Source organism: Cnephaeus nilssonii, assembly GCF_951640355.1.
Source record: "Cnephaeus nilssonii genome assembly, chromosome: X".
NCBI classification, from domain to species: Eukaryota; Metazoa; Chordata; class Mammalia; order Chiroptera; family Vespertilionidae; genus Cnephaeus; species Cnephaeus nilssonii.
In genome coordinates, this window is record NC_137071.1 from 34,540,986 (window position 1) to 34,613,074 (window position 72,089).

A 72,089-nucleotide genomic window follows, 5' to 3' on the forward strand; every position below is an offset into this window, starting at 1 on the left:
ACATATGAGATATATACATACCACCACACATACACACACACACACACACACACACACACACACACTCACTCACTCACCCCTCACAGTCCCCTTAAGTTCCAAGTACAAATACAAAATTGGCAGGGAGGATTTCTTGAGTACATTGCTTAATTTGGAACTTTAAAAAGATTGGTGCCTTAGCTGGTTTGGCTCAGTGGATAAAGCGTTGGACTGCAGACTGAAGGGTCCTGGGTTCGATTCTGGTCAAGGGCACATGCTTGGGTTGCGGGCTCGATCCCCAGTAGGGGGCGTACAGGAAGCAGCCGATCAATGATTCTCTCTCATCATTGATGTTTCTATCTCTCTCTCCCTCTCGCTTTCTCTCTGAAATCAATAAACATATCTATTTAAAAAAAGATTGAAGTTGATCATTAAATGCTGATTTGAGTTTTTAAAAATCAACTAAAACAATTACATTCATAGAAACAGTTTGATGCTTTTGAACTCAGTGACTTTATTAAAAATATTAATTTCATTGTTTTTAATTCATCATCTGCTAATTTAAGAAAGTTGACATGTTTGACTAGCCTTAATTGTTGTGTCCTGTTTTTAAAATGAGTGAGAGGGTCTTTTCATTCACCCCTTTTTTTCCCTCACTATTGCATCCACCCCAGCTCATTGCCTAGCAAAGCCATGCCACTTGTCACAAGGGCCAGGCGAGTAGAATGAACAGCTCATTGAAAATCCATCTCAGTGTGTTGGAAGAACTAATCCCCAGGCATGCCCTGCTTTAGGGGGAGGTGTATCAAACACTCCACATATTAAGAACTGAATATGAGGCCAAAAGTTGTCCAGAACAAACCAAAGCTGCAGAAAGAAACATAACTGCAAGTGTTTTAGCAGGGATCAAGCAGGTGAATTCACAGAGGAATTAAAAGTCTTCATGACCAACCAAACACTACCATTGGTTTTGCAACTTTTATTTCTGTAAATGAGTCTGGGAGCAAATTGGTAGACTTTGATCAGACACTAGATTAACTCCTGGTCTATGTTCAAGAGGAAAGTACCTTCTCCAGTATGCAGAGACAGCCAATATGGAAGGTCAAAAAAGGCTCTGAAAACACATTCAGCTCTGCTTAACCAAGATGGGATTTGTCTGTCCTTCAAGCCCTGGCAAGCTCACAATTCATCTCTGTTTGGGAACAGCCAGCTATACATTTTCCATATAAATTCCAACTGGTCACTGCTCATTTGTACCCCTCTTTCAAATCCAGCCATCCCAGTTCCTCTGAGGTTAGCTGACCAGCAGCTGAGAACAGACCTTTTCTCTATGAATGCATAATTGGTCATTGATGAACACACAGGCACTCACTCAGACTACCTGATCTAGGAAAAAAAATTCTGAATATCCTCCCAGATGTCCATGTCGGTCAACACAATCCCCGTATAATTTATAATGTATTAAATATCAAAAATAATGGATTTTTTCAGTTAGTATTTTGGCAGATGATGACAGCAGTACATTTTATTTGAGAAGCCAGCAAGACTTCTCCCAGTAAATCTGCAAACAGAAAACTGTGAGCATTGGCCCCAGATCCTCCTTGAAAAAGGCTACCATTATACTCTATTACAGTTAAGCTATGTATGCACCTCCTGGATGGCATCCAATTACATAGCAGTTTTCTCTCCCTTTTCTGTGTGTGTGTTTTTTTTTTGTTTTGTTTTGTTTTTGTAAAAACATGTTCTCTCGAATGCTAGACAGTGGTTTCTAATAAAGAAATTGAATGAAAATCAACCAAGGGAGTGTGTGCTGAAAATAATGGGAGATTTTTTTAATCACCAGTAACAAGATACTTTTCTGTAGTCAACTTTATGTGCTGTGTGACATGCCATATGGACTGAAGGTTCCGCTCTAATGTATAACTCAGAAGTGCCAACAAGTGCCAGAAAATACAAATTAGATGAGAGGAAACTGAAAAAGGAAAGGTGGAGTTATTTACTTAGGACTTAAATATAGCTTAAGAGTTTTAAACAAGCTCAAGATCTGTCTTCTTTCTTTGAGCTGTTCCTTGAATATTTGGAAAGATGTGTGGGAACCCCTACATTCTGGAAAAAAACTGAGAAGTAAAAAAAAAAGGTTAGGATAATGAAAGTAGCCTCTTTTGGAAATTAGGTACGTACTTTGCCAATTGTACTCTAAAATAAAAATGTTTTGCTGTTCAATGTTCAGGTTCTGATTACAATTAGCATAAAGCAATTAGAAAATATATTGCACATGGGGAAAAATGTTCAAAGGATAAATCAAGAGGCAGTAGAGTATAAAAAAGAGCTTTAAAGTCATACAGACCTGGTTTCTCATCCCAGATCTACCACTTTGAATCATTCAACTGTTATTACTTGAGAATCTACTATACACTAGATATTATACTGAAAAAAAATAGCATGAGTGCTACCCTCATGGAACTTAGATTTTATGGAAAGTGATGCATACAGACACTGAACAAATTAAAAGTAATAATATGAGAGGGCTCTTAAGAAAATTATAGTATGGTAAAGAGATAAGAGTAACTGCATATCTTCTGTAGATTGGATGATCAGGGAAGAACCTGAATGGTGAGAAGAAGCTAGCCACATGAGGACCTAGTAGAAAAGTATTGTAAGCACAGAGTACAGCAAAGGCAAAGACCCTGAGACAAGAATAGCTTCACTTTTAAAAAAAGAACAGAAAGACCAAGACACCTGGATTTTGAGTATGAAAGAGAGAGTAGTAAGAGATTAGGTTGGGCAATAGATAAGGGTCTGATCTTGTGATCCTTACCATGGTTAGGTTTTGGGTTTCATAAAGACTCATTTACTATGAGACTTTGGACAACTTACTTAACTCTTTGTGTCTCCATTCCTTTATTTATAAAATACATAATAAGAGAACCTACTTCATAAGATTGTTGTAAAGATTAAAAGAGATACTTTATACAAAGCACAATCCCTATTGGATATTTTCAAAGAAACAGAAGGATCTCTTATCCACAAAGCCTTCCTCTTCTTCCTCATAATGGCTGAAGTTCCACCATTAAAAATGCATCCTTTGGGCTTAAGACTCATAGTCCTGGATAGACAAACCAGTACTGATTAAGAACACAGGCTTTAGTAACATAAGGTACAGAACTGGGATCAAATCAAGCTACCACTTATTAGCCCTATGACTATTTTAAGTTTCCTCAACTTGGTGAGCCTCAATTTTCTTATCTATAGACTGCTATTAGCCATAAAGCCTGACATAGCATTGCTGTGAAATAATGCACATAAAGTTGTTAAAACAGTGTTTAGCACTTCCTTATCCATATCAACATTTAAAAAAATATTTTAATTGATTTCAGAGAGGAAGGGAGAGAGAGATAGAAACATAAATGATGAGAATCATTGATTGGCTTCCTCCTGCATGCCCCACACTGGGTATTGAGCCTGCAACCCAGGCATGTGCCCTGACTTGGAATCGAACCATGATCTCCTGGTTCATAGGTCATTGCTCATCTACTGAGTCACACTGGCCGGGACATATCAATATTATTAATAAGTATTGTTATTTCTGATTCAGCATCAGTAATTTTGGAGTTCCAGCCTTGGAACTATTAGGAACCTCAGAGATGACTTAAAACAAAACTTTTTCATTTTAATAATAGAGGAACTCAGGCAAAGTGAGAGACTTGACCAAGTTCACTCAGTGAATGGGAAAGGCTAGTATAAAAACCAGATGTGGTTTCCAGCCTAAACCTCTATTATAGTACTGAGTTAGCATTCAGATCCTTCTCTGGGAGCATGTTTTTCTGGAGGTGGGGAGAAATGGTGGAGAGAGAAAGAGACAGACAGAGAGACAGCAAGCAAGCTTCTTACTGCAGGATGACACCTTAGAAGAGAGGAGGCTGAGGACATAATGTGATCAGCTTTGCTCACTGGAAGTTGCCTAGGCCTGGGTCTCCATTAGCCTTTGTGGTCTCTGTAGCTTGGACAAGAGCATAAATACTTAAAGCAGATAGACTAAGCACAATAATTGGACAACTCAAGGCTTAAAACTCCTTCAAAAACAAACATTAAAAATGTGATGTTTTACAATCAGAACTTTCTTGCATTTCCTTACATGCATTAATAAGTATAGCATAAACTTTATTTAAATAATTTTATTTATTTATTTAGACAGAGGCATCCTCCTCTTTTCAATGATCTTTAAAGTTTTAAACCGGTCTTGCAGTGGATCCTGAGATTTAGTTTCAGGTATGTTTTCTCCTTTACATTGATCTATTTTGCTCTATAGCACTAGTTAATATCTATCATATTATTTTTTAATTTGCTTAATCATTTGTTTTGGGCTTCACCTGCTCTGATTCCAGAGTAAAACAGAATTTTGTCTCTTGTTATCACCATTTCATCCTTAGTGCCTAGAAGAGTGTCTGGCACATAGTTGATGTCCAACAAATTTGTTGAATAAGTAAATAAATAAATTCTGGGTTCCTAAATATTCCCCTAGTCAAATTATCCTATCTTAATATATAAAAAGCCAGGGTTGTCATGACCGAAACAACCGGACAGACAACTGAACAGTAGGCTGCATGGGGCAACCAGGCCGGCAGGGGGGGTTAGTGAGGGACGACCAAATGGCTGAACAGTAGGCTGAATGGGGCGACCAGGCCAGCAGTGGGGTTAGTGAGGGACGACCAAACGACTGAACAGCAAGCTACATGGGGTGACCAGGCTGGCAGGGGGCAGTTGGGGGTGACCAGTCCGGCAGGGTGGACAGTTGGGAGCGACCAGGCCAGCGGGGGGAGGGGGGCAGTTGGGGGTGACCAGGCCAGCAGTGGGGGGCAGTTGGGGGCAACCAGGCGTCCCGGATTGGAGAGGGTGCAGGCTGGGCTAAGCCCCCCCCCCGCCCCGTGCATGAATTTCATGCACCGGGCCTCTAGTCTATAATAATAAAAGCGTAATATGCTAATTAGACCAGACGTCCTTCTGGACAACCTTCCAGATGAAGCCAGGGCTGCGAGGGAAGCCTGGGTCCCAGGTGCCAGAGGGAAGCCAGTGCCAGCAGCCGGGGGAAGGAAGGCCTACTCTTGCATGAATTTCATGCATCAGGCTTCTAGTTTCCCAAGAATCTCAAACTGCCTTGAACTGGGGTTAGTTCAGAAGCCCCAGGATCCCAAATGAGGAATGTGACCCGGCCTTGGTACCACCAACATGAGTGAGAAAGGTAACAAGCTGAACAGTTTACCCTGCACTAGCAATGGAAGGAGTGAGGATTCTTTGTAACAAGCTTCTCATCTATATGGCTGGAGCTCCTCCATGATAAGTAGAAAGGAAAACTAGTTGTCATGGCCACACAAGTCTCCCCAGTCTCAGAGCCTGTCTGGGTTTTCTCACAGACCTTACTCTGGCTCTATTCCTCTATGTTCTAGGGTTCAATTCTTCTGTGGATGTTTGTAGAGAAGAGTTTCATTGAGACACTCAGAGAGGGAAAGAAGCAAAGCAGTGGGAAGTACATAGTTCTTTAAAAACCTGAATATACAGGAAATTTTTACTCAGTAGACTGCTTTAGTTTTCTTATTGAAACAAAATGCTTTCTATTTTAAGAACCATTTCACTAAATCCACAAGAACTAGGAGATATTTGGGCAAAAGAATTCAAGACTATATGAAATGAGAATACATGTTCCCTTGGGCAGTTTTGGAAAAGAGGGCTGTCTGGAAAAAGGAAGTGTAAGCTATGGACTCATGCAGGTAATGGTAAGAGAGCAGAACAAAAGAGTTGCAGTACAGAGGCTTTACCAATGATGTGAGGCAGGCTGAGGCTCAAGAGATGATTTACGATGTACTAGAACAGTCATCTCTCCCCATATTAACCCTGCTTCAGTCAATTGAATTAACTAGAATTTACTCCTTTTTTAAGATGTAAACATCAATGGAGGGATTAAAAGCAATGGGTGGATGGATCAATCATTCACACCTTAGTGTAAATCTATTCAACCTGTCACTGTCTTGACAGAGGTTTATGTATTTTTTGGACTATTGAGAAGCAATATTTCTGCAGGAGATAGAGATGTAGGAAAAGGCTGCAGGAAAGACAGAAAGTTTGGGAAACCATAGCAAATATAAGGTGCAGGAATCTGGGGGTGGAGACAGAAGTGGAAGGAGGTCAATAGGCATGTGAAACAAATAGCATCTGTCTCCTCTTGTTTGTGGTTTTTGTTTTATTTTGTTTTGTTTTTGAGGACCTGGCCTAGAAGGTCACTAATGACGAAGTTCCTATAATTTTAAATGTTGCCTAGGGCTGATCATGCTTGTCATGTCAGAAAAAAAAAGCAGCATTTGCTATCTAATGGAGAATCAATATGCAATGTGATTTAAGTGATGCTAATATTGCTTTCCCTGGGAGTTAGAAGGCATGAAAACAATAACCAGGAATCCCCTGTGCTGCCACCCTGGGACCACCACCTGTTCTAGTTATTGACCAGTCAGCCACCTAGCTCCTAAATCATCTCATTGTTATCAGATAGTCTGTTTGCTCTAACTTTCCTCAGGCCTCCCAGTTGTCCTAGGATATTTTATCAAATCCAAGAAATCAAATCCAAAAGTCAGCTTTTCAAGAAACTCCAAATATATCAAAACCAAGTCAGAAAAATCAGAGAAAGTGGTATTTAATCTTTCAGCTTGATCACTGAAAAGTCACCCAGGGATTTTTCATTTGCAACTCTGCATTTTTCTCCAGACAGTCTCAAAAAAAGTATAGGAATTGATTTGTGATCAAATATACTTTAAAAATCCTTTCTTAGACAATGAAGGAAAGATAATGGAAAGAAGCCTCTGGGTGCCCACAAAAGAAGACACAGTTGAATAAGTTCAATAAGACCAAAGTATAACTGCTAGATAATCTAAATGTATTTTATCACATTTAATAAGCAATTAAAATCCAAGTTGCAATTATAACTGATTGATTGCTTTTTTTAAAAATGTAAAATAAGTCAATTTTACATTTAGTTATACATTAAATTTTATTGATTACATTGTTCATATGACAAATGTTTTATTATTCCAAGTTATATTAACTATAAAATGGAAATTAATAAAAATAAATTGAAATATGGAAAATTAAACAAAACTAAATATGGAAATTACAAAATAGGTTTGCTGTTATATTTTACGTCAACTTGGTTAACATATCCCATTAAATGTTTTGGTATCATCACCCTAAAGATTCATAATTTTGAGAGCCAAAGACACAAACAAAAGTTCACATATAATTTATACTTACAAGAAACTGGAAAGAAAAAAATACCAGAAAAAACACAAAAAGATTATTCATACTGTGATTACTAATTTGATCTTAAAATATAACCTAACAACTGAGCTTAACCTAACTTAACCTAATTGACTCTAACTGAACCTAATGTCATATATTCTATCTATTATCTGTTTGCACAAGACAATATAATGCATGATTATTTTTAGGACTTTAGATAATGAGGGAAAAGTAATGTGATTTTTGAGAATTCATTTTTATTACTGTTCCATTGTTTTAGCATTTATTTTTCTATTAGTTCCTAATCCAAGAACAGCTTTAGCAGTTTTTAAAGTTACATAATTCTTAGAAATGTGTACTTAAAATCTTAGTATTTTTAAATCTATGCACAATCAGAAAGGGAAAAAAGGATAAGGAGAGATTTTAAAATTTGCTTATTTCTTTAAAAATTTTACTTTTTGGTTATTGTTTTATGGTTTTTAGTATTTTAATCATTTTCTGGCACAAGTTAAGCAGCTAACGTCCCTTGTTACTGGCAGTTTTACTTCAGCCTTAACATTTTAAAATTGCTATATCATCTAGGTATTTTAAAAATTGATTAATGTCCATTTAAGGATTTTTATTTTTTGCAGTATTTTAATTGTGTGTGTGTGTGCAGTTTATATGTGGGGTATTTATTTCCATTGTTCCTAACATAAGCACAATATATTATCTTTCAAGCTATATTGTGCTCAGAAGTTTTCTTTACAAGTCTTAAATTTACAGTTCTCCAATAAATGGTAGAGTTTTTAAGGATTTTCTTAATGCTTTTGCTGTTTTAGTGAGTTACAAAAAATGTTTCCTCCTCTTTTTTTAAATACTGACTTTAATTGCTCCTGAACTGGGTTCCTAGCTGCATTTTGATCCAAAGCATCATATTAAAGTTACAGCATTTGATGAGTTTTGCAAATGCTAAAAAAAAATACAAGCTCTAAATTATTAGTGCTTTTTTTCCTTTGTTTAGGGTTGTTTTGTTTTATTTTTATTTTTTCAAATTCACTCCTCACTTGGTCACAAATTCAGAATTCTACCCAGAAGAAGAGTTTGGCAATTACTTTTGGTTGTAGTAATTAGACCTGACCTATAATTATTGAACAAATCAGCATATATATTGTACTCCAAAATTTCATACAAATTTTTAAATTTAAAGATCCTCAAAAAATACATAAAATATTGATGAAAGTATTAGAAAAATGTTTTGCTATTCTTATTGTTTTATAATTTTTCTTTTTTCTTGTTTTTATTGGTTTGGTTTAGTTTATATATTTTATTCAATATGCTCCCAACCTGGGCACAAATTCAGCAGGTCTGGCTACACTATGTTCCAAAATTTGGGGAGGAAAAAGCAATTTAAAGTTACAAATCTCTCCTACCCACCCATTCCCTCCCTAAATTATTAATGCAAATTTTAAGAAAGCTTTTTGTTGTTTTTATTGTTTTGTTATTATTACTTTGTTATTTTTTTCCAATTTGCTCTAACATAGACACAAATGAAGCAGCTTTCTGGCTGCACTGTGCTCCAAAATTTCATATGGAGAATATTTTATAGAAACCAGTCCCTCAAAAGTAATATTAGAAATTGGAAATTCTAAGAAAAAATATTGGTGTTATTTAGATTTTTAATGGACATTTGTTATTTTATGTGATTTTCCATTGTATACCTGTCTTGGGCACATATTTAGCAGCTTTCTGAATTTGAAGTTTCATATGAAATTCTTAATGTAGTAAAAAAAATTTTTTAAAAACCGACACTGCTGGTGACTGCAAATGTGTAAATCCAGTTAATTTTCTGTTTCTTCCCATCCATGCTCATGCAAACACAATTTATGTTTCTGCTTTCAACATATATAAAATAAATTTGCCAGCCCTTTTAAATTGGATACATTTCTTATTAATTATTTTAGGCCAAAATAAACTTGATGGAAATTAAAAGAAAAACAATTCAAACAAAAATATATCAGTAGTAACACAAAATGTCTGTTTTAAATAATCCCTGAATTTGTTCTATATTTATAGGTCCTATCTAATTACCAAATATTTTCAGAATGGAGTATGATTTTAAAATTTTGAAAGTAATATCCATATTCCTAAAGTCAAGTCCACTTGCCAGTTACATAATGTGATATAATAAAATTTCAACCCAGCAGAAGAGTTTGGCATTACTTTTGGTTGTAGTAATTAGACCTGACCTATAATTATTGAACAAATCAGCATATATACAGTAAATGCTCAAATAAATGTATTTGGCTGTATTTAGTACATTAATCTATTCTTAGTATCATTAGCTTCAAATCTTTCAACTTATTCATACCATAGAAAAATAATCATAGGAGAAACCATATTTGGATCTAAAGACAATTCTCGTACCTAGAAGGTGGATTCTAGCATTAACTCACCACCATTATTTGTTGTTTGATCACTGACTTCCTCTTGAATAGCTGGAAGGGAAGGCTTTGTGGTAAGAGGTGTTTCAGTCTTAAACATGGACTCCATCCTGATATGGGTATTGATGTAGAAGGACTTCTGAAAGGACTCAAGGGTGAAGTAATAGATGAAAGGGTCAAAGCAACAGTTAAGAGTTGCAAGGCACAAGGTGATTGGGTACATAATTTTAGCAAATCTTTCCAAAAAGCAATTGGTAATGGCTTGAGAGCGCACCAGGGCATACAGGAAGAGAACAGAGTTGTAGGGTACAAAACAGACCACAAAGATTGCCATATGCACTGTGATCATCTTCAGCACTTTTTTCTTATTGGTCCCAATTTGAGACAGTGTAGCAGGCTTGCGGAGGGTTCTCAGCACCACAGAAGAACAAGAGACATTCAATATCAGAGGAATGATGAAGCCAACAACTTCAATAAATATGGTGATCTTGGACAAATAAGTCTTCCAAACACGTTTGGAGAAGCCCTCAAAGCAGGTTGTGGTTGTATTGTTGACATTAGTGGTTGAGAACAAGGAGGCTGAAATACCACCACTGAGGACCAGGATCCAGACTCCAGCACACACAATGGCAGAATTCCTCCTGGTCCTAATGGTACGAGATCTGAAGGGATAAACAATGGCCAGGAAACGATCCACGCTAATACAGGTGAGGAAGAGCATGCTCCCATAGATGTTGGTAAGGAATGCAGTCCCAGAGATCTTGCAGAGAGTGTCACCAAAAGGCCAGTGGCGATTGAAATTGTAAAATATTTTGAAAGGTAGAGTGCAGACAAAGAGCAAATCGGAGAGGGCCAGATTGGTGATAAAAATAGCTGTCTCACTTCTCATTTTCATGCGGAAGCAGAAGACAAACAGAGAGGCACTGTTGGTTATCAGACCCAGGATGAATACAACACTGTAGACAGCACCATTCAGATTATACTTGAAGGAATCATCAACAATACAAGTATTATTGGCAGTAGCATTGCCCAACCTGGGTCTTAGGCTTGAATTCAAAACTTGGAATTGGAAGTCAATGAATCTTCCGTCACCCATGGATTTATTTCAGGAGGCCTGCTGGCTGCAGGGTTCACCACTCTCACACTAGGGACTAGTAGGAAATGTTTTCCTCCTATGGGAGAGAAGATGTTATGAATCATCAAACCTGCCTTCCATCCATTATTTCTGTGGAGTAAAAGATATTCTGTCTACCGAGATTGAAAATAACATTCAATTTTATTTGACAAGTACCTTTTGACCACCTATCATATGTTAAAAAGTACTCTAAGAGTATGTTGCAGGAGTGGAAGAGATCACATTGAATACAATAAGTGGAGTACTATAGCATTGCAATGAAAAGGAATGAGATGTTGTGTTTACATGACAGACAGAGCTATTGGGGGATGAGGTTCAGGAGAGGGAGGAGAGACTCTGATAATTAAAACAACACTAATACTTTGAAATTTATATGGCAGTTTTTAGCTTTCAAAAGCATGTTTTATTTGATTCCCACAAGAACACCATAAGATACACAAGACAAGAATTGTTCACCATATAACAGAAGCAGAAACTGAGGCTTATGTAATTTAGAATTACAGTAATGTCAGAATCGGAAGAATCCACAAATGATATAGTCAGAACCAGAGTTGAGTTTTTTTTTTTTAATTCCTAACCAAATGATTAAGCTACTCTAAATTGTATTGTCTACTCTCCAATATTACTAAACTTCAATGTATGAGTATTAGGTCTATTGCACAAGACCACAGGTGGATATGGGACCTCCAGGACTTGCTCTTAAAACAGGTGAGACTAAATTCCTGAATTGAACTGTTGATTCATATTTTTCTTTTAAAACATGAGTTCTGAGACCAGGGATCCCTCAGTTAATTAAAGCTTCCAGCTAACACTTTCTTTACTGTATCACATTGTCTTTCTAGAGAGATAATTCACATAATGATCTCAGCATTTGCCTCCTGTTGATTGTAATCCCCTTTCCAAACTTCTCTCATGCTAAACCCTAAGCCTAGGACAAGCATGTCAAACTCAAAGGCTAACACGGGCCAAATAAAAAAGGCTTAAGTTTATGTGAGCTGCAAAAAAAACAGAAGCTTCAATTTTCATAGAAACGTAGGTTTATTTTGATAGAGACATGCTGAATACAAAGGGCTGAAATAAATGAGTCATCTACACTAATAAAAGAGAAACATGCAAATTGACTGTCCCTCCACTACACCGACCAGACAATCAGGAGTGAGTATGCAAATTAACCCAACAAATATGGCAGCGGCCACGGAGCTGAAGTGAGCAGGAGGCTTGGGTTGCCCCCAGCAATGGAGGAAGCCAAGCTTCCAGCCCCACCTAGCCTCAGCTCAAGGAGGGGCTTGAGAAAAAAAAAAGGAGGGGCTGGGAGTCTGGGTTGCTGGGGGGCGTGGCCAGCCTGAAAACAGCCATCAGCCCCTTCCCAGGTTGGCCAGGCACCCCAGCAGGGACCCCCACCCTGAAGGGGGTGTGGCCAGCCTAAAAACAGCCCTCACCCAGGCTGGCCACGCCCCAATCGGGTGAGGGTCCCTGCTGGGGGGGCTTGGCCAGCTTGCAAACAGCCATCAGCCCCTCACCCAGGCTGGCCAGGCACCCCAGTGGGGACCCCCACCCTGAAGGGGATATGGCCAGCCTGGAAACAGCCCTCAGCCCCTCACCCAGGTTGGCTAGGCACCACAGTGGGATCCCACACCCTGAAGGGGCTGTGGCCAGCCTGAAAACGGCCCTCAGCCCCTTACCCCGGCTAGCCACGCCCCCATGGAGTAAGAGTCCCTGCTGGGGGCCGTGACCAGCCTGCAAACAGCCATCAGCCCCTCACCCAGGCAGGTCAGGCACCCCAGCGGGAACCCCCACCCTGAAGGGGGTGTGGCCAGCTTGAAAACAGCCCTCAGCCCCTCACCCAGGCTGGCCACGCTCCCCCAGCAGGGACCCTCATCCCATGGGGGTGTGGCCAGCCTGAAAACCACCACAGGCCCCTCTCCCAGGCTGCCCCACGCCCGAAGGGAACCCCCACCCTGATCCGGGACACCCTTCAGGGCAAACCAGCCAGCCCCCACCTGTGCACCAGGCCTCTATCTATACTAATAAAAGGGTAATATGCTAATTAGACTGGGAGACCTTCCAGGAGACCTTCCAGACATTATTCTGGACAAAGCCATGGTGGCAGGGCCATGGTAGAGGTGGTTAGAGGCCAAAAGGGGAGGGTAGTTGTAGGTGATCAGGCCAGGATGGGATGGCAGTTGTGAGTGATCAGGCTGGTGCAGGGGGTTGTTGGTGGTGATCAGGCTGGTGGGGGGCAGTTGGGGGTGAGCAGACCAGCAGGGGGGCCAGTTGGGGGCAAACAGGTCAGTGGGGAGGGATGGTGGGAGCGAGCAGGCCAGAAGGGGGGCAGTTGGGGGGAAGCAGGCCAGCAGGGGGGCAATTGGGGGTGAGCACACTGACACGGGGGGCAATTGGGGGTGATCAGGCCAGTGGCACGGGGTAGTTGAGGGCAAGCAGGCCGGCAGGCAGAGTGGTTAGGGGCAATCAGGCAGGCAGGCAGGTGAGCGGTTAGGAGCCAGCAGTCCCAGATTGCGAGAGGGATGTTCGACTGCCGGTTTAGGCCCATTCCCTATAAACCGGCAGTAGGACATCCTTCGAGGGGTCCCAGATTGGAGAGGGTGCAGGCTGGGCTGAGGGACACCCCCCCATGCATGAATTTCGTGCACCGGGCCACTAGTCATTAACATAAAATAATAGAACATTTTAATAAAAATTAATATTTTTTCTTGAATATTAACTTTCCAGACACTGAATAACTGCACAAATTAATATGCATAACACAAATAAACCTATTTTTCTTGTTCTCCGAAAGCGAAATATTTCCTGTTGTGCACACCAAACAAGTCAGTACAAGATTAATGACGTGGAAATCAGCTGCTAAAATATTCGCTGCTAGTATTAGTGGAGAGAAATGGTGCGCCTGCGCGTAAGGCGCATAAGGGAAATGAATGCAACACGATTCTAGTAATCAGTCATTAGCAAACGTTGTAGTTCATTGTTAATAGTTATGTATAACTGAACATTGTAAAAATTAAGTTACAAAATTTTTATTAAAACATTTCTAACATACTGTTATATTGGCTGGGCCGCAAAAATATTCATTGTGGGCCAGAAGTTTGACATGCTTGGCCTAGGATGTCCTCCTTCTCTCTCTCCCACTGCCCATTCCATCACTTATTTTCATGCCTTCAGCTCCTAATATGGCCTTGGTCAATAAAGCCTTTTCTGATGAACACAAGTGAAATGTATGCTCACCTAGCTAGTTACATGCCCTCTGCCTGCCACCACTTGTACATGTGGTAGTCACTGACTTAATCACTATGTTGGGTAACTAGGCCAACATTGTTCAAAGGTACATATAGGAATCGTACTAACCTCCTAGGTTAACAGCTGCCATTGGACAAAAACTGTCTTTCAAATGTTCTGCAATACACTATAGACAAGTAGCTGCTTAATGAATTCTTTTCAATGAGGAGGATATGGAATAAACGTGCTCTTTGTCCCCTGGTATAGCCAGTAATGGGTTTTTACATAATTATATTTTAAAATGTGAAAGGCATTTCTTTGAAGTGATTCCTACTTATGTCACTTTTTCCTCTCAACTCCCAATGAACAGGTCAAAGACACTTTCTATATAACAAAAAAGGGAGTGGATGGGGGGAATGTGCCAGCATTATAGAGGCCTGAAATCACGTCAGTGTTTGGCTTGAGGGGAAAAAAAATGGTTTGAGGAAAAAAGAAATTCACTCACTATAGTGCCTATAGGGAAAGATGACCTTGAAAAATGCAGGATGCAAAGAGTTGTCATTTTCAATAGCTGAAGTTTTCAAATTAATATTTGGAATCTGGCTATTTCTGAATTCTTATTTAACAAATCTTTATGAAGTGCTTCCCCTAAGCCTAACACTACACTAAGATCATATTCCTTCTTGACCATTTTATCTCATAAGCCCAGCTCAAATTTGCTAGAGGCAACTTTGATATATAGAAGCAGGAATCTGAGCCAAACAAGGTCCCAGATAGGAAAAAAAGGCAGATGAGAAAGAGGCAAATAATAGGTGGGGAGAGCAGAATAGGAGATCGGAAAGGAAGTAACAGAGAAAAAAAATAGGAGAATTGAGAGAAAGAGAAGAAAGGGTGAAATAAAAACGATGTTGCTGGGGAGAGGTCAGTGCCGTCATCTAATTTGTATCTAGGACCTCGGGAGGTGTTTCTATTTCACAATTACTCCAATCCTATCCTCTGTATCTTGCTTCATCTCAAACATTTCAATTTTATCATGAAGAAGTACAATATGCAATAACTCTGCTTAAGGCCACTGAAACTGATTGGAAAAATACAGGAATAGATTAGAAAATATCAGTCAATGGATTTCATATTTTACTTTGGGAGCTGTAGACCCAAGTTATTGCAGATTGTTTCACCAATGGGATGGCAGAAACAAAAAGAGAATTGTGAATGTGTCAACTGCTTAAACCACTTTACATACTATTTTTAACACCCCAAATCACTATCCATTACTCTAGAGGTCTTTTTTAATTGTTGAAAGAAATAAAAATCTAACATAGTTGCACAATCTAAAATAAATATGGGACTGCAAAAGCCAACATTAAAATCAAGCTTCATTTGCTATTATTTGCTTGCACCTGCCTTCTATAATAAACTGACAATAAGTGTTTTTTTTTAATTTGGAAAATGCTTTCATAATAGAAGTCTTTTTACCCCACCCCAGAGTTCCTCCAGTCTGCCCAATGGTGAGCCATTTACACAGCATGCTTCTAGCTCTCTGACTATGTGTTATTTTGTACTGCCCAAAATGGTGTGCTTGAAATAGGTGAGCTCTGTCTCCCCAGTTTTGCATCCAGTTTTATGTCTCCCAGAACATATGCATTATACCCACAGCATGCATTCTGCAAATGCCTAATATGTCTGCTTTGCTGCTTTGAGTAACCAAATATTGTGGGAGAGAAAGGACCACAGACAAGAAAGCATTACAGTCTCAATCCTGAAAAGAGGGCATGGGAAACTGCCACTAAGACCCTATTCATAGCTTTCCCTGTTTAAACACACAGCACCTTTGCGGTCTAGCAGTGAAGGTGTGGTGATGGGACTTAACACAGCATTGGAAGCAAGGAGTTCTATTTCTGACTCAGACACTGGTTCACTCTGTAACTTACGTATACAGTTTCTCTTCCCTGTATAAACATACCTCTGAGCCTCACAGCTGATGTTAGGAAGATTCAATAGGGCTTATGAAGAGGTTTATGTGCTTGCAAGTATTCAGTTCTACCTAACCACAAATAAACATTATATAAGCTTTTATCTTTCTCCCTCCCCTGACACAACTGGACACCTTTGACTGTCTTTCTTGCTGAACTTCTTATTTGCAACACATCATTCTCCTAACACCATGTATACCAAGAGAACCCCTCTTGAGTTTCAACCTTAACAACACAATTTTCTCATAAAAGGACAATCCAGGAGGGTGCTCCAAATGAGTATCTCCCACTGAGCTATGGTTTAAAAAAATCAGAGAGGTATTTGGCTTTTAAGCTGATTCTGAAGGAGAATCAACAGCATTCAAGAAACAACTTCTCTTTTTGGACTGGCTCCTTTCTTTTCACAAAAACAGCAGTGTTTTTAACCACTAGATTTTCCTAAATGGATAACATATTGTGCACTGAATGGAGGCAAAGGGCCAACTCTTGAGCTTCAGATGAGATCAAGAAGAAAAAAAAAAAAAAAGGCTGACGCAGTTAATTACATCTTCCACTGCAAGTAGCATTAGACTATTGTCTTGTGGAGACCATTGTACCCAATTATTCCAACAATTAATCACCTAGAGGGGTCAGAATACTGGGTGGATGCATTTTCATTGACAATGGGCAGGAAGCAGGTCACCTGGAGGTTGACCAAAGAGAAATCTGACCCCAATGAATTTTTAACTCTGACCTACACATATGGAGCCAATTCGGACAGTTCATACTAGTGTTCACAATTCTTTTCTTTTTATAAACATTTATAATGTTAATGAAATATACCGTGTTTGGAATCTTTGGGGCTCTTGGAGGAAGTGGAGTTAGACTTTTGGCCCTATTAAAATACATACCTAAATTATTCCACTTTACTAATGCTAAACTTTCAGATGATGTGTTAAAAACAAAGCTCTAAATTCTGACATATGTCCAGTAGGCTAGAAAGGCTGGCTTGCTTTTGTTCCCTACAGAAGAAAATCCAGAGAAAAACAAAGCCTGGAAGACAGAGTATACTTAAATTCTCTTGCTTTGCTCCCTTTTTCATGAGCTCAGGGTCAGTTCAGAGTGCTGCTAATCCCCAGAACATTTCCTCTTTCTACTCTGAAGCTTAGGAACATTGACACAATGGTTTTTAGAGGAAGCTGAAACCTATTGTATCCTGGCCTATAAATATCTAGCAGTGAGGTAAATGAAAAAATACAAAAATGTTGCAAAAAATACAAATCAAAACCATCATGTGGGGGGATGAGAAGAGATAAACCAAAGAACTCACATACTTATATGCATAGCCTATGGACACAGGCAATAGGGTAGTGAAGACCTGGGGGATGGGTAGGGGCTGGGAGGAGGGGGGAAAGAGGGGGAAATGGAAGCTATCTGTAATACTATCAACAATAAAAATATATTTTTAAATGAAAAAAAGAAAATTAAAAAAAAACACATCATGCTGGAGTAATAGGGAATATGTACATGCTATTGTTCCTCAGATGAGTTACTACTAACAGATAAGACTTCTTAACGAAATCTTCTAGACCAAGTCAGAAGGACAGGTCACAATCATACCCATGGTTCCAACTGATGTAACTATGCATTAATTGATGTTTCATAATAGTTTTCAAAACATAACCCAGCCTTATGACATTACATATGGAGGAAACCATAGGTAAATATTTCACTCCAGAACTGAGGTGGGAAATTGATCTGTATGAGGTCTCATTTCAAACAAGCCTCCCCATGTGTGTCAATTGCTTAGATTGATATGCCTTGTTTAATTTTTTATTTTTTATTGAGTTTATTGGGATTATATTGGCAATATAATCTTATAGGTTTCAAGTGTACAATTCCATAATACATAAACTGTATATTTACCATCCTAAGTCGTCTCCTTCCATCACCATTTATACCCCATTTACTCTCTTCTACCTGCCCCCATTCCCCTTTCTCTCTGGTAATTACCTTATTGCTATCTGTGTCTATAAGGTTTTTTTTCTCTCATAGAACAGACTGACATCCTTGTTTATTTTTGATTCAAGAATCAGTTAGCAATTTGCATATCAATTTATCTGATATTATTGGATATTGATCCTGATAATATGAATAAAAACCATGTCACCCATCTCTAAAGGTATATACCAGTGACACAGAGGGCTTAAAACCAAAGAACCAATATTCAGCTACACCAAAATTGTCTGGACTACAATAAACAATCACAAATCCTCATGGATTTTTATATTATATAATCTTTCATAAATTGGAAGTATTGGTTACAAAAAAAATTAAAGAATTATGAAGAAAGCTATTATCAGGAGATTGGTACTCACCGCATTAGTTCAAACCAAATTCTGGCACCAATTTTATCTGAGACTTGGGTGACCAAATAACTTTCTGTAGGCACTGTGGTTAGGTATTTCTTCCAATGGATGCTGTGAAATACAATTAGTCACAATAGTGTGACATCAAAAGACTTTTCAATAAAATATATGTCAAGATCATAGGGTAAAAAAGGATTAAATGATACAAATCAAAGTAAATGAGAGCCAACATATTTTAAAATGGTATCTGAACGTTTTGCATTTCATTATTACAGAATATCAGATAACGTTTTATTTTCCAAACCTGCTACTATTGTGCCATATTTTATTAGTTGTATTGATAAGCAAAAAGTCCATGAGTCTATGTAACCTATAATTGTTTAAAGATAACTAATGGCAAAAGGCATAAAAATACTTCCTCCACTTTCATAAGGAAATATACTGAATTAAAAATAACTGAACAGAGGAGGGGTTTTTTTTTTTTTTTTTTGGCCTGAAGTTATGTTGGTTCTTTGTTCTTTCTTTCTTTTTTTTTTTTCTTTTCTTTTTCCCTGGCAACAACTGTTACTGTTTGGCAAGAGCCTTGATAAGGGAAGAGGAAAGAAGACTGGAACAACAGGTGGAGACCCTATTGGCATGTCTCCAACCTGCACTCCCACCCCAGTTAAATTTATTTCTCCCTGAACTATAGTGATATGAACAAGGTTCCAAATTCTGGGCATTAGCACAATGACAATCACTGCTGCCTCTACTAGAATGAACTAGGCCTAACCAATATAGCATGTCTATAACATCTTAAAATCACAACTCAGCACAAAATACTTGTATAGAACCAGAAATAGTTGGCAATAAAATTCTTATAAGTAGCACCCACATTTGAACCCTACTCATTTACTGCCTAGAAAGTAGAGTCATCTGTTAGTGCCAAACTTATATTATTGTCACATCTCACCCTCTTCTAAACAAAGGTGGCCTAAACAAAGCAGGCTGCTAAATAATACTCCAACTTTCTTGAAATAATTTTTCTAATCTAAGAGAACTAAAATAAAAATAGTAAAATCATTAGACAATTTAAAATATATTTGAGATCACCTTGAATTGATTTTCACTCCTCCAGAGAGCAGTATTCCTGGAATGAAATGAATATTATTTTACTGGCTTATGAAGACAGAACTATTAACATTTCTTTTTTTATAGCTTTCAACATTTATACAGATTATTTAAAAAAACTTATTTTTATTTGGAATCCAAGCAAACTTAGAATTTCAAATACCCAGAAGTTTTCATATTTGTTATTAATTCAATAAAACCACATCCAGCCCCATCCATCACTAGCTAACTGTGTGAGAGCAAGTCACAATCCCTTTTTGGACCTCAATTTATTTTCTTCTTCTACCTTTTGCATTAATTGATAGCAACTTTCAACTGGTGCTATGGAATGGCCTCACTGACCCCTTTAGTCAGTTGTTTTCACCTGCTCCCATTTGTCACTGCACAAAAAAAAAAATGTAATCCCTCAAAGTGTGAAGTAAGGGGAATTCATTTTTGTTAGACTCAATGATATTATTCCTAGATTTATTTTATCTATTTTAATTGAAGTATAATTGACATACATTATATTAGTCTTATCTATACAACATAATAATTTGATATTTGTATTTCTTGCAAAAGGAAAACCACAGTAAGTCTGTCACCATATATAGTTTGGATACCTTTAATATCAGAAATATTATTAATTAGTTCTAATGTCTTCTTAATGCCCTCATTTCTCTCATATTCTGTCTTTATGCCCATATCAGTAGGCTTATAAGCTTTAACTATCTAGGTTTAGTCCTCAATCTTTGCTACCTGTTCCCTGGTCACCTAGTCAATTCTTTCCTCAAAATATAAGGTTATCAAAATATTTCAAAACATAACTAAATAATAAATCAATAGAATACTTATCCTATGTTTTGTTCTGATAAAATTACCTATCTACTAAAAATAAGGCTGGATTCCCAGTGGTAGGTGACCTCCTCCTATTAAGCTCCCAATTTTCAGTACTAATATTCAGTACAAATACATTATAGGTGTGTGTTTTTTCCTTCCCAGTTAAGGCCAAGAGAATACTAATATGTGATGACCGTACACACAGAAAAAAAAAAGCAACTACACAATTAGGCCCTGACCACACCACAGCAAGGGCAATAACTGTCACTGCATTTTCTCTCAAAGGAAATTGAATTAATGAAGCTCTAGCTAATTTTGGCCTAAGTGTTGTTGTTAGGCATCTTCCCAGTCCTCTCTTTAACTTACAGAGAGTACACATTCTGAAAGGATGATTTGATTGTTCCAATACTGCTTTCATTCGCATCTCTGATTGGCAGGAGATGCTCTAGAGTGTAGACGCCATCAAGTATCAGCTGAACTCATCCTTTATAGCAGGAGTGTAAACTTTTCATCTGTGACAAGGAAAAAGGATTGAAAAATCTGTGTTGATAGGATATGTTGTTTGGAATTTTGTTCTGAAAAATAAACATGTTTCAATGCCACTGGATAATTTGGAGCTTCAGTTTTTATTGTTGTCTTCATGTTAATCAAGGAAAAAGAAAGATGATATCATTTAGTAAGGTAGCAAAGTGAATAACCCAAAAAACCTCTGAAATGTTCTAAGATTTGGATTTATCTGGTTTTGTCCATGCTGGAATAATAATGAATTACATTACTATATTTCCTAAAACAAAGTAACTAAAATACAATATTTATCAGTTCAACAAGATCTTGTAGCTAAATTGTAAAAAAATATTCAGGACATACAAGAAGAGAATATTAAATGTCATATTATTGCATTTGTATAAAAAACAGCAATTAATTTAACATATAATAGTAAATTCAATTTATTCCAGAATTAGTTTTTCATTGAAATGTTTCTTCCTTTATAGTCAAGTTCATGAATTATTCAATATAGCAAATGTCACATTCTTCATAAATCAATTAAGCATCAAAGCATGCTCCATATAGTTTTCCTAGAAGAAATCTCATAATAGGAGCCACATTAGCTCACAATCAATTGCAAACCAAAGAAATATAAAGCTAGCCAAAAGAATTTCTAAGCTCTATTCTGTGTTTACATAAAACAACAGCCTGAAAATCCTGTATCTTTTCCACTGAAACAATATTATTGCCAAAACAATAGAAACTCTTCTTTTTCCCCCTCTCTTTTTAACCATTCGACACGACGATCTGTTCAGCACTTCAGAGTTGAAATCTAACTTCTTTCCCCAAACACTCAAAGCATTTCCACTGAAGTCTGTTACGCCGCCTCCACCCACCCCACCCCCACCCACAAACGCCCAAATCAAATCTTTCTCAAAGAGACTTACCCCAAGAAAGAGTATGCTAGATGAGAGAGTGTGCTCAAGCGGGTAGAAAATTAGCTAATAAGCATGTGAACGGGCAACTCGCACTTTAAAAGTGCATATTTTAATCCATTCTTTTTTACAGGGAAAGGTTAGCCCAGCCCAAAGTAGCAGACTCTGGGCTGCCACAGCTTTTTACAGCAAACCGCTCATTCTGAAAATGTGAGCTTATTTACATCTATCTCTTTCCCTTTGTTAAGAAATGGCCCTCTTGAATGCCTTAGCCGGCATGCCTTTAACAAACAGGACACAAGAAAAGGCCCAAACTCCCGGCTGAAGCTGAGGGCCGGGGGAACTTCTGGGGGTCTCAATAGGAAATGCTTTTCATTGGATAAGGAGGCACTATTGGGAGCCGAGACCCCGCCCAATCCCCTGTACTCCCTCATTCCCTTAGTCACCAATCCCTGGACTGAAGTTTTTCCTTAAAGAGCATTGCCCAGGAAAAGTAGTTTTCACAGTCAAGAATTAGCAGCTTAAGTGCTGCTTGGCAATATGAAAAGTGTCTCTCCTAACCAGTTAATCCACAGAGAAAGCCTGTGTGCCTGTCTTTGCTGCAGGACTGCTACCCCTCCACAATTCTAATGAGGAGGAGGAGGAGACAAACCGCCAAACTTGGAGGAGGGAATTAGGAGCAGCCCTTGTTTACTCTAATTTGTTTAAATAATTACAATATTGATAATAATAATTCGGGTGCAGGGAACGGCAAAAGTGAATGCTACCATAAATACATTCCTATTATACTATGTAGAATTAAACCTCACACCACCACAAAAAAATACAATTCAATATATATTCTCAGGGCCAGTGACATGCCCTGAGATGGAGATGGGGAGACTGAGGATCCCAGAACTCTAATACCCATCCTCCATGAACTAAGGAGTACTCTGTGGCAAAAGGAGGGTCTGTACTTCTCTTAAATAACTGCCTGGCAGGAAGTCTAATTACCATTAAATTTTCAAAGTCTTACTCAAAATCAAAATAAATAGTACAGCTGCAATTTGTTTATAATGGGGAGTTATCTTCAACTGTACTAGTATACCTCCCCTCCACCCCCTGCCCCGTAAGTTATTTTTCTATAGCTTGACTTCCTTGGTCACTCACATTGCTTTTTTCCCCTTCCTATTTTTCCTCCTTCCCTCTCTCTCTCTGACATGAATCTGTTGCAGAAATGTACTCATCCATCTGTAACTTTATTGTTAGCCTTTCCCTTCTGCCAGCCCCCTCCCCCAGTCCTCTCTCCCCTATCCTCCACTCACTGCCAACACTGCCACCAACAATAACCCCTCTCCCTTCTCTAGAATGAAATTCTTAGACCAGGGAGAAGGTGCTTTCTCCAGTCATGCCCCTGGAGAATTGGGGAATCCTCTGCCTGCTTCAGGACTTAAGTCTGCGTAATTAAGCTGCCTCCCAAATAAAACATGCTTCAAGTTTCTGTATTCTCCCTCATTCTTCAGTTCTATTGTGGCTGTTCTCACTACCAGTCAAGGCCAGTAAACAAGTGAGTGTGAAGCTAATAGTAGTCTTATTGTCACTGATTCTGAAAAGTACTTCTCTGTTGTCTCTCCACCCCCACCTCTAGTCCCTGTTCTTTCTGTCACCTCTCCACTTACCTCAGGTATGTCTATATCTATCAATTGCTGATATAGACTGTATCTCCACAAAGTGGTCATTTACCCACTCTGAGCTAGGACTAGCTCTGAGTGCATTTATTAATCTACAAGAAAAAGATAACAGTCACTGCCTTGTAGTGCCTCACAGTCTAGCTGGAGACATAAGACATGTGAAAGTATGAGATACCAAAAGCACATTTAAAAAAAATACTAAAGGAGTTATATGGAGAATAAGTTTTATAATGGATCAGAGGATGGAGATAAAGTCCCAAGGACAGGGGAGGGCTTCCCAGAGTAAGTGGAATTTGAGCAGGACTTTGATGGTGATTATTATTTAAATAAGCCAAGAAAAGAAGAGGAAATCTTTCCAGGTGGTCAGATCCAAGTGACCAAATGCAGGAGGTGTGAAGTGAGACAAGGTGAGAAGGAAACTGGCTTGTGAAAAAAAAATAAGAAAGGTAAGGAGAAGAGCTTTGGAGGGGGCAGGGAGGGGAAGTGCTCAATTGTTGCAACTCAATGCACTATAGTGATTAAAGTCAACCTATAAACATGGTCACTATCTGCCTATATGACAGACCAGCTCACTATAATTCTCCTTTTTGGGTTAATATCTCTCAGTCTTCCAATTCATCTCCCTTAATTTGTCCCTAAGGAACTCAACTACTTTTCTAATTAATCTCATAAATGACTCCCAGGTCTTTTACCATATCACTGGGTTGCATGCCCTTTTAGCTTCACTTTTCCTTTATCTGAGCTCTAGACTCACTCACCCACTTTCATATTCCTAAAATGAAATATGATCCCTCACACTCTGGACATTTTCACAAGCTATTCCCCCTGCCTGAAACACTCTTCCCTTCCTTAGCCTCCACTTCAAGTTAATTCTTATTCTTCCTTCAGAAATTATACCAGTAATCATGCTTCAGGGAACCCTTCCTTAACTCCTACTTTAGGTCATAGCCATTTATTATATACTCATACAGCATCATGGACCTTTCCTTCAATGTATTTATCATAAGTATAATTTTATATGCTGTTGTGTAATTTTTTATTTGTGTGAAATTTTGATTGTCAGTTTCTCTGAACCGTAAACCCCAAGGGGATAGCGTCCATATCCGCTTAATACAAAATTAATAATGATAGTGTTCACAAAACCTCTTCTCCCTCATTTTCTCTCTTGTCTAAGCAAAGTAGCAGTGTCCCTTTTCTAAAATTATTAACTGAAAATATGTGCTATTTCATCCATTTACAAACAAGTCCACATCAAGTTGTTATTTTAGAACAAAGAGTACATACAAATAAAGAAAAAAAGTCCCATGAACAAGAAAGTACTGAATCTTATTCATTACCATTCCCTTTTGCCCTCACCTCACTCTGCTACAAACATTCTAGTTTTGCCTGTTCTAATATTTGTAAGGTAGAAGGGAGAAAATTTAAAATTTTTCCAGGGTGTTCTCCAAGCTGCCAGTTAATAGCTACAAAGTGTAACCCAAAAAGTCCTATAAAAATAGCCTTCATTAAGTTTCTGATGTCTTTCCTACTGAGGGAAAAATGAATATGCAGCTGAAAAAGTACATTCAGAAATACCTGGGGGAGTAAGCATTTCATTTTTATCTGTTCAAAAAGAGAGCAACTGAAATATGACTAACTTCCTACAGGGAATTTACATACTTGAATAAGAATAGTCAGAGGCTTCAGACCTTCACACTCCAAACCCAAATCAATTTTTCTTCCTGCCAGTCATAACAAAAGACTGAGTGAATTCACCCCAAGTACCAGAGACTCATCACTGTGCTAGTTTCCTTAGAAACAGTACAAATGTAACTATGCCTATGGCTTAGGGTAAGACTAAGAGTTTTGGTAACACTCTTATTGTCTAAATGAACTCAGTGCCTATATAAACCTGAGCAGTGATCTAGAAAAGGAAGCCATTTAATTACTAATTTTGAATTAATTATCAAATGCATTGAGGCCTTTCACAAAACAAAAAAAGGTGAGACCCTGGGTTCTACAATCTTTCTCTTTTTAATAGTCTTCTTCTGCTCCAATAGGGAAAAGATCATTATTTCTGATTCCAATGCACTTTATAACACTGGACACTACATCTCTGAAAGGGTAAAAAACATTTTTTAAGCACAGACCCTGGAAAATTTTTAGCACATACTTCACACTGGAGCACCATTACCTGTTACTTGTTTCTCTAGCAACTGAAATTTTCTTCTCACTACCTGAACAAGTTAGATAATAGCAATATTCCAATGCTACAAGGCAAGGTTGGTAGTTAGAGAAAATGAACATTTCAAAGAGATTGATAAAGTGCCTAGAAGCCTAAAATGTTTGGTATAGGTAAGAAAAATATCAAGGTAGTAATAATAATAATGGCAATAGAAAACTTCTTGAGCATTATTATATGCCAGGCATTCTTCTAAGTGCATTACTTATATTTATTTACCTAATCTGCACAACTCCTATTTTATACTTAAGAAAAATCAGGTGCAAAATAATTAAGGACTTGTCCAAAACCACACAGCTAGTAATTCTTCCATTAGTTCTGATCATTTTGGGGTTGATAATCGTGGCCACATTTATTTTAAAGGAGCACTTACAACTCTGTCCAAATTATCTTTTTCATGAGCAAATATAAGGATCTGCAAACTGCTCAGTAGAAACAAACAAATCCCACTAACAGAATATGTTGCTTTTGAACCATTTTAATATTTGTAAGTCTTTGGATCTGGATATGTTATTATAAGGCCTAAAGTAACAGGCTAACTCTAAAAGCACAAGCAAAAAATGACTTAACTAAGACAATAAAACAAATAGTAAAACCAAGTGTTTTGACATTACATTATTATAATTTTGAAGCAGATTTTAATGAGTTGACCTAAATATTGGAAAGCCAAGAGTACTCACTAAGAAAGTAACTTAAAAATATAGTAAAAATCATTAAAGGAAAAAAAAGTACACTAGAAAATAGCCACTCAAGACAAGAAGAGATAGTAAAAGAGGACAAATGACAGAAGCAGTATAGAAAACAAAACAAAAAACAACAACGTGGTATACAAAGTCACAACCATATCAATAATAGGTTTAAATAGGATTGACTAAATAATTCAACCAAAATGCATAGACTATAAGACAAATTAAAAACAAGATCCAACAATGTGCTGTCTATGAAGCATAGATTTTTAGATTCAAAACCACAAATAGTTTTAAAATATAAGGATAGAAAAAGATATACCTCACACACACAAAAAAAAAACTTACAGTGGCTATACTAACATCAGAAAAAGTAAGCTTATCATAAATACCTGTTGCTCTGGCCAGTGTGGCTCAGTTGGTTGAAGCATTGTCCCATGAACTGAAGGGTCATGGGTTTGATTCTTGGTCAGGGCACATACCCGGGTTGCGGGTTTGATCCCTGGTCAGGGGGTATACGAGAGGCAACCAATTGATGTTTCTCTCTCACATCAATGTTTATCTCCCTCTCCCTTACTCTCTCTCTAAAATCAATAAAAACATATCCTCAAATGATGATTTAAAAAAAATACTTATTAAAAATAAAGACATTTTATGATAAAATGGCCAATCTATCAGGAAGACTGTTATGATTATAATTATATATGCACCCATATACAGAGGCACAAAATACACGAAGCAACAACTTACATAATTGAAGGAATTAATATACAATGTAACAATAATTGTAGGAGACATAAGTTCCTCACTTTCAATAATGGATAAAATGACTAGACAGAAGATCAAGAAGAATATAGAATAATTGAAAAATACTATACACCAACTATACCTAATAGAATAATTCTATAAAACATTCTATCCAACAACAGCAGAATATACATTCTTCTCAGGTGCACATGGAATATTCTTCAGTATAGACCATATACATAGCATAAAACATATCTCAATAGATTTAACAAGATTAAAATCACACAATGTATGCTGATAGCCCACAGTGGAATTAAATTAGAAACCATCAACAGAAACAAATTGTGACTTTTTATGTAGAATAATATATACTTCTGAATACCACTGGGTAAAAAATAAGAATCATGAGAGAAAAGAGAAAATCATTTAGGATGAATAATTATGAAAACACAACATACCAAAATTTGCGTGATGCAACAAAAGCAGTTCACATAGGGACATTTAAAGTTGAAAATAACTGTATTTTAAAAAGAATAAAAATCTCAAAACAATGTCTTACTTTTCACCTTAAGACACTAAAAAAGAAGAATATAAACCCAAAGCAAGTACAATAATAATTATTAGAGCAGGCACTAGTAAAGTACAATGAAAACTAGAAATCATTATTAAAAGAAATTTAAGAATATATAAATAATGGAATGACAGCCTATATTTATGGGTGGGATGACATAATATTTTTAGGAGAGCAATACTTCTCAAATCTATCTATATATTCAAAGCATTACCTATCAAAATCCAACCTGAGTTCTTTGTAGAAAATGACAAGCTATAATACATATGGTGGTGATGTGCATGGGCAGGCTAAATAGCCATCATAGATGGTGATTTAAGAAAAATTGAATTTATTTAAGGAAAGGGGATGGGATATCCAAAGTAAAGGGCTGCACAACACTGAGCTAAGGGGACAGTGGGTTGATGATGGCAGCACCCAGCAGCTGGAGTCTCATCCTTATGTGCAGTCACTAGTGGGAAACGCTTGTTGTCGGTGGGTCTGGGGCTGAGTTGGTGGGCTTGGAATGTGCATGGAATACAAGTATGTGATCAGGTACCTTCAGGACAGTTTCAATTCCTTATACGGTCTGACTCCTGGTGTTCAGCAAGTTTTTCCTGGTCTTTTGTTCTCCTGTGACAGGAAGCTTACAAATAGCTGTTAAGGATTGTATTGCCCTATAGTCCTAACATTCCCCTCCTCTTTCTATTTGTTAGTCATTATTCTTAATCAGGGTGAAAGTCTCTCTCTTCTGTCAGTCATCCTAAGAAACAAGACTCCCAGTACTGTTGGCAGGGATATAAGAATAAACAGTTACCCCATGTATCAGAAAACAACAAGCTGGTAGATTAGTATGCCCCTTACTATAAGGGAGGTTGAAATAGTCAGAATAGTTTATATTGTAGTTATTAGAAAATGAAAGATAATAGCTAGAACATCTGGTAAAAGTCAGGCATTCACTACAGGGAGCTACTGAAGCAATCTTTAGAGAAAAAATTCCTGCATCCTTTTCCCCAAAAGTAAGTCCCAATGCATAAAGATCCCCCTATGTGACTTTCTTCCCAAAAATGAATAGAATGCATATAATTCTGTATATTAGCAATAGGTGTCCCAACTCCTACTAGGCAAGATGTAAAGGTCTGTTCTACACAGGTTCTTTCTTGAAGTGTTCCTTAGGTTCAGTCACACATTCTTCCCCTTCTGGCGCCCCTCCACTCCGGTGTGATGATCCAGGGCTTTACCCCTGCCAGCTTCAGAGCATTTGGAGTGGTGAAAAGCATGTCCCAGGGTCCTCTCCATGTTGATCATCTGGTGATCCAGTTTCTAGGTTTTGAGTAGAATTTTATTTCCTACTAAGAAGAAATGTAGAAAAAAAAATTCTAAATTCCACCATCATTAATTACCCAAGGCTGAAGAAACCTGTTGAGTGACTTGGGAGGTAAAAGCTGGTCCTGAGGCAGCGATAGCATCACTTGTCTGGTTTTGCTACTTTACTGGGCCTGGAGCTGAAATACAGCTGAGGCCTAGATGTTATCTTTAGGGAGGAAAAGGTCAGGGGGTCTAAACCACCCAACCAGCGACCAGCAATATGAAAGATCCTGAGTCCAAACCATATGACCAGTGATATGCTAGGGAAGGAAAAATTACCCTGGGGGGTGAGGTTCTTGTTTTCCCAACTTTTCCCCCTGCTACACATCCCGGGCTTTCTGCCCTGGTTAGTTTCTGTACCTGGCCCATCATTCTTGTTCTGGGGATCTGTCTAAAATCCTCCCCCTACTCAAGGATTTTTGACACTGAATTCTTTCAGAGAAAAAGGGGCACAGAGTTTCTTCTGTAACTGCTTCCTGCTGAAAGGAGGTGATGTTTTCCAGAGCAAAAAAATCCTTGCTTTCTGTCAGAGGGACAATGAGACCTGGGCACCAAAGGAGGTTGTGATGGTATTTAGGGGTGGTACTTCCTGAGTACAAGTAGGGCTTGTAATGAAGCATCCATCTTATATAAAAACTGCTGTTTGAAATTTTAACCCTGCTATTTGGCTTCTGTAGATGCTTGTTTGCTTAAATAATAAGGAAAATAAGACTACTCCCACTTCAGAGAGGCCATTAAACCTTCCCCGGACAAAATTATCAGTGCTGGCACCAGGCCAAGCCTTTGGTTGAGGTCTCAAGGCCCCAGCATATAGGGGCTTTTTAAGAACTTGCAAAGGGGGCCAGAAACACCCCATATTTGGGAGACAAAGAAGGTAAAAACATATAAATAGGGAAAATTCCTCCATGTGGGGGCCCAGAATTTGAGAGACATTTTCCTCTGGACCCGCACGTAATAAATGTAACTCCATCTCTCTAAGTATTGCTTGGTTCTTCTCCGGTTTTCTGTAACAGTAACTTGGTGTAAATAAACTCTGTTACACATTTTAGTATTATTAAGGCAAAAGTTAGAATGACAAGAATTATGACAAATGGTCTGGTGGAAGCAAAGAAAAACATTAGTTTGGAAGGTTCTAGCCAAATATTTAAGATAAATTGAGGATCCAGTTTAATTCATAGGTGAAAAATAAAGCTTTCAGTCTAATATTCACAACTGTGTATTATAGAGTCTATTGAAACACAATTTTCCCCCTAAAATCACTCTCACTTTTATTAAAGAGCCAAATTAAGATGAATTTATTTACTATATTAAGTTTAGTTTTAATTAGGCCTGGTTGTTTGCATAAACACAATAAGAAAAGCAATTAATTATATAGGCTTTTAAGGAGACATGTATACTACTATTTGTAATACTTTAAACAATAAAATAAAATTTAAAAAAATAGAAGCAGATAATTAGTCAAAAATTCATTATGTTAGCTTTTGAAATATTTCCTTAAACCTTGAACCAATTATACTATACAGTCATCCCTCAATATTCATGAGGGATTGGTTCCAGAATCCCCCCATGGATACCAAAATCCGTGAATGCTCAAGTCCCTCATATAAAATGGCATTGTATAAAAAAATGCTTTCTGGAATCTCATGATTGAGCTTTAATTAGCCTCTGAAGACAAAGAAGCTGAGCCACCTAGCTTCCACCAGGTTTTCCTGCAATACCTGTTGATGGTTGAATACCTCACATTCTTGAAGTCCTCAATGATGTCTTGAGGTTCCTTCCTTGCCATCTCTCAAGAAATCAACCTTCATTCCTTACCTGGAAAGACTGCAATGAACCACGTGATCAAGCAAGATACCAGGCTTTCTCCAGCAGCTCTTATTGGCTTTTTAAGGCTTTCTGGTGACATCCAGAACCAAGCATGTTTCTCTTAGACATGACATAAGCATTAAAATATATATATAAAAGCCTATGTGACCATCGCAACTGAACGGACTACTGAACAGGCTGCATGGGGCGACTAGGCCAGCAGGGGGGTTAGTGAGGGGTGACCAAATGACCGAGCAGCAGGTTGCATGGAGCGACCAGGTTGACAGGGGGGTCAGTGAGGGGCGACCAAATGACCCAGCAGAAGGCTGCGTGAGGCTACCAGGTTGACAGGGGGGTCAGTGAGGAGGGACCAAATGACTGAGCGGCAGGCTGCATGGGGCGACCAGGCTGGCAGGGGTGTCAGTGAGGGGCAAACAAACAACCAAGCAGCAGTCTGCGTGGGGTGACTAGGCCAGCAGGGTGGGGGTCAGTGAGGGGCAACCAAATGACCGAGTAGCAGGCTGCAGGGGGTGACCAGGCTGGTAGGGGGGTCAGTGAGGGAGCACCAAACAACTGAGCAGCAGGGGCAACCAGGCCTGCAGAGGGCTCAGTTGGGGTGACTAGGCCGGCAGGGAGGGCCAGTGAGGGGCAACCAGGCCAGCAGATGGGGGCAGTGAGGGGTGACCAGCCCAGCAGAAGGGGCAGTTGGGGGTGACCAGGCCAGCATGGGGGGCATTAAGGGGTGACCAGGCCAGCAGGGGGGCAGTAATGGTCGACCAGTCCAGTGGGGGGGCGAGTTAGGGGCAACTAGGCTGGCAGGGTAGGCAGTTGGGGGTGACCAGGCCAGCACAGGGGACAGTTAGGGGCAATCAGGCAGGCAGGCAGGTGAGCAGTTAGGAGTCAGTGGTCCCGGATTGTGAGAGGGATGTCCCAGATTGGAGAGGGTGCAGGCTGGCCTGAGGGGACCCCCCCTGTGCATGAATTTTATGCACCAGGCCTCTAGTCTTTGTTAATAAAATCACAAACTGGTTTTATTGAATTCATGCAAAAAAAAACCAATGTATTGCCATGGCTCGCTTATTAAGAACCCTCAAATTCTGGCAGCATCAGGTGGGGAGAAAAATATAAAAGCTTTCATATAGCTTATCCTATATAATAAAGAGCTAATATGCAAATGGCCATCACGCCTTAACAGCTCAGACACTCAACACTGGGAGAGAGGAATGGAGACCAGCCAGGCACAAATGAGCTCACAAGAGATGAATGGGGACCAGCCAGGTACAAATGAGCTCATGAGAGAGGAATGGGGAGCAGCCAGGATGTGGCCTAGGAGAGGGATAAGCCACCTGCCCCGCAGTCCTGGGCACCAATGGCTGTGCCTGTGCCTGTGGCCTGGGAAAGGGACAAGCTGCCCTCCCTGCAGTCCCTGACACCAGCACCTGTGGCTGCGGCCGGACGAAGCCAGCCCAGGTCCCAGGTGCCTGCAACTGGCCAGAGGAGGGAATCCTGGGTCCTTGGTGCTGGGCAAGGCAGAGGCAGTTAGGGGCAATCAGGCCAGCAGGGGAGCAATTAGGGACGATCAAGCCAGTAGGGGAGCAGTGAGGGTTGATCAGGCAGGCAGGCAGAGGTGGTTAGGGGCCATCAAGCAAGCAGAGGTGATTAGGGGCGATCAGGCAGGCAGGCAGAGGGGTTAGGGGCAATCAGGCAGGCAAGCAAGCGGTTAGGAGCCAGCAGTCCCAGATTTCAAGAGGCAGTCAGACATCCCCCGAGGGGTCCTGAATTGCATAGGGTGCAGGCTAGGCTGAGGGACTCCCCCATTCCTGCACAAATTTCGTGCACCAGGCCTCTAGTGAAGATATAATTTACCAAATTATTCTAGGGAAATAAAAACAAGCTCTATTATATTTGGAAGACAGAAAGAGTTATTTTTATTGATTTCAGAGAGAATGGGAGAGGGAGAGAGATAGAAACATCAATGATGAAAGAGAATCATTGTTTGGCTCCCTCCTGCTTGTCCCCTACTGGGAATAGAACCTGCAACCTGGGCATATGCCCTGACCGGGAATCAAGCTGTCCCTCCTGGTTCATAAATCAATATTCAACCTCTGAGCCAGGCAGAAAGATTTTTATATAACTAATTTTTTGTTTATCCTGATTATTTGCTAGTATTTCATGTTTTTAGTCATTCTTTAGAGTTTTATAAATGTTTCCTTACTTTAAAGAGATCACCTGCTTAGAAATCTGTAATTTAGAGTAAGTCAGAGTCCTTGTTATGAATCTTTTCAAAGACCTAAGTAACATATTAAAACAATGATGGTTTGTAAGTGACAAACTTAAATGACATGATTATAGATTTGACCATAAAATAATTGACAAAAAAATTTGCTTTTCTGTAAGATATATCATTCTAAGATAATAATTTTTGCAAGTAATTATTATGAAATGACATAAAGAAACAATATAAAGTTCATATTCTTAGATTTAATGTAGAGTTTTAAAATATATATCAAGAACAAATAATATGCAAGATTTTAAAATACTGCACATGGCTCATTGGAAGTGACTATTGAGCACTGGAAACAATTCATAAATGTCCCAATGTATGGATTACAAACATCTGAAGTACTATTGCCAGATGCCTTCAATAGGGAACTACTACTCTAGGCTTGTCTGGTGTCACTGGCAAGATACCTGTTAATCCTGAGAATTTCCTATTTGAACTTGGCTCTGCATCTTTGCAAGTTCTTTCCTAGGGCAGACTGAAAATTTTAAAATATTCATTTAAAATATATATTTGTATATAAATAAAATAGTTATTATTATTAATTCTTTTTTGCAAAGCTTCCCATGTAAGTTTTCAAGCATATTAAATTGGCCTAGTTAGTTTAAAAACTTAGAGAATGAATCCTTGAGGTATTTCAGGGCCTGTTAGAATAACTCAAAGTCATTTCTCTGTTAAAAAAAAAAAAGCCTTTTGAAATTTAAACTTCAGGAAGGTTGTTAAATATATTTAACTAAAAGATTATATAATAAATCTTTTATAAATCTAGGTAAAATAAATGTATATATTATGGTAATAACTTTAAAGGATATTAAACTTAAACCAGTTTTAATATTAAATATTTTGTCTATACAATAGGATCCCATTTCATTTATATAAGTACTGGAGGCCAATGCACAAAATATGTGCACGAGAGAGAGGGGCCCCTCAGCTTGGCCTGCACCTTCTCCAATCCGGGACACCTCAGGGGATGTCTGACTGCCGGTTTAGGCCTGATTGGCAGTTGGACATCCCTCTTGCAATCCGGGACTGCCGGCTCCTAACCACTCACCTGCCTGCCTGATCGCCCCTAACTGCCTCTGCCTGCCTGCCTGATCGCCCCTAACCACTCTCCCCTGCTGGCCCGATCATCCCTAACCACTCTCCCCTGCCGGCCTGATCACTCCTAACCGCCTCTGCCTCAGCCCCCACTACCGTGTCTTTGTCTGAAGGATGTCTGGAAGACATCTGGTCTACCCAGTCTAATTAGCATATTACCCTTTTATTAGTATAGATTATATTTCTGTAGGCCAATAAAACATTATACCTTAGTGGTGCCACCTGAAGGCAGAAAATACATCTTTCTCTCTCTCTCTCTCTCTCTCTCTCTCTCTCTCTCTATATATATATATATATATATATATATATATATATATATATATATATATAAAAGCCTAAGGGACCATTCAACTGGTAGATATGACATGTACTGACCACCAGGGGGTAGACACTCAATGCACAGGCATGGAAACATGGAACAGAGTGATGAATCTCAGAGGGAAAGGGGGAGGAGGAGGGTGGGAAGAGATTAACCAAAGATCTTATATGCATACTAGAAGCCTTGTGCAGGGATTCACAGCCTGGCCTGTGGGGATCGGGTCGAAACTGGCAGTTTGACATCCCCCGAGGGGTCCTGGATTGCGAGAGGGTGCAGGCCAGGCCAAGGGACCCCACTGGTACACGAATCCATGCACTGGGCCTCTAGTTACATATAACATACAGACAAGTACATGAAGACCATACAGACTATTTAAATTATAAATTTTTGGAGGGGAGACATAAGATTTGTCCTTTGTTTTTGATGACTTTTAAGAAGGCTAGAAAAAAGGAGATAAGTTCCTAAATACCAAGCAGGAAGACCAGTTGAGATTTTCAATGATAGTGTCAAGGACTGTGTGTGAATGAATGGAGGAAATAAGGAAATTCTAGGCTCCAATCTAAGGAGTTAAGCAACACGAGAGAGCCTGGGAAGAATTGGTTTGGGTCACTGAAAAGTCAGAAACGCTGGTGATGTAAGATGTGACATGACAAGAGTGGGGTTGTTAGAAATACTAGGAGAGAAGGTGTCCTTCAGATATCAGGCGTGATGAGGTTCTGACTCACTTGACCCCATCATCCAGGTATTACCTTGGGACGGTCTTTTGGGTTGGTGATTTGTGTCCAGAGGACAGGTTTACCTTCCATTTCTCCACTGAGATGCATCTTGATGAAGGACTTACTCTGCAGCTGGACAGGTAGGTTTCTCCCACCCTGACAAGGGCAAAAGAAAGTGTAATGAAAGCAATCCTAGGTCCACCAGAGAGAAATTAGGTGGAGGAAGGTGACTGGGGCCTGACTGGGGCCTTATTTCAAACTTAAAATTTTCATAAACTTTTACAATCTTTTTTTACCCATATAGAAATAACCATCACTAGAATAACTTAATTTAATTTCAATTCTTGTCCTGCAAAAATGTATCTTTATAGTTTATACTTTCTATCATTAAATTTATATTATTTTCCAATTTAATTTGAATTTTTAATTATTAGGAACCTTAATTTTCCAATGATAACCAAAAAGTAAACAATCAGCACTTCTTAGATTGACATCTATGTACACATTTTAAAGACACTCTCACTTTCAAGAAACACACCTTTAACAAAGTACATTACATCAACAGTTCCAAATTTACTTTATAGATTTTTCTGTAACAAAAGCTAAAATCAGGTGAACTTAAAACTTGTCTAGCAATCAATGTTTTAGTATTTCCTGTTATTTTAAAATATCTAGATGTTTATCATTTAACCTAGCAATGCTCCAAAGCCTTTAAGTTACCAAAGAATTTGGAAAATTACGTATAGTTATATGAGGCTGGAGAAATGGCAGGAAAAGGAAGGAGTAGGTCCTGCCACTTGTTCCCAGGACTGCACTTCCCAGGCCTCCAGCTGCTTGGATTTAAAACAGCCACATCTTTTCCTTTGAGATAACATGTTAAGGTTTTGATGATAATGAGTTTAGCTTCTGATAGTAGCTGAACTGTTAAGTGTTTGCAGTTTTGTAATAAAGAAAGGGTTAAACAGCAGCTGCTTTTTGGGAAAGGGTTTCTCCTGGTACTATGGGCCTGGAGCTGGCAGCACAAAGGTTGCAGCAGGAATAGTACAGTGCTGGGTGGCAGTAGAGCTCAAATAAGGCCCAAACATAGGGAATCTCGCATTTACCTAGGCAGCAGCAGTATAAATCCAATTGGAGAACGGTGCTATAATTAAGGGTGCTATTCTGGGGCCAGATCTCCTTATTGTCTAATTTATATTGTGTTATGCTGTATTGCAATAGAAAATTAAGTGTTTGTGTCTAATTTTGTCTCATAAATTGAGGGCCTTAATGTTCTTTAAAAGGCAGGCCAGAGGTGAGTCCTTGGGAGGGGTTGAATTGCCTATGGTGTGACGAGGATAAGAGCATTTGCAGGAGGGAGAGTCATTTAGTGAGAGGGAGAAACCAATGGCTGGTGTCTCAGCCTGGTTGCTGCCCCCTTCCTTATGCTGAGGTTTATTCTAGGAAGCATCCCCCAGTGGCTAGAAAAGGCTCAGTTCAGACCCAGAGTCCCCCAGTGGCTAGGAATAAATAGTGCTGGTTGGACCCAGTGATGGGATTCATTGTGCCTAGTGAACCGTGTGACATGACCAGACTGAATGAGCTATCTGCCCCATGAAATGCTGTAATTGGCAATGCTGAGACTCACAGTTATAGTTCCCAAAGTAAAATCCTACAGGGTATTAGGGCTGGGGTTTGGGCTTGGGCTGGGGTTTGTGCAAGTGTGTGCTTTTTCATAGTGTACCTCAGTTGCTTGGATGTTTGCTTGTGACTGGCGGGTTGCCTACTGCAATCTTGCCTGTTTCAAGCTTGGTTTATCCTGTTATGGGAGTCTTCTAGTAGCAGCTGCCCTAGTGGCTTTTAAGTGGCTGACCCTTTCCCACAAGTAGTGGCCCTGTGGGAAAGTGAGAGTCTTGGTCCCCAGTGTTCTTCCCCAAAATGAAGTGACTCACCCATTAGTAGTAATCAGGAGGTGTGATGATCTGACACTCCTGTGGCCACTCAGGAGTCTGGAAGGCCTTGGTCAACATTGGACCCTGAGACTAAAAGTCTCTAGGGGTTAGGGGTAGGGAGAAAGGAAAGGAAGGGGGCTTCCCTTATGAATATCCCCATATAGGCCACCAAAATGAAAGGTTAACATGGTGGTGATGCACATGGGCAGACTAAATAGCTATCACAGATTGTGATTTAAGAAAAATTGAATTTATTTAAGGAAAGGGGATGGGGGATGGGATATACAAAGTGAAGGGCTGTACAACACTGAGCTAAGGGGACAGTGGGTTGATGATGGCAGCACCCAACAGCTGGAGTCTCATCCTTATGTGCAGTCACTAGTGGGAAACTCTTGTTGTCGGTGGGTCTAGGGCTGAGTTGGTGGGCTTGGAATGTGCATGGAATACAAGTATGTGATCAGGTGCCTTCAGGACAGTTTCAATTCCTTATATGGTCTGACTCCTGGTGTTCAGCAAGCTTTTCCTGGTCTTTTGTTCTCCTGTGGTGGGAAGCTTACAAATTGCCTTTAAGGACTATATTGCCCTATAGTCCTAGAAATATGGAATGGAAAGAAACCCAGAATAACCAAAATAATCTTTAAAGAAAAGTTAGTAGACTTTTAACCAATATCAAACTTACTATAAAACTACAGTAATCAAGATTGTGTATTACTGGAATAAGGATAGACAGATATACAGATGAATGGAATAGAAGTGAGAGTCCATGAACAAACCCACACTTTTACATTAATTGATAATTGACAAGGACACCAAAACAATTAAATGCAGAAAATAGTCTTTTCACAAATCATACTGCCAGCTGGATATAATCAATCAAAAGAAATATTTTGGACCTTTATTTCACATCATGCACAATACAAAATTAACCTAAAATAGACAGTACACCTAAAATTAAGAGCTAAAATTATAAAACTCTTAGAAAAAATAAGCATAGATCTGTTATATTTGGGGTTAGGCAATGATTGCTTTTAAGAAAAAAATATAAAATCCACAAACTACAAAACAAGATTGAAAAGTTACACATGACCAAAATTAAAACTTTGTGGCTAAAAACATCATTAAGAAAGTGAAAAAACAATCTATAGAATGGTAGAAAATATTTGGAAATTATATATCAGATATGAGACTAATATGCAAAATGTATGTATAATGAACTTTTACAACTCAATAGGATAAAACAAATTGCTCAATTTAAATATGAGCAAAAAATTGGAATACACATTCATCCCAAAAAGATAAATGACCAATAAGCTCAAGAAAAGCTGCTCAACATCACTAATTATCTGGGAAAATTCAAGTCAGCACAATGAGATACCACCTCACACCTGTTAAGATAGCAATTATTAACAAACAAAATGTTGGTCGCCTAGCCAGTTTTGCTCAGTGGATAGAGCATCAGCCTGCAGACTGAAAGGTCCTGGGTTCGATTCCAGTCAAGAGCGCATGCCTGGGTTGTGGGCTCAATCCCCAGTAGGGGGCATGCAGGAGGCAGCCGGTCAATGATTCTCTCTCATCATTGATGTTTCTATCTCTCTCTCCCTCTCCCTTCATACCTGAAATCAATAAAAATATTTTAAAAATATATTGTAGAGTATGTTGAAAAATTAGAATCCTTGTACGTTGTCTTTGGGAATGTAAAATGGTGCAGCTACTATTAAGAACTATATGGAGGGTCTTCAAAATAATAAAAATAAACCTCCATATAATTCAGCAATCTTACTTCTGGGTATATATCTAAATGAATTGAAATCGGTATCTCAAATTGATATCTAAATTCCTGTGTTTATTTCATCATTATTTATAATAGTCAAGGTATGGAAATAATCTAAATGTCTATTAACAAATGAATGGGTAAAGAAAAGGAAATGTGAAATATATATAATGGAATATATATGGAAATCCTACCATAAGTGTTCTTACCATGATAAAGAGGCACAAGTTAATTTTTTGATATAATGGATATATCTATTTTCTTGATTTTAATGATAGTTTTGTGAGTATATGCATAAGTCCAAACTCATCAAATTATATTAATTAAATATGTACAGTTTTTATATATATCAAGTACACTTCAAGAAACCTGTTAAAAATAAAAACCTATGGATTATAAAAAATTTATTGCAGAATAATAGCAATGTTTTAAATTTAAATTATTATGATAGTTGCACAAACATTTGAATATACTAAAAATCACCAAATTATACAGTTTAAACAGGAGAGAATTAATGTTATGTAAGTTATATCTTGACAAACATTTTTTAAAGAGATCAAAGGGTGGAACACAGTGGTCTTCAAGATCTATACATGGGCTATCACATTAGAAGATTATATAATGTTAAATCTAATCTATTTTATGCAACCAACTTCTATTGTCTGCTTTCCTTACCACATACTCAGATTCCTTTCACTTCTGAACTAACAATAAAACAATTATTGAAAACTCCATTAAAGTCTATGTTCAAAGGTATTTTTGAGATATTTTTAGTGTACAAGTCATAGCACAAAGTGATATAGCTGATCCAGAGATGATTAGGTACTGGACCCTGCCTCCAAGCATCTGACAGATGAACTTAAGTAGCTGTAAATCAATACAGAAGGAAGTCCTGCTGAATATGTCAGAAAGAAAAGGCTTGACAGAGTGGAAAGTATTTAGGCCTTGAAAAATGAATAAGATTTTGGTAGGTGGATACAAGGGCACTCCAGGCTGAGAAAATTTAGGTGAACAAAAAAAGGATGTAGACAGGAAAGTTTATTCTCAATGCAAGGGCCCCAAGGGCCTCAATTATACAATAGCCAGTCTAATTTCAGTTACCATAAACATTTGAACATCATAAATTACTTTGCTTTAAGATATTCTATCATTCATACTTCTACCTTTTAATCAGTTTACATTCATGAGGCTTTATTGTATTCCCACTCATACTTCTTTTTTTGATGACTACTATAAAGTTCAATTTCTTTATGGTCTTCTGTAGGTTAATAAAGTAATAAATATTATTCTTTCCAGTGAGAATTGGTATAGTGCCTCAGGAGGCAGTACAAACTAAAATAAGGAGACTATCTAATCTTTAATATAACCACGTTAAAAATATATAATAAAAGGTTCCCCTGAAGATTTTACATTTCAGGATATTTTAAATTATTAGACTTTATTATTCAGAGCAGCTTCAAGTTTACAGAAAAATTGAGGAGAAAGTACAGAGTTTCCAAATACTCCCCCCTCGACATAGTTTTTTGATTATGAATATCTTGCATTAGCGTGATATATTTGTTAAAACTAATGAATATTGATGCATTAACAAAAATTCATAGTTTACATTAGGATTCACTTCATTTCCATTCTCACCAGCAATATGTTACCCCCATTTCTATATTATTTTAATAAAAGCTAATTTTAGTATTGGGTTATGTGCCCCTCTCAGTCATTATGACTAATTTCTGTATCTAGAAAATAAATCATAAAAGGGAAAACCAGAGTGTGGCTTTCAATTGTCTATGTGGCTTTCTGCTGTGATTTCTGGAGTTCACAATGTTTCCTTTCAAAAACCCATTAAAGAGAGATCCAAGATGCCGTTGAAGTAGATGGAAGTTACACTTACTCCTCCAGGACCAAACTAGAGTGACAACTAAAATATAGAACAATTAACCTTTATAGAAAATTGAAGATTAGCTGAAAAAGAAGTATTATAACCAATGGTTTTCAGAACAAGCCACATTGAGACTGTTAAGAAGGGTAGAACTGTGAAAAGGGATGGCCCTGCACACATGTGTAATGGATGATATATAGATATCTCAACTGTAAAGCACCCCCCCCCCAATCAAGATGAACCCAAAGAGACCCACACCAAGATACATAAGAATTAAATGGCAAAGGTTAAAGACAAAGAGAGAATCTTAGAACAAACATAAGAAAGACAGACAATTACCTACAAGGAAGTTCCCTTAAGGCTGTCAGATGATTTCTCAACAGAAACACAAAAGGCAAGAAAGTATTCAAAGTAATGAAAAGCAAGGATCTAAAACCAAATGTATAGAGAGGAACAGAGGCATAAAATAAGCCAGTCAGAGAAAGGTAAATATCACATGATCTCACTCATTTGTGGAATATAATGAACAACATAAACTGATGAACAAAAACAGAATCAGAATCATAGAAGCATTGAACAGACTGTCCAACCTATGAGGGAAGCGGGGGTGAGGGGGTAAGAGATAAACCAAAGGACTTGTATGCATGCATATGAGCATAACCAATGGACACAAATGGGGGAGGGGGCGGTTGAGGGCATGTGTTGGGGGTTGGGGGGAGCCGGGGAGAGGTCAATGAGGGAAAAGGATACTTATGTAATACATTAAACAATAAAGACCTTAAATTTAAAAAATAAAATAAAATAGAAATGGCAATAAATAAATACCTATCAATAATAACCTTAAATATGAATTGATGAAATTCTCCAATCAAAAGATATAGGGTAGCTGAATGGATAGGAAGACATTATATAATGCTGTCTATAAGAAACCCACATCAGAACAAACAACTCACATAAGGTGAAAGTGAAGGAATGGAAATAAAATTCCCATACAAGTAGAAATGAAAAAAAAAAATCTAGGGTAGCAATATTTATGTCTAACAAAATAGACTTCAAAGCAAAGGCCATCAAAAGAGACAAAGAAAGTCACTACATAATAGTAAAAGGATCAATACAACAAGAAGATATAACCCTGGTAAACATTTATGCACCCAATATAGGAGCATCTAAATATATATTTTTTTAAATATGGGAGAACTTTAAGGGAGAGATTGAGAGAAATACAGTCATAGTAGGGGACTTTAACATTTCCCTGACATCACTAAATAGATCTTCCAGACAAAATTTCAACAAGGAAAGAGTGACCTTAAATGACACACTGGATCAGATGGATTTAATTTATATTTATTGAATATTTCACCTCAAAACTGAAGAACATACATTCTTCTCATGTGCACATAGAACATTCTAAAAGATAGACCAAATGTTAGGACACAAAGTAAGCCTTAACAAATTCAAGGAGATTGAAATCTTATCAAGCATCTGCTCCCATCACAATGGCATGAAACTAGAAATAAACTATAATAAAAATTCAAAAACATTAAAACATGGGGACCCAATAGTATTTATTAAATAATGAATGGATTACAAATGAGATCAAAGAAGAAATTTTAAAAACCTGGAAACAAATGAAAATGAACATGCAACGACTCCAAATCTATGGTACACAGTGGAAGAGGAAGTTCACAGCATTATAAGCCTACCACAAGAAAAAAGAAAAATTTCAAATAAACAACCTAATGCTATAACTAAAAAAATTAGAAAAAGAAAAAAAAGAGAAAATCCCAGAGGAAGTAGAAGGAAGGAAATAATATATATTAAAGTGAAAATGAATTGTATAGAGACTAAAACAGCAATACAAATGATCAATGAAACCAAGAGCTGATTCTTTGAAAACAAAAATAAGATTGATGAACCTTTAGCCAAATTCATCAAGAAACAAAGAGAGAGGACACAAATAAAATAAAAAATAAAAGAGGTGAAGTAGTAACTGGCATCACAGAAATAAAAATGATTGTAAGAAAATACTATGAACAATTACATATGCCAACAAATTGGACAACCTGAGTTAAAGTGACAAATTCCTAGAAACAAAAAATTCTAAAACTAAATCAGGAAGTATCAGAGAACATGAATAGACTGAATACAAACATTGGAAGTGAAGATGCAATAAAAAACTTCTAGCAGACAAGAATCCTGGACCTGATGGCTTCACATGGGGAGTTTTACCAAGCATTCAAAGTACTAACACCTACTTTTCTCAAACCATTCCAAAAAATTCAAAAGGAAGGAAAACTTCCAAACTCTTTTTACGAGGTCAACATTATCTTAATTCCAAAACCTAAAAAAAGACACTACAAAGAAGGAAACAAAATGGGATAATATCTCTGATGAACATAGAGGCTAAAATCCTCAAGAAAGTATTAGCAAATAGAATCTAACAATACATTAAAAAGATTGTACACCATGACCAAGTGGCCTTCATTTCAAGAATGAAAAGTTGGGGTGCTCGCTTCCGGTGCGCCGAGCGGAAACCGAGGCGAGAGGCTGGGAGCGGCGGCCAAGCGGCGGGCGATGGGGGCGGAGGACTCGCTCCGTGGCCGGGGCGGACCCAGAGCCATGGAGCCGCCCCTGCCAGGCTAGGGAGGGCCTGCGCCCCCCCCCCCCCCCCCCCCCCGGGCCCGCGGCGATGTCGGGCTATGCGCGCCGCCTGGGCATCTCCCCGCAGTCCCGGGCCCGCAGCCTCGTCATTCCGGACGATTTTATCTACGGAAAGGGGAAGGGCACTAAGCCAGGCCCACCAGGAGCCCAGGAGATACACTTTGGAGATGAGAAGCTTGCGGACCTGGAAGAGGCAAACCCGTTCTCCTTTAAGGAGTTCCTGAAAACCAAGAACCGCAGCCTGCTGAAGGAGGACGCGGCCAACAGCAGGCTCCACGCGCAGGAAGCCACGAGGCACTCCCTGGGCCTCGACTGCAGCTCTCCGCCCTCCCAGCCCGTGGGCTTCGGTCTGGAGTTCCAGCAGCCGTTTTTCGAGGACCCAACGGGGGCTGGCGACCTCCTAGACGAGGACAAGGACGAGGACGAGGACGAGGACGGGTGGAATGGCGCCTACCTGCCGTCCGCAGTGAGCAGACCCACTCGAGGGTCTCGGCCAGCACGTCGCCCTGCAGCACGTACATCTTCTTCTCCAGCCCGTCAGAGCTGGCAGGGCCCGAGTCCCTGCCCCCGTGGACGCTGAGTGACTCCGACTCCCGGGTCTCTCCCGTGGCGAGCCCCAGTGCAGACTTTGCCGCCCACGGAGAGTGTCTGGGGGACAGGCACCTTCGGACGCCACAGATGAGCTACAAAGCACTGAAGGACGAGAACTCGAAGCTCAGGAGGAAGCTGACGGAGGTGCAGAGCTTCTCGGAGACGCAAACCGAGATGGTGAGGACGCTGGAGCGGAAGTTAGAAGCCAAAATGATCAAGGAGGAGAGTGACTACCACGACCTGGAATCCGTGGTCCAGCAGAAACGTGCGGTAAAGGCGGAAAGTCACGTCATGAAACTAAAACAAGACATAAGCTTGCTCCAGGCGCAGGTCTCCAACTTCAAGAGGGAGAATGAGGCCCTGCGCTCGGGCCAGGGCGCCAGCCTGACGGTGGTGAAGCAGAACACTGACGTGGCCCTGCGGAACCTGCGCATGGTCATGAGCAACGCGCACACCTCCATCAAGCAGCTGGTTTCCGGAGCCGAAACACTGAACCTTGTTGCTGAGATCCTTAAATCTATAGACAGAATCTCTGAAATCAAGGAGGTCGGGGAGGAGGAGTCTTGAGAAGCTTCTAGCTCCAGCTCTGTTTACATCCTGCAGTCACCACTCCCTGGATGTGAAACGCCATTGTGTCCTTAAATACAGTCTTCCCAGCAAAGCTGTTTATCGCGAGATGCTACTTTCCTGACTGAGAACAGTATTATTAGCTCCGCGGCAAGGAGCAGTGGAGCTGGTGAGCGCCCCGAGGTTTCTGTCCATGCAGCCCTTGCTCAGGGTGAATCCCTTCAGTAAGACATGACCCACTGGGAGACGTGTTTATAAAAGCCACCGCTGGTTCTCAGTGCTGAACGTGGGAACAGCCGTTCTGTGATAGTCTTCCATTCTTATTCCAGAACACTCACTCTCAGATAAGTTCGATCGATTGTCCTTGATTTCACAAGTAAAGGAAACACCAAATGAGCCGAGATCAGTGATTGCATTGGACAGGGCCTCGTGCCTTTCCGCCTTGCTCAGTGCCCCTCTGGCTCAGCCGGCAGCCTTCACAGGGGCGGCCCTGCGACTGGCGGCCTGAGTGTGGGCACCCCATGTGGTTGGCTGCTGCTGTCCTCCTGGAGGGACCAAGGTTGGAAGGGATTCTACACTGTGAAGCCATCGAAACGCAACTCTTTAGGGGGCCTCGGGTTTGCAAAATGTTTTGGATGGAGGGTTTTGATACATGTTCCAAGCGGCCTTTTGTAGAATGAAGTCGAATCCAGAGGATGTGCAAAGCCTCCTGGTAGCACGAGTCTCCCGCTGCCTTTCCAGCCGCTTCTGACGGAGGGAGGCATGACGTGCACTCAGTGCCTTGTGGCTGTTTCCTGCAGATGTTATTTTTTAAAATAAATGTTCCCTCCTGTTCAGATTGACAGCTTTCTTAATAAATTCTAAAATGCAAAAAAAAAAGAATGAAAAGTTGGTACAATATTAGCAAATCAATAAATGTGATACATCATATAAACAAAATGAAAGATAAAAGTCACATGAACATAACAATAGATGCAGAAAAAGCATTCAACAAAATCCACTACACATTTATGATAAAAACCATCAGCAACATGTGAATAAAGGGATCATAACCTCAACATAATAAAGGCTATATATGAAAAATATACAGGCAACATCATACCGAATGGGCAAAAATTAAAATGTTTCCTTTAGAAGGTTTACCAAACATTCAAAGGAGAACTAAAACCTACCCTCTGCAGACTATTCAAAAAAAATTCAAGAGAAAGGAACCAATCCAAGCTCTTTCTCTGAAGCCAGCATTACCCTAATCTCCAAACCAGATAAATACAATATAAAGAAAGAGAATTACAGGCCAATATCCCTGATGAACATAGATGCTAAAATCCTCAACAAAATTCTACCAAATCAGATCCAGCATTACTTTAGAAAGATCATACATTATGACCAAGTGGGATTTATCCTGAGGATTCAAGGATGGTAAAATATCCACAAATCAATAAACATGAAACATCACATAAAAAAATTGACAGACAAAAACCACATAATCCTATCAATTGATGTAGAAAAAGCATTTGACAAAATCCAACACCCTTACTTGATAAAAACTCTCAGCAAAGTGGGAATAGAGGGATCATACCTCAACATAATAAAAATCCTTATATTACAAACCTATAGCGAACATCATACTCAATGGGCAAAAACTAAAACCATTTCTTCCAAGAAAGGGAACAAGACAGGGATGCCCACTTTCACCACTCCTGTTCAACATAGTACTGGAAGTGCTAACCATAGTGATCAGACAAGAAGAAATAAAAGGCATCCAAATTAGAAAAGAATAAGTAAAACTGTCATTATTTGCAGATAACATGATATAGTACATAAAAAACCCTAAAGACTCCATAAAAAAACACACCTACTACACTTAACAAAAGAATTCAGCAATGTTAGTAGGATACAAAATTAACACCCACAAATCTATGGCTTTTTAATACACCAATAATGAACTCACAGAAAGAGAAACTAAAAATGAATCCCATTTACCATTGCAAAAAAAAAAAATTAAGATACCTAGGAATGAATTTAACTAAGTAGGTAAAAGACAGCTACTCAGAAAACTACAGGATGTTGATAAAAGAGATAGAGGAAGACATAAATAAATGGAAGAATATACCATATTCATGGATTGGTAGAATCAACATTATTAAAATGCCCATACTACTGAAAGCAATCCTACATAATAAAATGGTAATATGTAAATTACCATCACTCCGCTACTCCCACGATTGGGCCAGCAGGAGGCGCAGGGGGCGGGACTCAGGGTTGCCGGGGTAGCTGATTGGGCCAGCAGGACGCTGAGCTCAGCGTCTGTGTCATGGCTGCACCGGAGGCTTTCGGAAGGCCTGGTGCACCGGCGGACAGCCGGCCAGCTCCCCCGCGATCAAAAGCCAAAGCGGGGGAGCTGGCCGGCTGTCTGCTCCGGCACAAGGCCTTTCGAAAGCCTCCGCTGCGCCGGAGGCTTTCGGAAGGCCTGGTGCACCGGCGGACAGCCAGCCCGCTGGTGCACCAGGTCCATGATTAAATCATGCACTGGGCCTCTAGTATATAGATAAAATGCAATCTCCATTAAGATACAAATAGAATATTTCACAGACTTAAAACAAATTCTCCAACAATTCATATGGAATAAAAAAAAGACCCCGAATATCCACAGCAATCCTGAGAAAGAAGAACGAAGTTGCAGGAATCACAATACCATATATCAAGCTATATTACAAAGCCACTATTCTCAAAACTATCTGGTACTGGCACAAGAACAGACATATAGACCAATGGAACAGAATAGAGAACCCAGGAATAAACCCAAGCCATTATGTTCAATTAATATTTGACAAAGGTGGCAAGAGCATACATTGGAGTCAAGACAGTCTCTTCCATAATAGTGTTGGGAAAATTGGACAGATACATGCAAAAAAAAATGAAACTAGACCACCAACTTATACCATACACAAAAATAAACTCAAAATGGATAGAGGACTTAAACTTAAGATGGGAAACCATAAAAATCTTAAAAGACTCCATTGGCAGCAAAATATCAGACATATCTCATAGCAATATCTTTACCTATACAGTCCTAGGACAATGAATGCTAGGGACAAAATAAACAAATGGGACTACATCAAAATAAAACGCTTCCACACAGCAAAAAACACACACACAAAAAAAAAAACACACACAAACAAAAAAAAAAAAAACATCAAGAAAACAACAAGAGAGCTCACTGCATGGAAGAACATATTTGCCAATGTTATTTCCGATAAGGGTTTAATCTTCAAAATTACAGGGAATTCATACAATTTAACAAAAGGAAGATAAACAATACAATCAATAAATGGGCAATGGACCTAAATAGACACATTTCAACAGTGAACATACAGAAGGCCAGGAGACATACAAAAACATGCGCAAAGTCACTAATCATTCAAGAGATGCAAATCAAAACAGCAATGAGGTACCATCTCACACCTGTCAGAATTGCTATCATCAAGAAATCAACAAATGGCAAATGCTGCAGAGGATGTGGAGATAAAGGAACCCTTGTGCAGTGCTAGTGGGAATGCAGACTGGTGCAGCCACTGAGGAAAATAGTATGGTGTTTCCTCAAAAAATTAAAATGGAACTGCCATTTGTCCCAGTAATACCACTTCTAGGAATATATCCCAAGAAATCAGAAACACCAACCAGAAAGGATATATGCACCCCTATGTTCATAGCTGTACAATTTACAATAGCTAAAATTTGGAAACAGCTTAAGTGCCCATCAGCAGATAAGTGGATTAAAAACCTGTGGTACATCTACACAATGGAATAATATGCTGCTATAAAAAAGAAGGAACTCTTACCATTCGCAACAGCATGGATGGATCTGGAGAGCATTATGCTAATTGAAATAATCCAGTTGGATTAAGATAAATATCACATGATCTCACTCATTTGTGGAATATAATGAACAACGTAAACTGATGAATAAAAATAGATCCAGAGACATAGAAGCACTGAAAAGGCCATCAAACTCAGAGGGGAGGCAGGGGAGGCAGGGGGTGGTATGATATCAACCAAATGACTTTTATGCATGCATATAAGCATAACCAATGGAAACAGAACCAAGCGTGGTGAGGGCATGTGCTTGGGGGGCAATGGGGGGAAAAGGACACATATGTAATACCTTAATTGATAAAGCATAAAAAAAAGAAAACATAGGCCGTAATCTCTTTGACATCTCCTCAGATAAGGGGAACAAAAGAAAAAGTAAAAAAAAATAATAATAATGGAAAAAAATAACAAAGAATTTCCCACTCTATACAGAGGCATGCCTGAGAGACCTGCACATTGAACCATCTAAAGATGGGAAACTGTGATTAAATGGGGTGATGAGAAGGGAGAATAGCTTGGATGGCCTTAGATGCAGTCCTGCAGCTGGGAGCTCATGGCTTGTCCTGGAGAGATGAGGAATCTGCTGGTATAGAGTTCTTCTTTCATCTGGGAGAAACAGAGAGCTGCAGTGTGAGGCACAGTCCAACATGACAAGAGGAGTGAAGAGTGACTGAGCCAATTGATGCCTGACAGAGCACAGGGGTTCTGCCATAGAGTTGTCCACTTTTGGGCGGTGGAATTTCAGACAAAGAAAAGGAACCACGGAGCCATGCTACCCTTAGGATTCACAAAACTTGCCTTCTGTTGCCTTTGGTTTCTGGTAGAGAAGCACATTATCTGTAAACTAAGAGCTAATACAGTAGAACCAGTTTCCCTCTGTGATTGATACCCAGGTGGTGCACTTGGTGGGGATATCACTGATGTTTGAGGTTGCCATTATGGTGAGGGCAAAACAAACATCAGCCCCAAGCACCATGGCAGTACTGTCTTACAAAAGCTCTGGAGGTCAAGTCTGGGAGATCACAGAGGTAAGAATATTGTGATTCAGTGCCATCTACTGGAAAATGGTATAAAGAAGTCTTCAGAAAAAGCTGAGAGAGAAGGGCCATTAATACAAAAATACATACATGCCTAGATAAAGGAGATCAGCAAATACCAGAAATAACTACAGTAATGAGGAGGCTCAGAAAGAAAATGAAAAATTCCCAGAAAACAAGCTGCAACACATGGAAATGTGTGATAAAAATGACAGAGATTTCAAGATTGAAGTTCTAAAAATACTCAATGAGATGCGAGAAAAAACAGACAGACAATTCACTGCACTCAGAAAACAAATTAATGAACAAAATGAGTACTTTACCAAAGAGATTGAAACTTTAAAAAAGAACCAATCAGAAAACCTGGAAATGAAGTATCCAATTAAAGATATTAAAGATATTAGGTGTGAACTACTGAGCATAGAAAAAGGAGCCAAACAGATGGAGGAAAGAATTAGTGATATCGAAGATGTGAATCTTAAAAGAAGAGAAGATACCTGAGCATAAAGAAAAATGAAAGGGCTCTAAGGGAACTATGTGATTCCATCAGAAAAAAACAATATTAGAATGACTAGTGGCCCAGCACGCAAAATCGTACACAGTAGGCTGCCTGCTGCTGCCGCGGGAGGCGGGAGCAAGCCACAGGCACCCGCGGAATGCAGGAGTGAGCTACCGCCACCTGCGGGAACCAGGAGGGAGCCACCGCCACCGCCCATGGGAGCTGGGTGGGAGGGACCAAGAGGTGCTCTATGCATCTCTTGGTGACCAGTTGCACATGCAGCCCCACCCACCCACACACACATCACCACACACACAGCCGTGCACGCCTGCTGTGCACACAGCCTCCTGCTGATTGGTTGTTACACATGAGGGCATGATGACCATTTGCATATTAGCCTTTTATTATATAGGATAAGTATACCAAAAGAAGAAGAGTGGAGAAGAGAATGGAGAACCTATTCAAACAAATAGTGGATGAAAAATTTACAAACCAATGGAAATAAATAGATCCTCAAATCAAAGAAGCAAACAGAACACCTAGTTACCTCAATCCAGAGAGGCCCTCTGCAAGGCATGTTGCATTAAAGCTGTCAAGAATTAATGACGAAGAAAAAAATTCTCAGAGCAGCCAGGGAAATAATGAAGTTACATACAAAGGGAAACCATCAGAATATCATCCAAATTCTCAACAGAAACTCTACAAGCCAGAGAGAGTGGAACCAAATATTTAAACATCTGAAAAAGAGAAATTACCAGTCACAAATAATATATCCAGCAAAATTATAATTTAAAAATGAAGGAGAAATAAAGATGTTCCCAGACATACAGAAGCTGAGGGATTTTATCACCAGAAAAACCTATTTCCTTTAATATCACTATCAAAGGAAATACACAAGGGAGTTATTCTACCTGAAACAGAACATAAGGTCACAGCACTACAGATAAGATCACCAAAAAAACTTACAACATAAACAAGGATAATTTGTGACAACAAAAACATAAAGGTATGAACTGGCAAAAAAAAAGATGACTGTCAGATGCACTCAATAGATTAAAAAAAAAACACACTATTGTATATATACAACTTGATTTTTATAAATCTAATGGTAACCACACACACAAACCTCCATACCAGGACACATAGCTTAAAAACAAAAAACAAAAACAAAACAGGAAACAGGGTAAAGAAGTATGGAATACCACCCAACAAAAACAACAAACAGAAACAAAAAGGAAAAGAACCAATGGAGGCACAGAGCTACCAGAAAACAAAAGATAAAATAGCTACAGGAAATCCTCATGCATCAATAATTACCCTAATTTCCCGGGTCCGGGTGAGGCCGTGGGCCCCTGGATCCGGGTGAGCCTGGGTCCCGGGTCCGGGCGAGGCCGTGTGCCCGTGGATCCGGGTGAGGCTGGGTCCCAGGCCCGGGAGAGGCCACGCGCCCCTGGGTCCGGGTGAGGCCAAGCGCCTCTGGGTCCAGGTGAAGCTGAATCCTGGGTCTGGGCGAGGCCATGTGCCCCTGGATCTGGGTGAGGCTGGGTCCCGGGACCGGGTGAGGCTACGCGCCCCTGGGTCCGGGTGAAGCTGGATCCTGGGTCTGGGTGAGGCCGTGTGCCCCTGGATCCGGGTGAGGCTGGGTCCCGGGTCCGGGTGAGGCCATGGGCCCCTGGATCCAGGTGAGGTCACGCGACCCTGGGTCTGGGAGAGGCCACGCGCCCCTGGGTCCGGGTGAGGCTACGTGCCCCTGGGTCCGGGGGAAGCTAGATCCCGGGTCCGGGCGAAGCCGTGTGCCCCTGGATCCGGGTGAGGCTGGGTCCCGGGCCCGGGAGAGGCCACGCGCCCCTGGGTCCGGGTGAGGCCATGCGCCCCTGGGTCCGGGTGAAGCTGAATCCTGGGTCTGGGCGAGGCCGTGTGCCCCTGGATCCGGGTGAGGCTGGTTCCCGGGTCCGGGTGAGGCCGTGGGCCCCTTGATCCAGGTGAAGCCGTGCCCCTGGGTCCGGCCGAGACCAAACCAGAGGGAGTCGGACCTGCATTACCACCATTTGTCCACCATCCAGAGCTGAGGGGTCAGTGCCGACATGTACTCACAAGGAACTGGTGGACATTGATATTGGGTCTCAAAAGAACTGTTGGTCCAGAAAGAAACTCACTACAGACTGATTCATTTGCCTGTCAGCATAACTATTATTGCTCGTCTCACATTCAATTCTTATAAGTATATCTCTAGTGACACATGATTTCGCTCATCTAGGGGAAATGATGAACAACATAGACTGATGAACAAGAACAGAACCAGAAACAAGGAGGCATCGATCGGACTATCGGGCCTCAGAGGGAGGATAGGGGAGGGTGGGGGGAGGGGGGGGAGATCAACCAAAGGTCTTGTGTGCATGCATATGAGCCTAACCAATGGTTAAGTTCAACAGGGGGTTGGGGCATCCATGGGGAGGGGTGTGGGATGGGAATGGGGGGATGAGGACAAATATGTGACACCTTAATCAATAAAGAAATTAAAAAAAAAATAATTACCCTAATTGTAAATGGTCTGAAATTCACCAATAAAGAGCCAAAGAGGAGCAGAGTGGATAAAAAAAACAGAACCCAATCATATGCTGCCTATAAGAGACACATATAAGTTGCAAAGACAAAGGTAGATTCAAAGAAAAATGGTGGAAAATGTTTCTCCAAGCAAATAACGTCCACAGAAAAGCAGGTGTAGCCATCCTTAAGCTGACAAAATAGATTTTAAGATAACAATAGACAAGGATGGACAACTTATAATGATAAAGAATACACTACAACAAGAAAACAGCATGTCTTAATATATATGTACCCAACCAGGGAGCACCAACATTTATAAAGCAACTACTCATAAAACTAAAGTACAAATGGATCAAAACACAATCATAGTTGGGGATCTTAATACTCCATTGACAGCTCTAGATAGATCAACCAAACAGAAAATCAATTAAGAAATATTGGCTTTAAATGAAACACTAGACCAAATAGACATAATTGACATTTACAGAGCCTTTCATCCAGGAATATTTGATTATGCATTTTGCTCCAATGTACATGGAACATTCTCAAAAATAGCTCATTTGTTGGCTCATAAAACTAGCATCAACAAGTTCAAGAAGATTGAAATTATACCGAGTATATTATCTCACCACTATACCTTGAAATAAGAAATAAACTGCAAAAAAGAAGTAAAGAAACCCACAAATTCATGGAGATAAAAAAACATACTATTAAAAAAGGATTGGATCAAATCAGAAATAAAAGATGAGATCAAAAGATATATAGAGACAAATGAGAATGATAAGATCACATAGCAAAACTTCTGGGATACAGTAAAATCAGTATTAAGAGGGAGGTTTATATCATTACAGGCCTATATCAAGAAACAAGAGAAATCCCAAGTAAAAAAGCTAACATTATATCTTAAAGCACTATAAAAAACAACAACAAAAGCAAACCAAAATTAGCAGAAGAAAGAAAATAACAAAAATTAGAAGAGAGTTGAATGAAATAGAGAACAACATGACTCTACAAAAAAATTAATAAAACAAAGATCTGGTTATTTGAAAAGATTAATTAAATTTACAACACCCCTGGTTAGATTCACTAAGGAAAAAGGGGGAATTACCAATAGAAATAAAGGAGAAAGGAGAAATCACCAAAGACATTACAGATATACAAAATATCATATTGGAATATTATGAAAGAATACATGCCACCAAATTCAATAATCTAGAAGAAATGGATAAGTACCTAGAAATATATAACTTTCCTAATCTAAATAATGAAAAATTGGAAAATCTAAATAGACTGTTCAGTAGTGAGGAAATTGAAATAACCATCAAAAACCTTTCAAAAAATAACAGTCCAGGCCAAATGACTTCACCAGTAAATCTTATCAAATTTTCAAAGATTTAAAACGTATCTCAACTTTTCCAAAAAATTGAAAAAGAGATTATACTTCTTAACACATATTATGAGGCCAATATAACCCTGATATTAAAAGCTGGGAAGGATAACACACACAAAAGAACACTACAGATCAATATCTCTGATGAATACAGATACAAAAATCCTAAACAAAATACCAGCAAATCGAATACAATAGTACCTAGAAAAAAGCATCACAATCAAGTTGGGTTCACTCCAGAGGCCCAAGAATGGTTCAACATATAGAAATCAATCAGTGTAATACACCACATTAACAAAAGAAAGGATATAAATCATATAATCTTAACAATAGATTAAGAAAAATAATTTTATAATATATAACATTCATTTATGATTACAACACTGAATAAAATGGGAATAGAAGGAAAGTACCTCAACATAATAAAGGCCATCTATATATGCTATCTAATAAAAGAGTAATACACAAATTAACCATCACTCCGCTACACCCACAAGCCACACCAACCAACCAATCAGGAGCGAGTATGCAAATTAACCCAACCAAGATGGCTGCGGCCACGGAGAGAGCAGGAGGCTTGGATTTCCCCGGCAATGGAGGAAGCCAAGCTTTCCGCACACCCTGGCCGGCCCAGGCCTTCACTCAAGGCTACAAAGTTTCAATTATAGAAGATATATAAATCCCAACAAAAATGGCTGCGGCCACTGAACAAGCAGGAGTCTTGGCTCCGCTCAAGGCTACAAAGTTTCAATTATAAAAGATAAATAAATCCCAGATACCAGGGCCTCCGCTTGGGTCACTGGGGGGCGTGGCCAGCCTGCAAACCACCACAGGCCCCTCGCCCAGGCCGCCCCATGCCCCAAGGGAATCACACCCTGATCCGGGACACCCTTCAGGGCAAACCAGCTGGCCCCCACCTGTGCACCAGGCCTCTATCCTATCTAATAAAAGAGTAATATGCAAATTGACCATCACTCCAACACACAAGATGGCTTCCCCCATGTGGTCAAAGATGGCTGCCCCCATGTGGACACAAGATGGCCACCACAAGATGGCCAGCAGGGGAGGACAGTTGGGAGGGACCAGGCCTGCAAGGGAGGGCAGTTGGGGGTGATCAAGCCTGCAGGAGAGTGCAGTTAGGGGTGACCAGGCCAGCAGAGGAGGGAAGTTGGGGGCGACTGGGCTTGCAGGGAAAGGCAGTTGGGGGGTCCCAGGCCTGCAGGGGAGAGCAGTTGTGGGGTACAGGCCTGCAGGGGAGGGCAGTTAGGGGTGACCAGGCCTGCAGGGGAGGGCAGTTAGGGGCAAACAGGCTGGCAGGGAAGCAGTTAGGCATCAATCAGGCTGGCAGGGGAGTGGTTAGGGGGTGATCAGGCTAGCAGGCAGAAGTGGTTAGGGGCAATCAGGAAGGCAGGCACGTGAGCAGTTGGGAGCCAGTTGTCCTGGATTGTGAGAGGGATGTCTGACTGCCCGTTTAGGCCCGATCCTGGTTTAGATCGGGCCTAAACGGGCAGTCGGACATCCCTCGAGGTGTCCCAGATTGGAGAGGTTGCAGGCCAGGCTGAGGGACACACCACCCCCCCCCATGCACGAATTTCATGCCCCGGGCCTCTAATATATATATAAAAGGCTAATATGCAAAGTGTCTCCTCGGGAGTTCGACCGGGAGACCAGAGTTTGATTGCTTGCTATGACGTGCACTGACTACCAGGGGGCAGTGTGGAATGAAGGAAGGCCCTGGCTGGCAGCCGGAAGGAAGGCCATGGACAGCAGCCGAAGGCCCAGATTGGCCCTGATCATCAGCCAGGCATTGGTGCACCAGGCCTCTAGTATATGATAAACCCTCAGCCAATATCATACTCACTGGTGAAAAACTGAAAGCTTTTCCTCTAAGATCAGGAATAAGACAATAATATCCACTCTCACCACTCTTATTCAACTTAGTGCCGGAAGTCCTAGCCAGAGCAGAAAGGCAAGAGAAAGAAATAAAAGACATCTAAATAGTGAAAGAGGAAGTAAAACTGCCACTTTTTGTGGACAACATTATTCTGTATATAGAAACCCTAAAGACTCCACCAAAAAACTATTAGAATCAATAAACAGAGTAAAATTGTAGGATATAAAATCATTGTGCAAAAACTCATTGCCTTCTGTATACTAACAATAAAGCTTCAGAAAAAGAAATGGAAAAAATAGTTCCTTTTGCCATTGCAACCAAAAGTATAAAATACATAGTAATAAACTTAACACAAAATGTGAAAGACCAATATACTGAAAACTAGAGGCCCAGTGCATGAAATTCGTGCACGGAAGGGGGTTGTCCCTCAGCCCAGCCTGTACCCTCTCCAATCTGGGACCCCTCGAGGGATGTCCGACTGCCCGTAAACGGGCAGTCGGACATCCCTATAACAATCCAGGACTGCTGGCTCCCAACTGCTTGCCTGCCTGCCTTCCTGATTGCCCCTAACCGCTTCTGCCTGCCAGCCTGATCACCCCCTAACCACTCTGCTGCCAGCCTGTTTTCCCCCAACTTCCCTCCTCTGCCGGCCTGGTCACCCCTAACTGCCCTCTCCTGCAGGCTTGATCACCTCCAACTGCCCTCCCTTGCAGGCTTGGTCCCTCTCAACTGCCCTCCCTTGCAGGCCAGGTGCCTCCCAACTGCTCTCTCCTGCTGGCCATCTTTGTGGTGGCCATCTTGTGTCCACATGGGGGCAGGATCTTTGACCACATGGGGGCAGCTATATTGTGTGTTGCAGTGATGATCAATCTGCATATTACTCTTTTATTAGATAGGATAGAGGCCTGGTACAGGGGTGGGGGCCAGCTGGTTTGCCCTGAAAGGCGTCCCGGATCAGGTGGGGGTTCCCTTGGGGTGTGGGGTGGCCTGAGCGAGGGGCCTGTGGTGGTTTGCAGGCCATCCACGCCCCCTGGCAACCCAAGCGGAGGCCCTGGTATCTGGAATTTATTTTCCTTCTAGAATTGAAACTTTGTAGCCTGGAGCGGAGCCAAGCCTGGGGCTCCCTCCGAGGCTGGCTGCCATTTGTGTTGGGGTTATAATTGAGACTTTGTTGCCTTAAGCGGGTGGGCCCGGCCAGGGTGTGCGGAAAGCTTTGCTTCCCCTGTTGCCGGCAGCAACCCTGGCCTGCTCTTTCAAGCTCCATTCTGCCGCCATTTGTTTGAATTTGTTTACCTTCTAGAATTGAAACTTCGTAGCTTGAGTGGAGGCTTAGGCCTGGCCAGGGCAGGCAGAAAGCTTGGCTTCCTGTGTTACCTAGGAAACCATGCTCTCTGTGGCTGCAGCCATCTTGGTTTGGGTTAATTTGCATACTCGCTCTGATTGGATGGTGGGCGTGGTTTGTGGGCGTGGCTTGTGGGTGTGTCGGAGGTGTGGTCAATTTGCATATTTGTCTATTGTTAGATAGGATTACAAAGCATTATTAAAAGAGATCAAAGAAGACACAACAAAATGGGAAACTATCCCATGTTCCTGGATTGAAAGAATCAACATAGTTAAAATGGCCATATTACCCAAAGCAATATACAGATTTAATGCAATACGCCTCAAAATCCCAATGTTATTTTTTAAAGAAATAGAATAAGAAATCATAAAATTTGTATGGAACCACAAAAGACCCCAAATACCCAAAACAATCCTGAGAAAAAAGAACAAATCTGGAGGTATCACACTATCTGGTTTCAAATTATACTACAGAGCTAGAATAAGCAAAACAGTATTGTATTGGCAGAGAAACAGACACACAGATCAGTAGAACAGAAAAGAGAACCCAGATATAAAACCATATATATGTGGCAGATAATTTTCGACAATGGATCCAGAAACACATCATGGAGTAAAGATTATCTCTTCAATAAATGGAAAGCAACATGCAAAAGAATGAAACTGGATTACAGTTTGTCCCCATGTACAAAAATCAATTCAAAATGGATCAAAGGCTTAGACATAAGACCTGAAACAATAAATTACATAGAAGAAAACATAGGTAACAAACTTATTGACCTTGTTTGTAGAGAGCATTTTATGAACTTGATCCCAAAGGCAAGGGAAATAAAGGCAAAAATAAATGAATAAGACTATATCAAACTAAAAAGATTCTGCACAGCACAAGAAACTGACAAAAGAACAGGGAGGCATCCAACCAGGTGGGAGATGATATTTGCAAACAGTTGCTCCAATAAAGGTTTAATTTCTAATATGTAGATAGATATAGATGATTACATGATAGATATAGATGATATATAGATAGATATAGATATAGATAGATAGATATAGATATAGATATAGATATAGATATAGATATAGATATAGATACAGATATAGATATAGATATAGATAGATATAAAACTCATAAAATTCAACACCAAACAAGCAAGCTAATCAAAAAATGGGCAAGGACTTAAACACCTCTCCAAAGAAGACATACAAAAAGCCAATAGATATGTGAAAAGATGTTCAACCTCACTAGCAGTTAAGGAAATCCAATCAAAACTACAATGAGATAGCACCTCACACCTGTTAGAGTGTCTATTATCAACAAGCCAAGTAATAACTAGTGTTGGAGAGGTTGTGGAGAAAAAGGAACCCTCATTCACTGCTAGTGAGAATGTGCACTGGGACAACCACTATAAAAAATAGTCTAGTGATTCCTCAAAAAATTTAAGAATAGAGTTACCATAGTATCCAGAAATTCTTCTCCTGGGTATATACCCAAAAAACTTGAAAACATGTATTCACAATGATGTATGCAAACCCCTATGTTCATTGCAGTATTATTCACGGTGGCCAAGACATAGAAACAACCAAAGTGTCCTGTGATATAGGACTGGATAAAGGAGATATGGTACATATACAGAATGAAATACTACTCAGCCATAAGAAAGGATGAAATACTGCCATTTGCAATAACATGGATGGACCTTGAGAATATTATGATAAGTGAAATAAGTTAGTCAGAAAAAGATAAGAATGATATGATTTCAGTCATATGTGGAATATAAAACTAAACCCTGTGAACACAGACAGCAGTGCAGTGGTTGCAAGAGAGGAGAGGGTATGGGTGAAGGGGGACTAATATATGGTGATGGGAGAAGATTTTACTTTAGGTGGTGAGCTCAGAGTGCAATATAAAGATCTTGTAACTTAGAAACCCACACCTGAAACTTATATGATCATATTAACCAATATCACCTCAATAAATTTAACAAAAAAATAAAATAAATAAGCAATATGGTGCTGGTATAAAAACAGACATATAGATTAATGGAACATAATAGAAATCCCAGAAATAGACCTACACCTATATGGTCAGTTAATATTTAACAAAGGAGGCAAGAAAATACAATGGGGTAAAAAAAGTCTATTCAATAAATGTTGGAAAAATTGGGTGGGTAATAAATGTGGAAAAATATAAAACTAGACCATCTTATTACAACATATACAAGAATAAACTGAAAATACATTAAAGGTGTAAATGTAAAACACAAAACTATAACACTCCTAGAAGAAATGTTAGGCAGTAAAATCTTGACCATTTTTTTTTCATTTTTCACATCTGATATATCTCTTCTGCCAAGGGAAATAAAAAAGATAAACAAAATAGACTATATAAAACTAAAAAGGGTTAATTTTAAAGATTTATAAAGAGCTCATACAATTGAACACTGAAAAAAAACAAATTTAAAAATGGGCCAAAAAATATGAATATACACTTTTTTTAAAACATATTTTTATTGATTTCAGCAAGAAGAAGGTAGAGGAAGAGAGAGATAGAAACATGAATGATAAGAGAATCAGTGATCAGCCACCTCCTCCAAGCCCCACACTGGGGATCTAGCCCACAACCTCCTGGTTCTTAGGTCAATGATCAAACACTTAGCCACACTGGCCTGATTGAATGTGTACTTCTTAACAGAGAAAATACAAATGGCCAATGGACATATGAAAAAATTCTCAGTGTCACTAATAATAAGATAAATGCAAATTAAAAGCACAATGTGTTATCACCTCACAACTGTCACAATGGCTATCATCAATAAAATAAGTAAGTGAAGAAAAGGGAAACCTTGTTCATTGTTAGTGGGATTTGCAAATTGGTGCAGTTACTATGGAAAAAAGTCTGAAGTTTCCTCAAAAAAATTAAAAATAGAGCTACCTTCTGACCCAGTGTGGGAACCCTAATCAAAGTACACTAGATGTTCAAGGCCAATTTGAGTGTGACAGTCCTGTCCAGAGTATGCTAGATGCTCAAAGTCAATTTGTCATTCACAGGTACAAAAGCAAGGACACAATGATTGTACTGTATGCACTGCTCAGGTATGCCTTTCTGTAACTCAAGTATTGATGTTACTATTTGGCAAGGAGCCTCTTTTGTCTAAGTTGGTATAAAGATGTGTTGTTGACCAGCTTGTGCACAGCTGCTTGGTTGGGCTACTGTGTGTCCAAGGGCTCCTATGTTTGCTAGACTACTTTGTAAGCTACTTTGAAGAACTGTTTTGTCTGATGGCTCCTTGTTAGCAATGGCTACTTGGGCTGCAATAAAGACACTCCTATATGCCCACGCTTGCTCATATCTTCTCTAACACCCAGTGTTCATGAAGGTCCAGCTCCTGACAGAGGACCTGTGCTCCCATACCCAGAAATTCCACTTCTGGGTATACATCTGAAAAAAAATTGAAAACAAATAAAATATAGATGCACCACTATGTTCACTGCAGTAATTATTTACTATAGCCAAAATATGGAAGCAAGCCAAGTGCCCATCAATACATGAGTAAGTGGAAAAAGAAATGATACATCCTATATAATAAAGAGGGAATATGCAAATTGACCATCACTCCATCACAAAGATGGCTGCACCCACAGCTGAGGCCAAGTTCCCATAAGGAGCCTTAAAGAGCAATCAGCAGGGTCCTGAGGCTATGCCCTCCCCCGCCCCCATGGGGCTTGACAGGGGACCTCAGGCCACATCCCCCGCCCTGGCATCAGGCTGGGGGACCTCAGGCTGTGCCCCCTGCCCCGGTGCCAGGCCAGGGGACCTAAGGCCATATCCCCCGCCTGGCAGGGCTTGACGGGGGACCTCAAGGTGTGCTTCCCATCCTGGTGCTGGGCTAGGGGACCTCAGGCTGCTCCCCCCGCCCCAGTGTCAGGCTGGGGGAACCTCAGACTGCACCCCCCGCCTGGTGGGGCTTGACAAGGAACCTCAGGCCATGCCCCCCATCCCAGCACCGGGCCAGGGGACCTGAGGCTGCCCCCAACTGCCTGGCTGGGCTTGACAGGGGACCTCAGGCTGTGCCCCCCACCCAGCAGGGCTTGACAGGGGACCTCAAGGTGCAACCCCAGTGCTGGGTTGGGGAAACTCAGGCCACACCCCCGCCCAGTGAAGCTTTACGGGGGACCTGAGGCTGTGTCCCCCTGCCGGTGGGGCTTGACAGGGGACCTGAGGCTGTGCCCCCCTCCCAGTGCTGGGCCAGGGGACCTGAGGCTGCGCCCCCCCCCACCTGGAGGGGCTTGACAGGGGACTTCAGACCATGCCACCCACCCAGCAGGGCTTGATAGGGGATCTCAGGCCATGTCCCCCACCTGGCGGGGCTTGACGGAGGACCTCAGGCCATGACCCCCATCCTGGCACTGGGCCAGGGGACCTGAGGCTACACCCCTTGCCCAGCAGGGCTTGACAAGGGTGGGAGTGGCCGGGTCTGGATCTAGCCCAATGGGGGTGCTGGCCGGGTCTGGGTCTCACGCAATTTTGAGGTACATGTGGGTGGGTGGGGACTTGACTCTGGGTCCCGTGGTGAGCCCCAGACTCTGACAGGAGGAAGGTTTTCATATACATTTTACTAATTTTCTTTCATCTCTGACACTTCTATTAAAGAGAAAGGGCAAATAACAATATTAAATTATTTCCTCTAATTAATCCCCTTTTAATGTGCACAAATTTTGTGCACCAGGTCACTAGTATATATATAATAGAATATTACTCAACCATAAAAGAGAATGAAATCTTATCATTTGTGACAACATGGATGAACCTAGAGAGTATTATGCTAAGTGATGTAAGTCAGACAGAGAAAAACAAATATATGATTTTACTTTTATGTGGAATCTAAAGAACAAAATAAACAAAACAAAACAGAAACTGACTCATTGATACAGAAAGCAGACTGATGGATACCAGATGGCAGCAGTGCTTGGGAGCTAGTGAAAAGGTGATAAAATTAAGAAGTATAAGTTGGCAGTTACAAAATAGTCATGGGAATGTAAAGTACAGCATAACAAATATAGCCAATAGTATTGTAATCATTATATATGTGCCAGATGGGTTATAGGCTTATAAGGGGTTTCATTTCATAAATTATGTACTTGTCTAACCACTATATTATCTACTGGAAAATAATGTAAAATAATATTGAATATCAACTATAATTGAAATATGAAATAAAATTTAAAAAATATAAAAGAAACCTCAGTTATGCTAGAAGTACAGGTGTACCATATAATTCACCATTTTATCTACTTTTATAATACCACTGCTCCAGATCTCCAATCATACACCACCCCCCTAATTTCAGTCCTGTTGTCAAGCCTAAGCCAATTACTATTTTTATTTAGGCTTCTATGTTCCTTCTTACTGGTTCCTACCTAAAGATGGTACATCACTATATAATGTTTTTGCCTGGCTCTTTTGCACCTGAGCCCCTGCCATATCAAGAAACTACAGTTATCCTTGGCTGGTGTGGCTCAGTTGGTTGGAGCATCATCCCAGTAACCAAAAGGTGGTGGTTTCAATTCTTAGTCAGGGCACATACCCAGGTTTCTGGTTTGGACCCTGATCAGGGTACATGTAAGAAACAGCTGATTGATGTTCCTCTCTCATTTCTCTCTCTCTCTCTCTCTCTCTCTCTCTCTCTCTCTCTCTCTCTCTCTTTCTGAAATCAATAAAAAAGAAACTACAGTTTTACTGAACAAGACCTTTATATATAATGCTAGTGGCCCAGTGCACAAAATTTGTGCATGGAGGAGGCGGTTCCCTCAGCCTAGCCTGCACCCTCTCCAATCGGGGACCCCTTGGGGGATGTCCCACTGCTGGTTTAGGCCCGATTCTGATCAGGCCTAAACCCGCAGTCGGACATCCCTCTCGCAATCTGGGACTGCTGGCTCCTAACTGCTCACCTGCCTGCCTGCCTGCCTGATCACCCCTAACTGCCTCTGCCTGCCTGATCAACCCTAACTGCCTTCCCTTGCTGGCCTGATCTCACCCCCAACTGCCCTCCCCTGCCAGCCTGGTTGCCTCCAACTGCCCTCCCCTGCCAGCCTGATCTCACCCCCAACTGCCCTTCCTTGCCAGCTTGGTTGCCCCCAAGTGCCCTCCCCTGCCAGCCTGATCTCGCCCCCAACGGCCCTCCCCTGTTGGCCTGATCGTGCCCCCAACAGCCCTCCCCTGCTGGTCTGATCTCACCCCAAACTGCCCTCTCCTTGCCGGCTTGGTTGCCCCCAACTGCCCTCCCATGCCAGCCTGATCTCGCCCCCAACTGCCCTCCTCTGCTGGCCAATTTGGTTCTAATTGGTCAGTTTCTATGCCAGTCAGTGTCAAAAGCTCCACCTCCTAGGCAGCTACTGGCTCCTCACAGTTGACCCAGATTTGGTTCTGATTGGCCAGTTTCATGCCAGTCAGCGTCTCTGGGCCTATTAACAGGGCCTGATCAGAAAGGCAGGGCTGATCAGCAGCCCTGGTGGAGGCTCAAAGAGAAATGGAGGCAGGGCTGCTGGCCAGGCTTGGAGGGAAAGAGAGAGGCAAGTGCTGGTCAAAAGCTGCCACAGATGCTACAGATCAGCCCCTGCTTCTCTCTTCAAGTCTCTTTCTGGGCCTGATTCAAAGCCCCCTCAGCAGTCACTGCTGGGTCACCAGGCCTGCAGCCGCAGTAGTATGGCAACCCAGCACTGACTTCCGGTTGGTCAGCCTTTGGTCGTGATCGGTCATTACACCCTGGCTCTTTATTATAGAGATGTTGTTATATCTATCAAAATCATTGAAATGTTAAATAAAATATTAAAATATTTATTTACTAAAAATGACTATTTCAACAGCTTTTCAAATGTATATTAAACAGCCTTATATTGGAAGAAGATTCCATCTAAAACTTTTCATAGCTAGAAAGAAGTCATGCCTGATTTCAAAGTTTCAAAGGACAGGCTGACTCTCTTGCTAGAGGCTAATGTAGCTGGTGAATTTAAGTCGAAATCAATGCTTATTTAGCATTTAGAAAATCCTAGGTCCCTTAATTATGTTAAATCTATTCTGCCTGTGCTTTATGAATGGAACAACAAAGTCTGAATGACAGCACATCTGTTTACAGCATGGTTTACTAAATATTTTAAACCCAGTGTTGAGACATACTTCTCAGAAAAAAAAAATTTCCCTTCAGAATATTATTGCTCATTGACAATGCACCTGGTCACCCAAGAGCTCTAAAGGAGATGTACAGTGAGATTAGAATTGTTTACATGCCTGCTAATACAACATCCAATCTGCATCTCATGGACCAAGGAGTAATTTCAAGTTTCAAGTCTTATTATTTAAGAAATGTATTTTGTAAAGCTATAGCTAACATAGAAAGTGATTCCTCTGATGGCTCTTGGCAAAATCAATTGAAATTTTTCTGGAAAGTATTCACTTTCCTATATGCCATTAAGAACATAGAAGCATGCCCTAGCCAATTTGGATAGAGCAGCGGATAGAGCATTGGCCTGCAGACTAAAGGGTCCCAGGTTTGATTCCAGCCAAGGGCACATGCCCGGGTTGCGGGTTCGATCCCCCACAGTAGGGGGCATGCAGGAGGCAGCCAATCAATGATTCTCATCATTGATGTTTCTTTTTTTTTTTTTTTTTTTAAATTCACAAACTCTCTTTATTTTTTTTTCAGACGTTACATATGCTTTATTTATTTTTTTTCCAATTTTTTTATTAAGGTATTATATGTGTACATATCTTACCATTGCCCTCCCCACACCCCACTCCCATATATGCCCCCACCCCCCAGAGTTTTGCATCCATTGGTTATGCTTATATGCATGCATACAAGTCCTTTGATTGATCTCTTATCTCCCCCACCTCTCCCTAACCTTCCCCTTGTAATTTGACAGTCTGTTTGATGCTTTACTGTCTCTGTATCTATCTTTTTGTTCAAGTTTATAATGTTCTTTATTATCCATAAATGAGTGAGATCATGTGGTATTTTTCTTTCATTGACTGACTTATTTCACTTAACATAATGTTCTCCAATTCCTCCCAGGTTGCTGCAAATGATGAGAATTCCTTCTTTTTTATGGCAGCATAGTATTCCATTGTGTAGATGTACCACAGTTTTCTGATCCAGTCATCTGCTGACGGGCACCTAGGCTGTTTCCAAATCTTAGCTATGGTGAATTGCGCTGCTATGAACATAGGGGTGCATATATCCTTTCTAATTGGTGTTTCTAGTTTCTTCGGATATATTCCCAGGAGTGGGATTACTGGGTCAAATGGGAGTTCCATTTTCAGTTTTTTGAGGAAACTCCATACTGTTCTCCACAGTGGCTGCACCAGTCTGCAATCCCACCAGCAGTGCACGAGGGTTCCTCTTTCTCCGCATCCTCGCCAACACTTGTCGTTTGTTGATTTGTTGATGATAGCCATTCTGACAGGTGTGAGATGGTACCGCATTGTTGTTTTGATTTGCATCTCTCGGATAATTAGTGACGTTGAGCATGTTTTCATGTGTCTCTTGGCCTTCCTTCTGTCTTCTTTTGAAAAGATTCTATTTAGGTCTGTTGCCCATTTTTTTATTGGATCATTTATCTTCCTTTTATTAAGTTGCATAAGCTGCCTGTAGATGTTGGAGATTAAACCTTTATCAGTGATGCCATTTGCAAATATGTTCTCCCATGCAGTGGGCCTTCTTGTTGTTTTGTTGATGGTTTCTTTTGCTGTGAAAAAGCTTTTTATTTTGATGTAGTCCCATTTGTTAATTTTCTCTTTAGCTTCCATTGCCCTAGGGGCAGTGTCAGTGAAGAATTTCTTTTGGCATATGTCTGACATTTTGCTGCCTGTGGATTGCTCTAGTATTTTTATGGTTTCCCGTCTTATGTTTAAGTCCTGTATCCATTTTGAGTTTATTTTTGTGTATGGCGTAAGTTGGTGATCAAGCTTCATTTTTTTGCATGTATCTGTCCAATTTTCCCAACACCATTTATTGAAGAGACTGTCTTTATTCCATTGTATGTTCATGCCTCCTTTGTCAAATATTAATTGAGCATAGTGGTTTGGGTCAATATCTGGATTCTCTATTCTGTTCCATTGATCTATATGTCTGTTCTTGTGCCAGTACCAGGCTGTTTTGAGAACAGTGGCTTTGTAATACAGCTTGAAATCTGGTATTGAGATCCCTCCTACTTTATTCTTCTTTCTCAGGATTGCTGTGGCTATTCGGGGTCTTTTTTTATTCCAGATGAATTTTTGGAGAGTTCTTTCAAGGTCTGTGAAATATGCCGTTGGTATTTTAATGGGGAGTGCATTGAATCTATAGATTGCTTTGGGTAGTATGGACATTTTAATGATGTTGATTCTACCAATCCATGAACATGGTATGTTCTTCCATCTGTTTACATCTTCCTCTATCTCTTTTTTCAGTGTCCTGTAGTTTTCCGTGTATAGGTCTTTTACCTCCTTAGTTAAGTTTATTCCTAGGTATCTTAATTTTTTTGGTGCGATGGTAAATGGGATTGCCTTTTTAGTCTCTCTGTCTGTAAGTTCACTGGTGTATAGAAAGGCCATAGATTTCTTGGCGTTAATTTTGTATCCTGCTACATTGCCGAATTCATTTATTAAGTCTATGAGTTTTTTGACGGAGTCTTTCGGATTTTTTATGTACAATATCATGTCGTCTGCAAATAAAGACAGCTTTACTTGTTCTTTTCCAATCTGGATGCCTTTTATTTCTTCTTCTTGTCTAATTGCAATGGCTAATACTTCCAGTACTATGTCAAACAGGAGTGGTGAGAGTGGGCATCCCTGTCTTGTTCCTGTTCTTAGGGGAAATGTCTTTAGTTTTTGTCCATTGAGTATGATGTTTGCTGTGGGTTTATCATATATCGCTTTTATTATGTTGAGGTATGAGCCATCTATTCCCACCTTGTTGAGAGCTTTTATCAAGAAAGGGTGTTGGATTTTGTCAAATGCTTTTTCTGCATCAATTGATATGACTATGTGATTTTTATCTTTCAATTTGTTTATGTGATGTATCACGTTTATTGATTTGCGGATATTGTACCATCCTTGCATTCCTGGGATAAATCCTACTTGGTCATGGTGTATGATCTTTCTGATGTACTGCTGGAGCCGATTTGCTAGAATTTTGTTGAGGATTTTGGCATCTATGTTCATGAGGGATATTGGTCTGTAATTCTCTTTCATTGTGTTGTCTTTATCTGGTTTTGGTATTAGGGTGATGCTGGCTTCATAGAAGGAGCTTGGAAGTGTTCCTTCCACTTGAATTTTTTGGAATAGTCTGAGGAGGATAGGTTTTAGTTCTTCCTTGAATGTTTGGTAAAACTCTCCTGTGAAGCCATCAGGCCCCGGGCTTTTGTTTGCTGGAAGCTTTTTGATGACTGCTTCAATTTCGTCCATAGTTATTGGCCTATTGAGCTGTTTAGATTCTTCTTGATTGATTTTTGGAAGGTTATATTTTTCTAGGAATATGTCCATTTCCTCCAGATTGTCCAGTTTGTTGGAATAGAGTTGTTCGTAGTATTTTGTAACAATCCTTTGTATCTCAGCGGGATCTGTTGTTATTTCACCTCTTTCATTTCTGATTTTGTTTATTTGGGTCCTCTCTCTCTGCTTCTTGGTGAGCCTGGCTAGAGGTCCATCAATCTTGTTTATCCTTTCAAAGAACCAGCTCTTGGTTTTGTTGATCTTATGTATTGTTTCTTTGGTCTCTATGTCATTTATCTCCGCTCTGATCTTTGTTATTTCCTTCCTTCTGGTTACACTGGGCTTTTCTTACTGCTCTTTTTCTAGCTCTTTGAGTTGTAGGGTTAAGTAATTTATTACCATTGTTTCTTGTTTTTTGCAATAGGCCTGTAGAGCTATGAACTTCCCTCTCAAGACTGCTTTCGCTGTGTCCCATAGATTTTGGATTGTTGTGTGTTCATTGTCATTTGTTGCCATGATGTTTTTTATTTCTTCCTTGATCTCTCTGGTGACCCAGTCCTTGTTTAATAGCATGCTGTTTAGTCTCCATGTGTTTGATTTCTTTGGATTGTTTTTATTGTAGTTGATTTCCAGTTTTATGCCACTGTGATCTGAGAAGATGCTTGATATAATTTCTATCTTCTTGAATTTGAAGAGACTTTGCCTGTGACCCAGCATATGGTCTATCTTTGAAAATGACCCATGTGCACTTGAGAAGAATGTATATTCTGTGGCTTTGGGGTGAAATGTTCTGAAGATGTCAATTAATTCCATCTGGTCTAGTGAGTCATTTAGGATTGCTGTTTCTTTGCTGATTTTTTGTTTAGAGGATTTGTCCAGTGGTGATAGTGGGGTATTAAAGTCTCCTACTATGATTGTGTTGCTATTAATCTCTCCCTTGATATCCTCCAGGAGTTTTTTTATGTATTTGGGTGCTCCTATATTGGGAGCGTATATGTTTACCAGAATTATTTCTTCTTGTTGGATTTCTCCCTTTAGTATTATGAAGTGGCCTTCCTTATCTCTTGTTATGGCATTTACTTTGAGGTTTATTTTGTCAGATATAAGTATTGCTACCCCAGCTTTTTTTTCATTTCCATTTGCCTGAAAGATATTTTTCCATCCCTTCACTTTCAATCTGTGTGAGTCTCTTGTTCTGAGGTGGGTCTCTTGTAGACAGCATATATATGGGTCGTGTTTTTTTATCCATTCAGCTACTCGATGTCTTTTGATTGGAGCATTTAGTCCGTTTACATTTAAAGTTATTACTGAAAGGTATTTGTTTGCAGTCATATCTATTTTTGTGTCTGTATTCCTTCTTACCTGTTTATTTCTTCTTTTTACAGTATTCCCTTTAGCAATTCTTGCATTGCTGGTTTGGTGGTGATAAACTCCCTGAGGCTTTTTTTGTCTGCAAAGCTCCTGATTTCCCCTTCAATTTTGATTGATAGTCTTGCTGGATATAGTATTCTTGGATTCAGTCCTTTGCTTTGCAACACTTTGTATACCTCCTTCCATTCACTTCTAGCTTGTTGTGTTTCTGATGAGTAATCATTTGACAATCTGATGGGTGTTCCTTTGTAGGTAACTCTCTGTCTCTCTCTTGCCGCCTTTAGGATTCTCTCTTTATCATTTATATTTGCCATTGAAATTATGACATGTCTTGGTGTGGGTCTTTTGGGGTTGATCCTGCTTGGGACTCTCTTTACTTGCGTAACTTTTATCTTTCCCATATCCGGGAAGTTTTCTGTCATTATTTCTTCAAATAGATTTTCTAATCCCTGCTGCTCTTCTTGTCCTTCTGGCAGCCCTATTATACGCATGTTACTTCGTTTCATGTTGTCCCGAAGCTCCCTTAGGCTTTCCTCCTGCTTTTTAATTTTTTTCTCCAATTGCTGTTCAGCTTGAGCTTGTTTCTGTACCTGATCTTCTAACTCACTAATTCGGTCCTCTGCTTCTTGTAATCTACTGTTGAAACTTTCCATGGTGTTTTTGATTGTAGCTATATCACTTTTCATTTCTTCCTGATTCTTGCATAAATTGTTGATTTTCTCATCCATCCGATGTATAAATTCCATGACCATTACTCTGAACTCCTTTTTGGTCATGTTGCAAGCTTCATTTTCACTAATTTCCTTTCTTGGCGACTCCACATTTTCTTTCCTCTGTGAGTTATTTCGTTTCCCCATTCTGGCTATTACCAGAAAGCTCAAGCTTCTGTTTGCGTGGACCTGGGTCGTGTGCTGTGGGGACTTCGCTCCACCCTAGTTTCACTGAAGTGCTCTGACACTAGGACGTGTGACTGTCTTTGGTTGGTGGGAACAAAACTTGCCCAGGATCAGTGTCCCCAGTGTTCCGTGTGGTCTCGTGTGCACATTTAGAATCAGGGGCCCTGTCTGCACCACAATGTTGGTATGTGCCGAGAATGAGATCCTTAGCATGTGCCAGGAGTCAGAGTTTCCCTGTGTCTGCACCAAGACTCGAGTGTCAAAGTCTCTGTTGCCTTGTGCGGTTTCTCGTTGAGAATCAGGGTCCCTGTGTGTGCACGCACCAACAATTGGGGTCGCTGGCTCTTAGTGTGAATGCACTGTGAGTCAGGGATCCCAGGCAGCTGTGTCCGGCGTGCCAAATTCCCTGAAGTGGGGCTGCGTCCTGTGTGTGCTCTCTCTACTGAGCCAAACCGGCTAGAGCGCACATTCTTAAAAACCTGAAGGTGAGCCGGCTCAGTGCACTCTCCCAAAGTCCCAGAAGGGGGGCGGAGTCCGTCCTGCGCGCCAAATTCCCCAAAGGGAAGCCCCTCTGTGCACGCTTTTAAGAATCTCTGAAGGGGGAGCTGTGCCCCGGGAGCCAAATTCCCCCAAATTCCCCGAAGGGGAGCCCTCTGTGCGCACTGACAGATTTCCCCGATGGGGAGCTGCTTCTGTCCCGTGCGTGAGGGCGCGCCAAATTCCCTAAGAGGGAGCGTGTCCCTGCGCAAAGCTCGGCAGCTTGGGCCAGGGGCGGGTCTATCAGTTACTATGGCGCTGTCTGTGCGCGCGCGCCTGTGAGCAGCTTGGGCGAAGGGCGCGTCTATCAGTTACTATGGCGCTGTCTGTGCGTGCGTGCCTGTGAGCAGCTTGGGCGAAGGGCGTGTCTATCAGTTACTATGGCGCTTTCCGCACGCCTGTGGGCGCTCAGCAGCTTGGGGGAGGGGCGGGTCTATCAGTTACTATGGCGCTATCAGCACCTGCGAGGAGGGGGATAGGCTCTTTGACTCACGGAAATCTGCCGGGAAGTCTGGATTCTTGTTTGTTTGTCTGAAGCTGTGATAGCAGTTCTCTGTCCCCAGTGGCTGCAGGGTCCTGGTTTGTGTCAGAAGCCAGGATCCGAGTCTCGGGCAGCTCTGTTTCCCAAGATGGCGTGGTCTCTGCGTCCGCACCAGCCGCCGAGAAGTGTCCGCTTTGTGCGCGGGGCTCCGCCGTCTAGGGCTGCCCTATTCGGGAGCCCCTTGGAAGACCTGCAGAATCTAACTGACCCTATCTCATACACACACACACACACCACACACATCTACACTCTCCTCTATGGGTTCCTCACTCACACTCTCTCCCTACCTTCCTGCCGGTCGCCATCTTTTTTCAGACGTACCTCATCATTGATGTTTCTATCTCTCTATCTCTCTCCCTTCCTCTCTGAAATCAATAAAAAATATTTTTTAAAAAGAACATAGAAGCAGGGAACAGACTGTCAAATCTCAAAGGGAAGGTGGGGATGGGTGGGTGGGTGGGTGGGTGGGAAGAGACCAACCAAAGAACTTGTATGCATATATGCATAACCCATGGACACAGACAATAGGGTGGTAAAGGCCTGGGGTTGGGGACGGGGGCAGGCTATAAGGGGGTCAATGGGAGAAAAAAAGGGACATATATAGTACTTTCAACAATAAAGATTTTTTTAAATTAATAATAAAAAGTACATTCTGGATTCATGGGAAGGCTCGTCAATGTTAACAGGAGTTTTTAAGAAGTAAGTTCACCCTCATGGATGTCCTTGTGGGGGTCCAGCACTCAGTGAATGAAGTAACTACACATATTGTGGATATTATAAGAGAACTAGAATTATAAGTGGAGCCTGAATATGTGACTGAATTGCTACAATCTCATGATAAAACTTTATTGGATGAGGAGTTGCTTCTTATGGGTGAGCAAAGAACGTGGGTTTTTTGAGATAGTTTATCTCTGGTGGAGATGTTCTGAAGACTGTCGAGATAACAACAAAGGGTTTACAATATTACATAATCTTAGTTGTTAAAGCAGTATCAGGTTTTGAAAGGATTAATTCCATTTTTAAAAGAGGTTCTAGTGTGAGTAAAATACTATCAAACAGAAGCGCATGCTACAAAGAAGTCATTCATAAGAGGAAGAATCAATTGATGCGGCTAAA

The 72,089-nt window shown here is 40.4% G+C and overlaps 2 protein-coding genes across 3 annotated transcripts; one reads left to right on the top strand and one right to left on the bottom strand.

The window, feature by feature from the left end:
- Nucleotides 1–9,669: 9,669 nt before the first annotated feature.
- On the bottom strand, nucleotides 9,670–21,840 carry LPAR4 (lysophosphatidic acid receptor 4; the record flags this gene model as incomplete). 2 transcript variants are annotated; one of them, XM_079764359.1, is made up of 4 exons in its annotated part: nucleotides 21,736–21,840; nucleotides 19,466–19,502; nucleotides 18,383–18,484; nucleotides 9,670–10,858 (listed from the first exon to the last, which is right to left on the bottom strand). In XM_079764359.1, exon 4 carries the CDS (start codon nucleotides 10,780–10,782, stop codon nucleotides 9,670–9,672), a length of 1,113 nt encoding a protein of 370 aa, XP_079620485.1. In that variant the 5' UTR covers nucleotides 10,783–10,858; nucleotides 18,383–18,484; nucleotides 19,466–19,502; nucleotides 21,736–21,840. The 2 variants fall into 2 exon arrangements, with proteins under 2 accessions (XP_079620485.1, XP_079620486.1); XM_079764360.1 differs by lacking the exon at nucleotides 21,736–21,840 and adding an exon at nucleotides 20,669–20,786.
- Nucleotides 21,841–43,449: 21,609 nt separating this feature from the next.
- On the top strand, nucleotides 43,450–44,632 carry LOC307095147 (endosome-associated-trafficking regulator 1-like; the record flags this gene model as incomplete). Its single annotated transcript, XM_079764361.1, is given in 2 exon segments — nucleotides 43,450–43,888; nucleotides 43,891–44,632. Coding segments are annotated over 2 exon segments (1,128 nt in total). The 3' UTR covers nucleotides 44,580–44,632.
- Between the last annotated feature and the right edge of the window lie 27,457 nt (nucleotides 44,633–72,089).